Source organism: Ischnura elegans, chromosome 2 (assembly GCF_921293095.1).
Source record: "Ischnura elegans chromosome 2, ioIscEleg1.1, whole genome shotgun sequence".
Lineage (NCBI taxonomy): Eukaryota > Metazoa > Arthropoda > Insecta > Odonata > Coenagrionidae > Ischnura > Ischnura elegans.
The window spans coordinates 144,364,739-144,436,827 of NC_060247.1; the positions used below are offsets into that span (position 1 = coordinate 144,364,739).

Genomic DNA, 72,089 nt, shown 5'->3' on the forward strand with positions numbered 1-72,089 from the left:
TGAAATCGATCCAAACCAACAACAACAAACAGCTGATTTCCTGAATGAGATTTTCTAAGCGTAATAAATGTATCCGAGGTTTTGATAAAAATTTTAAATGTAAATAAAGCCATTACTTATATTTGCAAATCAATATTCCGTAAAAACAGAAAATTCTATAAAATCTGCTCTCCCGCATTGGTTGCAAAAACTGTTCAGAAAATTTTTCATACGGGAAGAGGCGGAGCTTCCAAATAGCTCTCGCAAGAAATGCGCTCGAGGTGCTATTCCGAAGAAAATAATTGCACCCATTCATTCAGAATACGGTGTCGGTGTAATAATGACCCGCGGAGTAGCATCAGCTATTTATTACACCCCTTATTCAGAATAGCAGCCTTAGTGTAACTGACTTAGACAAACTCGGATGGGAATCCCTGTCAGACCGTAGATTGAAAAGTAGACTTATCCTTTTAGATAGATTCAAGAGCAGTGTCTTTTCTAGCGAAGTTTATATCTTACGGACTATTTATAAGTTTAAGTATATCTTACGAACGCCAATATACTACGGGAGATTAGATCATATAAATAAAATAGAACAGACAGATGCAGAATGCCTTTTTTTCCACGACCAATGAGAGATTACAACGGCAGCGTTAGAACTCATAAATAGATTAGATGACTTGTAGTATAGCCTAATAACTTATGTAAAACTTAATGTACATTTCAGAATTTTATTATCATTTCTAACAGCATGTGGTAGTATAAAGCCGATGTCCCACGGTAAAATTTGCATCAAATTTTGATGCAACTTACCCGCACCCTGTCCCACGGTCAAAATTTCATCCAACTGGCTTTTGGTCCTATCGTTTGTACAAATCACCGATTTGTACAAATGGATAGGACAGGTTCTAAATTTTCATCCAATTGGATGAAACCAACCAATCACAGTGCCTTTGACAAAAAAGCATCGCCAAGCGCTGATACATAGGCCAAATAGGTTAAACTTATTTATCGTCTGCATGAGTATTTTAATTAGTAATTATGTATATTATGGACACAAAAACAAACTTTGTTATTATTCGCCACAGGCGAATATACAATCATAATAACATATAATAGAAATTGAAACAAAGAGATAGAAACATAAATACAGGACGATGACACTATATATATATATATATGTTACTTATGAATATATATATAAATATACGTTCGTGATCGTCTATTTCATCGCCTGGTGTGGCCCTAAAGGTAAATATGAGCAAAAACTTGTCTTAGTGATAGGCGATGGAAGCTCTCAACTAGGAAATCCGTAATAATTAGTTGATCTTTAATGGAAAGGAAGCGATATTTAGAATCGCAATACCAGGAGGGATGTTTTGGAAATAACAAAAGATTTACTTAAGGTATTGAGGCCGAATTTTACGCTTTGTGGAAAGCATACAATGCGAGCGAGCTGCTGGAGAAATGACTAATATGAACTGACGATTGTACCTGTGAAACACTACAGCTGCCCGTTTCTATTACTATGATTATAGGATAAGGACCTTATTTTAGCAACTGCTAGATTAGGAGAGAAAAATGGGATTGAAATGCAGGCTTACAGCACTATTCATAACATCTCCTCAACCAAAATATCCATCATTTATTAATAACATTTTCCTCGCGGGAATAAACTGCCTCACGTCTGTATCCTGGCGTTTTATTCTGCCCTCAACCTTGCTCATAAGGGACATGAAAATATCCTCACTTATCGTCAATTATTATCGATAATATACGGGAACATTGGCGACCAACTCCTTCTCCACCATGTTTAGCATGCTTATTCCAACGCTTTCATACCCCCCTTTCCAGCCAAGGCCAAGTTCAGCATTCCTTCTGTTTTCTTTTTTTCGCATCTTTAATGTTCAAGAGGCCTGTTCAGACAATTTCGCCTGCTAAAAAAGACAGAATCCTTCACCTCCACAAGTTTCCAAATTGTTTACATAAATATCGTCTTTCGTTTGTTCTTTTATCAAAATGAGATGCATCGTGGGACACCCCCCATCCAGTTGCATCAAAATATTTGCATCAAAATATTTGGACAAAAATTTTGATGCAAATTTGATCGTGAGACATCGGCTTAATTTTAAGTATGTGAGACGTTTTTTGGACCGTGTGGTGTGCATGTGGGAATCCAATTGCATGCTGGTGATTGATCACCCCCTGCCACACACCCTAGAGACGGCTCGTAGGGTATTATATAGATGTAGATGAGTATGAACTGCTGATTTGGCAAATTCCTCAGAATAAGGTTCAGAAATATCTAAAGAAAGAGTCAACCTTTTAGGTAGAACAATGAATTTCGTGTATTCCTCAGTAAAAGATTTTTTTTAAATCGACATAAAGAGTCAATATTTTTGGTAAACTCAACTGCACAATCAACAAATTCCTTTGATACATCCGTAGTATATCATAACAAATCGACAGAAATGTGAACCTTATTATGGTATTCATAACTATGAACCACATACTTGGTTAATTCCTGAGCATAAGATTCAAAATGAATCGACGAAAAACTGAATAATATTTCTCAATGGTTACTTGTTTTTTTTTATGACCTTTCCGTCAATTTCCCGCCAGTGGTTTATATTTTCGTTTGCAATTGCACGCAGTTGTATATTTTTCCGTTTTGGCGCTGCTGTCGAGTATACCGGCTGGTTGACTCGTTTTCCGAGACGGTGGTTGACTCTTTGTCGCCTAAATTCCAAATTTTCGACCGTTTCTTTCTCTGGAAGGAAGCTAGTGGGGAGTGAAAGGATGACCAGAGGAGATAGAAGGAAGTGGGAGGATGGGGAGAGTTGTAGGGTTGGCGAATTGGAATATGCGCGATTCGTTTCTCCCGCTGCTCTTTAACGCCACCTTCGGACGCCTTCGACAATATTTCGTCCAGATTTGTAAGCGTCCATTTGTAAGCTCAAGGGACTGTTTCTTCTCTGTGCGAGGCCTCTGCCAGATATCGGGAGACGGACGCAAATTCAGAGCCTACGAAAGAGTGACGTCACGGAAAAATTAACGGTGCCGGAACGCACTTTCCTTAACTTTTTTAGAAGTGAAATTTTACCCTGACTTTTTTTATTACAAGCTAAGTACGAGTACTCATACATTTTTTTTCGTTTTGGCTACGAATGTTAATATTGGAAATTTTGAGGTGACAAAATTGATAAAAGTGTCACTTGACTAGGCACTATGTCGTCCAATGGTATCAGGCTGAACTATGCAGCAGCGGTTACAGAAAAAACTCAAGGGGGCGCAGAAGATACCTTGCGTAACCTTTATTTTTATTGTAATAATAACAATCAAGTCAAATGCAAAGTATAAGAAGGCTTCAATGTAATTGATTATGTAAAAATTCAAAACAATGCCATTTTATGATATAAAACAGTTAAAATTGTGGTTCTGCAATGTTTGGCAATCCTGGCGACCCCACAAGTGGGGGGGGGGGAGCGTGCCCCCTGCGCCCCCCATCTGTATCCTCCACTGAAACTATGTGGAAGTTGATATTCACAAATGAAAATAAGACTTCGTTGACTTCCACTGATTTTATTTTCTCGATGCGATCCGTACTTGAAAATGACATCTATGGATCGAAGCATGTCTCACCAAGAAAATAAATCAGAGGAAATCAACGGAGTCTTATTTTAATTTGTGAGGCGTTGCGTCCTTTGTTAAGCAGTGCAGCAGTTGTTTGCAGCACTATAACACCACTTCAACGAGAGAGATTTCAGACCAGAGGTCTCAATCGCAGTTACTGTCTGGGTCTCTGCACAATGGCCGCGGTGTCTTTGTTCGAGGTCCCAGAACGCTGCTTTCTGAAGAAGTAAAAGAATATTCGTGGGATGAGGAAGCAAATTTTTAAATATTGTAAGAATGGCAAGGAATGGCTCGATGGGCAATATACAAGGAACCCACGCATCAGCAACATTGGCGAAGACACAAAGGAGACTGAAAAATCCTTCGCCTTGCTATAAAATATTTTCATTCGGGTGAATAAATTGCGGTACCGTGAGGCATGCGTACGACAAAATGTATGGCTCAAGATGGTGGGGCACTTGCACTTGCTTATCAACTGTGTGCTCTTTTTCAGTGCGAAGCAGCCGAGCGACATGCGTGCCGTAATTAGCCGATCGCAATATGTATTTACATGAAAACTGTATTAAGACAGAAAGAAAACACGTTTCTCTTGGCCTAGGTAATTTGTTGTTTACTCGTTTTCTCTTTTGTATTATAGTGGCAATTCTTCAGAATCAGCATTTCCGTAACTTTTACATGAATCTTTCGTATGCATAGATAGTCAACCGTCTTGGATGAGTTCTCAGAAGGCTCGGTGAACACGATCTTGAAGTTGGAATTTAATAAATTGGCTTTATGGGAACTGTTTGTCAATACATCTCCATTATCGTATCTCATCGGACATACGGTAGATCTTTTACCTTAAACTTCCTTAACATAAGACCAAAATGCTTTTGGCATGTACTGCTCCACTAGTGTTTTACTTTTAAAATTCGTGAATGCATTTCTGAACGCTTCCTTCGTGGCGGCTTAAGACAATCTATATTTTTTAATTATTAACTCGCGTTCATTAGCGGATAAATCCGTGCTGAATTTGTTCATTTTAGCATGACACGCTCTCTGTCGCCTCAATGATTTTCTCACTTCCGCTTCATTCCATCTCGGTTCGCTGCCTTCTGTTTTTGTTTTACTAGGAATGTAGCTATTTATTCCCGAAGTTACGAGCGAAAGAAAAGCTTTTCAACTACCCTCTACGTTTAACTTTATTACTGATTCTTGAAACGCGGGAAAGCATTTTTTCAGATGACTCTTAAACCCATAAAAATCGGCTTTTTAAAAAATAAAACTTATCGCTCTTTTTTTTAAAATGTCAGCGATATTTAGAGAAAACATCGCAGTTACTACCCCATGGTCACTTATTCCTTTGATGGTGCTCACGTTTATTACCTGATGAGGTATATTTGTCGCTTATATATCAAGAATACTCTGTTAGGCACGGATGCTATTTGAAACAATTAATTTGATGTAATAACGCCTCGCAAATCACTTTATCCCTCCCATCATCTATAGATCTATAGATGGTACGTTGAAATCTCCACTTATAATCAAGTTTCTTTCAGAGTACTCGGATGATACCTATGCTGTTTATTTGGGTTTGAGAATCCAACATTGATGTTATATCTGAGTAAGGTGGTCTGTAATTCGAGCATAGTAAAATAGTTACGAATTTTGGACATTTAGTTGAACACTACACAGATTCAACGCTGACCTCAGTTGCGGTTACCGCTTGGCTGACGATTGAAATCTTTACACCTATAAATACTCCACCTTTAGCTCGATAAATTATATCTTTCCGATAAACAGTAAACGATTTTGGAAAGATCTCATTGTCTGAATCATCATCTGCTAGCGAACTTTCAGTTCCTATAATAATGTTAGACTTCGTCCAATGAATTAGATGGTGGAACTCGGGAATATTATTTCTTAAACTACGGCAATTGACCCCAGCCAAGATTAATACTTCGGAACTAGTATTATTGCGATTCGGGACTATTTCTGATTTGATCATGTCAATTAGACTATTTTTAGGCTCTATACCCCTGATAAATAGAAACGCAGATGCTATTGTCTCACCATTAAAATGTCTTGAGTATTGACTGCCTTTTAAATTATTGCTCAATGACGTTTCTCATGCTTACCTGTATTAATGTTAATTGGTAATGCTGATTCTGAAACGCTGATTTTCATGTCTTTCACCCTATTTTCATTTTTGGAAGATCTTTTGCCTGTGAAAACGTTCGAATTAACCCCTTCATTCATCAAAATTCCTGAGGCTACTGACCAGGATCTGAGGAATATTATCTCTAATATCCCAATGGAATGACCAGGTTATGATGACATTAGAATGAGAGACCTGATAAAACCTAATTTTAATGTTAAAATCTTGACTTGCTTCATAAACAATTGCCTCAGTCATGGTTTTATGCCAGAAGATCTTTCTACCATTATCCCTGTTCATAAAAGGGGAAGTAAATATGACTTCAATAATTATAGGCCAATTTCCATATTGGGTTCAGTTGACAAAAATCTAGAAAAATATATTTATAATCACCTTTTACGATTCTTGAATGCCAAAAATATTTTATCCATCTATCGTAATATCGTTTCAAAAATCAAAGGGTACTAAAGACGCTCTTGAATATTTCTCGAGCATTGTGAATGAAAAATTAGATAAATTTTTTTGTAATAGTGCTTATCATCGATTTCAAAAAGCCTTCGATATTCTAGATACTAATATTCTCCTCAGTAAATTGGATAAAATTGGTGTTGGGGTCATATCTTATCATGGTTTAGGAATTATATTTGTAATAGAAAGATAAGAGTAAATATGTCCGCAGCGGTTGTCCCGGCGCGGCGGCCCAGTGCGTGCCTGCCTTGGTGTGATAATGGATGATCATTTCTCCTTGATTGAAAAATTAATTTAAAAAATACGAATTGTAGCTTATCAAATATTTAAGTTAAAAGACATAGTACTTTTTAGCATAAAATTAATGATTTATTTTGCAATATTAAGATATGGAATAACTGTCTGGGGAATGGCGTCAAATACTCTGTTAAACACAATTGTAAAGAACCAAAGGAGAATATTGATGTTAATTGATGCAGATGGTTTCAATTATTGTCGAAATTCTGACCTTAAATCTATGTGGACTAAATATAATATATTAACTGTGAATAGAATGCTGAATTGACACGTTATTATAGTGAACTATTTAAAAAAAGAGAGCAAAATTAAATGCAATAGCACACATTCTATTGATAAACGTAACAGTCCTTTGTTGAAAACGTATCGCTACAATAACATGTATGGCATAAGATTGCTGAAGTATGTTGTACCTCATACCTTAAATTGTATGCCAAAGGCTCTATATAATCTAAAATCTTTGGCCGGCATTAAAAGAAAAGTAAAGAATGGTTAATAAGTGAAACATTAAACTTGTAATTTCCTTAATTTAATCGGAAATAATATTAAATTATCATATTTTTTTCCAAGCTCCTAAACATTTTTGAGTCATGTTATTGTTTTTTTTGCATATGACTTGTAATGCAATATAAATGCTATGCTTTCAATGTTACAACTATGAAGGATAATTGGAACCTTTTGACAAGCCACATGGCTTAGAAGGACCAAGTTTGTATACGTAATAAAGGCAATCTATTTGTTAAATAAAAAATAAAAAAGTCAGCCAACCCACAATTATACCTGCACTCTGCCCTTTTCTCTACTCTAAAAAAGACCTGCAGTGCTCAAATATGCTACTCGCTACACAGCTAGCCGACTCGGCCGTGTAATGGACTCCCGAACGGTTCAGAGGGGTCCGACACGATCGGATTGCGGCCTAAGGTCCACGAAGGAGTCTCCGATGTCCGTGCAGAAACGACGCAGCCTCCGGCTTATGCCTTCCACTCGGCTCCAAACATGAGAACCACGATCGATCCTCGGGACAAGACTGCAAATCGCCAGCGACCCCTCGGCACCACTTATCCGTTTCACTTCGGAGTCCAATTCCCAGACAGAGGGACAGAGGATCTCCTCGGTCCATGGCGTCGTTGACGCCAACATTCGCCACGACCTGCAGTCTGCAGCACTTGGAGCCCCGAACCGCCGCTTCAACCGCCTGCGTCACCTAAGGAACACCGCAACTCGAGTCTACCTGAAAAGTTCACTCTTCTGTTGATTTGTTTTGAATGTTATTCTGAGGCATTAATCAAATCTAAAGTTAATAATTGAGTCTACGGAAAAGGTTGTCTCTTTCTGTCGATTTATTATCGTGTCTACGGAAATATTAACGGAATTTGCAATTCGTAGCTGAGTCTAATTAAAGGTGGAATCTTTCTGTCAATTTGTTTAGAATCTAATTCCGAAGAATTTAATTACCTATTTTTACACAGTTTAGAAATACTATAAATTTGAGCCTTTCTCCCAGTTTGTCATATTAATGTTCTTCATTTCCCTAAATGCATAATTTATATTCCTCAAAGGTGGCTCCTCTCTTAACGATCTCTCCGTTAATAATCCGACTCTGGTTTATCTTTGCGTGTGTGGTGGGAGTGTGTACTTGTTTTTTTTTCGTTTTGACGCTGCTGTCGGGTATATCGGACGGTTGGCTCTTTCGCTATTCGTAATGACTTGAAAATTTGAATCTACCCGTGTGAGTGTTTAATTTATTCTTGTCTTCATTTTTGTGGCCTCTCTTGGCATTTGTTTGTACTTACCTACCTTCAGTGGTGACCACGGAGTAAGAACAGAGGGCATGAAAAAGTGGGCACATACCTACTGTATGCTAGTGATTCAATTTAGGGTGCGATTCACAGACGGCACTTTAGGTTAAAGTAAACTTTAGTCGGGCTAAAGTCTACTTTCTCCGTTTCATAAACGCCACTTTAGAAGAAAAATGGCCGAATCGTCACTTTACCGTGAAATGCCCAACCGGAGCTTACTTTAGGGCTAAAGTGTCCTTTACGGCTGAATAAATATGGCGATAGAGAGCAACCTTGCCTCACACCTCGGCCAATACTCTTCCACCCTGATTCTCAGAACACAACCCTCACTTGGGCAGTCTAGGCCACGTATGGATTACGATTGATTATTCCTTCAATATACACCTATTCTCCTGAGAATATCCATTAACTTTACCCAGTTCACCCTATCAAATGCTTTTTCAAAATCCACGAAACAGGCATATACGTCATGGCCATATTCAAGGTTCCTCTCCACGAGGGACCTCATTATTGCTATTGCGTCACGAGTTGACTTCCCTCTTCTGAAATCAAACTGATCTTCGCCCAAATACTCGTTTGCCTTCGCCTCCGCTCGTCTGTTCAATATCCTCAGTACCACTTTCGCCGCATGCGATATTAGGCTGATCGTCCTATAATCTTCGCATTCCACAGCTTTCTTCTTTTTCGGTAGCGGAATTAGAACCGTCTTCACGAAATCCTTCGGCCAACATCCCTCCTCATAGATCCTGCGCACTAGTTCGAAAAACCTTTTCTTAAGCTTCGATCTGGAGGTCGCACATAAGGAATCTCAAAGCTGAGCACTCGATTGAGCTCCACGTACTTCCCAAATCGCTGTCTGAAATATTCTTTGCTCCTCCGGTTCCCATCCCAGCAGCAGGTTCACTATCCCAGGTTTGACAGCTATGAATTCTCCTCCTGAATTGTTTTTTTGGTTCTTCCTGTGTATTGTACATGATTTTAGGAAGATTTCGCTGTCATGAATCTCATCCGATAAGCAACTTTCAGTTCCTACGAATACGTCACCTTCTATTTTCAGAATTAGATAGTGGAAATCTGTTGCTTTGTTTTTTATACTGTGGCAATTTACAACCACGATCTATATGGTTTATTTCATACGCGATTTTATAATCTTTTCTGATAATTAATGGATCTCACCAATTAATCCAGCTTTATCTATTTGACCATGATATATTGGCCGCGGCTGACAGGCATGTTCAAGTTAGCCCAATATTTTTAGACTTCAGAAAGGAATTCAGTATGGATCCGCATTCAAATATGATTCAAAAGTTGGAAGCATTCGACATAGATACGCACGTAATATTTGAAAAGGACCTCGCTGCCATAAATGATGAGTGGTGCAGCACAAATGAGTATGCAGTGGGAGTCGTGAAAAATATGGTAAGTAATGTATTTTCGGGAAAAGGATGTCTCTTCAAGTAGAAGTTACTCCGCTAACGGGATTCAACTCTCGAATGCCTAGTTCGTAGGACTATGTGTAGGTGTCACCTTTGCTCGGGATCTCTCATGGATTAAAAATGTGCGCAAAGCATTGAGGGAAATTCTGCCGTAAACTTGATTCCTATAAAGAATTCTCATGCCATAGAGAGATGAACGGGGACTCGTGATTGGTGACTCTAGTAAGTCCTCACCTGGAGTATGCTGCTGGCGTGTAGGACTCTCGTGAAGTGAGACTGATCGCTGAAATCAATTGTTTAAAGCGCACGGTTGCCAGATTCACGATGAGGTGTCACTCCTTAAAAAGTTTGCGATATGTTAGGAAGGGAATTTGTTCATATCAAAGCAAAGGTAAAATTACTTGGAGCATTCGGAGAAGATTTTTTCTTAGATGACGTGAAATATATCCTTCGCTCACAATGGCGTGGGCTACAGTAGAGATGATCATAAGAAGAAAATAAAGGAAATAGACAGCAAAACACAGAGATTTAAAACATCATTCTTTCGTCGTAATATTGAGTATAGCAAGGATGTATCGATTAATAAAATTAATGCATGTTTTTATTTTGCCATTGTTCTGACCTTGCATGGATTTGCTATAGGATTTACTAAGTGTTGGCAAGTTTTACCTTTGCATGAATGTGGACTCATATAACGCTATTGTCCGTAATATTTTAATGACCGTCTACTGACCATGTGGGGGTCCTAATGCATGCTGGTGATTGGTCACCCTCTGCCAAACACCCAAAGGTGCTTCGCAGCGCATTAAGTAGAGGTAGATGGCCCTCCCACTATTGGAAAGATATCACGTATTGCATATTTGATCACTTTTGTCTCCTCCAAGCGTTGATATTTTAAGGCGCATGAGGTGCATGAGTTATTCTCCGCATTGGAATGTTTTGTGGTGCACACTATGTGCACTGAATCGGGTATTTCCCGACGTCCCGTGACCGCTGGTGACGTCACCAATTTGGAGTGTCCACTTTTCCAGTGGTGTAATGTTTAAGGTTCAGAGGAATGGGTTACACATTTGGCAGGATTTTTAGATGTATTTATTTCTAAAATTCAAAGTAGGAATGCACAAAGGAGTATGGGGGTGCTGGACTTGTCCTTGTTCTTCTTTCTCTCCGAAAGAGAGGAGCGCTGAATAGAGGCAGACTTCGAGAGATCTTTAAATTTATTTATTTAATGAGAATTTAAGTTCATCCAACATGAAAACATAATAACATAGCGAATTAGTCTCACAATTAATCATAATACAAAAGGAACAAATAAACAATTGGTACAATTCATTACCAAATGAATGAGCTCGAGTGGAAATGATGATTGATGAGGCGGCAGACGTTTTGAAGGATCCCGCTTCCTCGATGACGTCAGTCGGCCCGCAGCAGCTATTCGTTGGACGGGCCCTCCTCTTATCTGCCGAAACTCGAGGACCATCGAAGACTTTGCCCCACAGCTACGAGCTGGGCGTTGCGATCGGCAACGGACGCGCGTGCGCAAACCGTAAAAGTGGTCGAATTCTTGTGTTCTGTCATCTGTACAAATGTTTACGCAAGCCTAGAGATTCGTCCATCCGTAAGTATTGTTGCCTGCATTCGTACACATGCCTCAAAGGAAGTGGACGTCATTCCGGGTGGATTGTGAAAGATAGAAGCCAGAAGTCTTAGACGGTTATTGACGCTTTGCGAGTCTTTGAATGAAGTTCATCGGTACATCTGCATGGCATGCGAGCTCTGAAACAGGCGCCTCTAATAGGAGGTGGGGTGGATATTTATAATTCTAAATTCACTCATTATCTACAAAAATTGCTCGTGCAATTACGTGACTCTCTCCCGCCCATTCAGTCCGGCACCCGAGAGCCAAATGGACCTGCGTCACGAACCCATAGCATGTAAATATTTTTACTTATGGACCATTTAAAACTAATGGGCATACTATTCCGTAACAACAAGTTCAAAAACAACTCAACGAACTGCATAGTACCAATAAATTAAAAATTGTGGAAATTGCTCCTGCTTCTTCATTATGTTCCGTTTCCACTCCATCTTGCCTGAAACCTCAGATTATATTCAACGAACTGTCTTACGGAGGACCTTGTTTTATATCGCGGTAATGTCTGTTATTGTCTTGCGTTGTTGTCGCGGGGAAGAATGAATTTCAGAAACTCTCCGTTATCCTCTCGCATGCTGGTCACCCCCTGCCAAGCACTCTACGGGTGGCTCGCAGGGTATTATGCAGATGTTGATGTTATCGACCCTATTTCCTTGATTTTCTGTGCATTATCCAATCCACTTTAGACCGTTATAAAGAGGGCCTCTCAGAACATCCTTGACTTTATCTCGAAAAGTTTCGCCCTGGAAATTATTCAATATATGAATTCTAAGACTTAAACGATGCTCAGACAATGTAGTCCGTGCTAATAGTTTTCCTTGAATATTCATAACACACCTGAAGTATACGATGTGGAAAGTATCCTTCGTTTACCGTCGTGCTGTGATAGACAGGCTACAGAGAAGTAAGTAAAGGAAATAGACGAGTAAACAGAGATATTTAAAATGTAATTCTTTCCTAGTGCTATCAGGGGCAGCATGGACTCTCAAAATCTAGAATAAATGGCGTCACTCAATCATTGCATGTTTTCATTTTTCCGTTGTTCTCCCCTTGCGTGGATTTGCTGTAGGAATCACGAACCGTTGGCAGGTATGCCTTTGCACCAATGCGGACTTATTTATTTGTAATATTTTATGGTCATGCGGTGTGCATGTGGAGATCCTGCTTGTGATTGATCGCCCGCTGCCAAGCAACCTAGAGGTTGCTCGCGTATCTAGATGTTATGCAAGATTCGATGGCATTCGGGTCCAAATCTCCTCTATAAGTGCCCTTTTAATCCACGGTCAATTCACACGAATGAAGTTTTCCTAGCCTCTTTGGGAATTCCCTCCGCCGCTCCACAATTGGGACACGCTGTGATTCCGGTGACCTCCGACGCTGAGGTGGAGGCCGAAATCCCAATGTGTGTGTGTGTGTGCCATCGCGATGCGCACTTTCGTGTTGCTTTCGTTGGACGAGGCAGTCCTAATCGTCGAGCGGCGAATGCCAAGGTTCTTTCCAAGGGCGCTCCCCTCGGGACTTCCCCAACACCGTTGTCGAAGGTCGCCGAGAGAGGCGCTGGTGCTGCCCTCCTAGCCGGCGGCGGGAGGGCCGCTGTCGTCATCCTCACACACACGCGATCGGGCCATCGAGGCATGGGCATCGACATGGGTGCGGCGGAAGCGCGGAGCGGCGGGAGTGCGGAGGTGCGGCGTCTTTTGCTGCTGGTGCTGTGCCTCGCGGCGGCTGCGTACGGTGAGCGAATGCGTTGTTTCTCTCGCGTGCTAGTTGGCGGGGCGATTGTGAATCGATCGATTCGATGTATCGAATTACGAAGTGGAAGCAGATCGACTTCGAAAGTAGCGGCAATTGGTTTTTATGGATGCACGTACGAAACGATTTCCTCTTATTGGTTTTGTAATTGAAATACGCGGCTCTTGAGCTGTCTGTTGAGGATTTTAAGAACCATGTGTCGCAAGCGATATATGTTGATTTAACTTCGCAGGCGAAGTATCTAGTTAAAAATTATTTTTCTCAATTTATTTCTAATAAGGAATTAATGGTTAGCATGATAAATTAGACTTGGAACTATAACCTCAGTAGAGGAAATGAAATGATCATCTTTTTCTCTCTCTGCCAAAACGGAGTGTAGGTATTGGGGCATTAGTGTGTTGATTATTGGTGAGGTATCGCTCGGGACGCAACTGGAGTCGTCCTCGATGAGCTTCGATCATTCCGCACAAACACAGGCCACCCTACAGTAATTATAATCATTGAGAAACGGGAATGCAGTCTGACGATACAATGGCAACAGACACCCATTTAAAAATAGTCAACATCTTGTTGACGCCTCACGCGCTGGCACGCCCGACCAATCTTCGGCACACTTTCGCCAAATGTCTTTTCTTGCGCTATGTAGCCGATTCGCAGTGCAAAAAAGTTATTCCATTTATTCCTGGAAATGTTGATGGCTGTCGTTTCTGCTGAGCGACGAAGTTTTTCGGCGGTGAAATGAAAATGACAGGGTGTTCATTGCGTAAGTACCTATTATTAAATTGTGTTTAGATGGAGTGTCGGTGACCAGTGAATGTTAAGTGGGAGCTCGAATCGTCTGTCAGCTGTTTGTTTACTGCCAGTTTGTACTTTGTCAGCAGGCCATTGTTTCCGGTGCATTTCAAATGCAGAGAGGAAGACTGTGGCATTCGCTTCCTGTTCTACACACCACTTCCCTTACTTCCCGCGATGCGGCTCGGAATTGATTAGTATCCTTCCCACTTCTACTTATGACGACAACTGTCTCAATGCGGCCGCTAAATATGTTTCCACTTTGCCCGAGCATTTTAATTGATTTTTCTTCGGAAATTAGATAGTGATGAAAAATAAACGAAATTCACAATGCCATCTCTCGCGAGTGCGAAAATCCTCGATTGCGATTATTAATAATAAATGGGTCGCTGTGAATTCATCTCCGTGAGAATCATTTCCGTTCCAACAATGTCGCGTTCACAGCGCCACACTCGGGTCGAATCATTATTAAATGCTCCAATTCATCGACACGAATACTTATTTTTTTACATCAGTCAATACCGCTCTAGCATAGCATAATAGCATTAATCGAAGTTAATGCTCCTGCATTGGCTCATGAATATCCTCGAACATAATATAGTAGAATTTTACGTATTATATTTATTATAATTATACGTGTATTTTGAACGTGTTATATCATGAGAAATTTGCAGTTATCATTTAATTTATTCTGAAATTTGGGATGAATAATGCCCTCAGAGCTTAAAAATGTTTTACCGATATAAGTCGATAACATATAAGTCGAGTCATGATCGATATTTTCAGAATTGATTGATTGTGGGAAAAATCGAATAAAATTGTAATGAACGAAATCGTTTGAATGTTGATCTAAAGTTTCCGCGGAGTGGTTCATTATGCCCACGTAGGTTTCCGGGTTGTCCTCCGCGTCGATTCATCTTCGTGTCGCCGGTGACGCAGCAGTCGTCTCAGGTTTGGAGTATCGGATGCAATGCGTTTATTCCCGTCTTATTATGCACTGGGTTTTGGCCGTCGCTTTGTGAAGTCTCTTGTAGGCGTTTGAGAGAAAATAACTGTCCTCTCAATTGAAAGTAAATGTTTTGGCTATTTTGATAGCCTTTCGCATGAGTCGGGGATGGAGGGTTATGCTTCTCGTAAAGCAAAGAGTAGACAGCTTCGCTTTACAGCCATCGCCTGTCCTGCTATGTGACAATCGCACATTGCGGAACGTATTGACTCATGGCTGGAGAGGGCGTTGAAACGCCCTACTCATACGAGACACTGCCGTTAAAAAAGGATTAATCGATGCGGAGGGCCAGCCGGGAATCGTTTGAAATATGAGCAGAAAACCTTTGCCTTACGAGTAATATGTAGATTCAATTGTAATTTATGATGAAAATAAATAATGTTACATAGACACCTGTTACGCCGTGTCGTTTGTAGGCGTGAAAGAATGGTCAAAATTTCAGCACTAGCGTAGCCAATATTTAGTTGTTAATACTCCTTAAATCATAGCGAGGAAGTTGCTTCGCATTTCAAACTGTAATCGAAAAACAATAGAAAATTTTCATATCCCTTATTTTAACGTTATTTAAAAATAATAAACTATATTTATAGAGTACGCAGGTGCATCTCATCCTGCCAAATCCCTTTTGTGCTACTTCTGATTGTGTCCGACGCGTCGTTTTCACATTACCATGTATCATGTCACGTCATACAACTTCTGTGGCTGCCGGATAGCCACACCTCTTGACACCCTCGAAGGGTAATTCAATGGATTCTATGCCCAACTGTTAATCCTCTTCGTGCAAAACGTTTTGCTGGGCCGTATGCCTTCACAACAAAAGGTTTTTGGTCTACGTACGTACACATCAATGTTGAGGATCGGGGTGCAAGCTGACCCCGTGCTCCATACACGGAAATCGTTTTTTCCATTGTTTGCGGTTAGATGTGTATATGTACCATCATCATACCTGCTTCGTTCCTTTGCCTAAAAGTCTTGCTGTGTCACTATGAGTTACAAGTCCCTGGCTACTATCCTTCCTGAACAACGCCGGGTGGCCCGCTTGTTCAATGCACTGCATGTATAAAGCAGTACATTCAATTCTATTCGCAAAGTATGTGGAATATATGGTGGCTCTTTTTCACATTTCTTAATTTGAATTAGAAATGAAAAAAATTGTGAGAAATGGATTAGATGAAATAAAGTTGCGTTATTGAGCGACTAAGGGGTGGAATGTAATATCAAGTAGATTGGACATCAATTTTTTTTCACCGATTGGAATGTCAATGAATTCGTAAATTTTTATTTTTGAAAAATGTTCGTCAAATTTAATCCCTGAATAGAACGATACCTTATATAAAAATTTGAAAATAAGCTTTTGTATAAATATATTAATTTCATGAATGTTTCTTATTATTGTGAGCAGTGAGAGGTTGTCTATGCCAGGGGTCTCCAATTTACCAGGCCACGAGGGCCACATTCCAAGTTCCGAATCGCCCCGCGTGCCGGATAGCAAATTTGCCGATGACTGAAGTATTCGATACCAACGTCTACTGAAGAATCCGGTTGCGTATTCCTTATTTAGGAACAGTTGAAGGCGACTTGGACGTTCATTACAGCGCTGCAATGCTCGTAGCGGCGTCTCACAGAGTTAATCGAGCGAGGATCGCACGCTACTTGAAACGAGTGTGCGGGCCGGATGAAAGCCCTCCGCGGGACGTATTTTGGAGACCCCTGGTCTGCGCGATGAAGCATTTTGCTGTTCATTTTGGGAAGGTTGGCATTTTCCTCTTCTTAACTTGAAATCAAAGTCACTCGCGATTCAGCAAATCGCCTTTAATAAAAGTTATCACTGCCCTCCTAAAGTTAATTTGCGATGTTTTTGTTATTTTTCCCGCTGAATCTTCGTGAGCCAGGAAAGGCATTGATGCATTCATGAAACCCTCTGGCGGTATGAATGAAGTTTAGTCGCCAATGGACTGTGATTTGGATGGTAAGACGTAAGCATATTTTTTACGATAGTTTACAGGTGAATAATATGGCAAATCGTCCACAGTACAGTCATAATTTGATGCTTGAAGGTTGTCTCACTAATTCCCAAAAATTACTTCGGAAGATACCTATTCGTTTTGCATGTGGTGAGATGAATATTCTCAGTCACAGCGGCTAATCCTACCAGCGACGAATCTTTAGGAATCTGTGAGGGCTATCATAGCTAATTAACTGTAACCGATATCTATTCATGATGAGTAGTATGTAATAATAAGCGCACCAAACACGATGATAATTTGTTTCAAGTCGGCGGCAATTAAGCTCATTCGAAGTCTAAAGCGAGCCTATCTCCCAAGCCTCCTTTCATTCGAAGCAGAGTGCTTCGTGGACGCTTGGGTAAAATTTCGTTGTGCCCTTCCGTCTCGGATACACAGCATTTATAATTAATTAGGCTGATATGCATAGTATATTTTGACCACAATAGTTTCTTCTGGTCAGTGTCTCAGATTATCCAAAAGTGTCGCTACTGTTTCATGCGGGTTAATTCTATGAATCAGTCTTTGAGGAGTTTGGCGAGCTATATACTATGCGAGTGTCACGAGGGAATTCTTTTCCGGGTATTTCGTCGGTTGAGGCTCAACACGCTGCAGTGAACGCTTCGGATGCGCTTTTTGCTGCCGCCAATGAGAATCTCCGAAATCCGAGAAGAACGCGTGCGCAGCGATGTATCTCCGTGTTTAAGTGTTAACGACGCGTAGAAGAAATATGCTACTCTTCGGTTTCCCTGATAGTTAAGACTCAGGTGAAATCCGGGGAAATAATTTCGTTTTCATTTAATATATCACATGGATTTTTGGATGGTAATTCTCTCTTGAATACTGATTCCCCTCATATAACGTTTACTTCCTAATGTGAGAAAAACTCTAAAATCTTCTACTCTAACTGCGGATATAATTTCTTTCCGCTTTGCATGGGTACCAAGTAAACGTACGACAAATATTAACAATATAGAAATGTACTCACGATCAGCATTTCGTTAATCGCGGCGAATTATTTAATCGGAAGCCTCGATCACGCATCTACATCTACATCTACAAATTACCCTGCGAGCCACCTCTAGGGTGTTTGGCAGGGGGTGATCAATCACCAGCATGCAGCATGCATTTGGACTCCCACATGCACACCACACCGTCCAAGAAACGTCCCGTATAATAACAAACTATACTACTATATGCAGTTAGAAATAGAATATTGAATAGAAATTCAGAAACATGCATTAAGTTTTACATGGGTTAGTAGGCTACACTACAAGTCATGCAATCTATTTACGCGTTCCATTGCTGCCGTTATAATCTCTTATTGATCGTGGAAAAAATGACATTCGGAATCTGTCTGTTCTGCAATTTATCTCTCTTATTTTATTTATATGATCTGATCTTCCGTAGTACGTTGGCGTCCGCAAGATATGGTTAACTTCGTCAGAAAAGACACTGCTCTTGAATTTATCTAAAAGGTTTAGTCTATTTTTCAATCTACGGTCCGACATAGATTCCCATCCGAGTTTATCTAAGAGGTCAGTTACACTAACAAGACTATCGTAACGACCTTTCACATACCTGGCAGCTCTTCTTTGCACGCGTTCTAACTCTGTTATTAAGCGTTTTTCATGAGGGTCCCAAACACTGGCAGCGTATTCCAGATTTGGCCTAACGAGGGAAAAGTAGCTAATTTCTCTCACTTTGTCGTCGCACTTTCCTAATATTCTTTTAACAAAACCCATTTTACGATTAGCTTGACCGGTTATTTCTCGAATATGTTTATTCCACGATAGATTCTAACGCCTAGATATTTCACGGATTCAACTGCATTTAATTGGGTGCCTCGAATGATATAGTTACGCTGTAGGGAGTTATTCTTCTTCCAGAAATTCATTACGACGCATTTTTCCAAATTTAATTCCAACTGCCAAGCATCGCACCAAGCTTGGATAGCAGCAGGGTCATTCGTTAGTTCATCCATATCTTTGCTGGAACGGATTTCTCTGTAAACTACAGCGTCGTCTGCAAATAATCGTAACTTACTGTGTACTACTTCGCCAATGTCGTTTATATAAAGAAGGAATAGGAGTGGGCCAATGACACTACCCTGAGGAACGCCAGAAGTGACTCTAACCTCATTGGAGACTGCACCGTCTAATACTCTTTGGACGCGGTCGCTCAAAAATTCGCTAATCCAGGAAATGACATTTTCGTCTAGACCATAAGATTTCAGTTTTATTATTAACTTTCCGTGGGGTACTTTATCAAATGCCTTTTTGAAATCAAGAAAAATCGCGTCTACTGGAATGTTGTCTTCCCCGGAGACTAAAATATCGTGGGCGAAAAGCGCTAACTGAGTTTCGCACGATCTGCTTTTCCTGAATCCATGTTGAGTTCCCATTAATAAGTTTTGCGCGTCTAGGTGTTTCATTACCGAGCTGACTACGATGTGTTCAAGGACTTTGCAAGAGATGGACGTTAAAGATATCGGCCTGTAATAAGATGGCTGTTCCTTGTCTCCACTTTTAAATATAGGCGTTACATTAGCGATTTTCCAGTCATTAGGTACTTCGTGCTGCTTGATGGATTTACTGAATATTAACTGCAAATAGGGGGCAAGTTCTGAGGCTAGTTCTTCATATACGCGAGAAGGGATTTCGTCTGGACCAGGTGATTTATTTGGACTAAGCGATTTCAATATATTTTCTATTCCGAGCGTACTAATGTCAATAGCTGACATCTTATGTATACAGGGATTGTCATCGGTCTCGGGTGAGTTTTCGGAAGGCTCCGTGAACACGCTCTTAAAGTAGGAATTTAATAAATTGGCTTTATCGTAACTGCTTGTCAACACATCTCCATTGTCGTTTCTCAGCGAACATACGGTAGATCGTTTACCTTGAACTTCCCTAACATATGACCAAAATGCTTTTGGGTTATCCTGTAACTGCTCTACTAGTGTTTTTCTTTTAAAATTCGTGAACGCATTCCTGAACGCTTCCTTCGTGGTGGCTTTAGTCATCCTATATTTTTTAATTATTAGCTCGCGTTCATTAGGGGATAAATCCGTGCTGACTTTTTTCATTTTAGCATGACACGCTCTCTGTCGCCTCAATGATTTTCTCACTTCCACGTCGTACCATCTCGGTTCGCTGCCTTCTTTTACTATTTTACTAGGGATATAGCTATTTATTCCCGAAGTTACGAGCGAAAGAAAAGCTTTCCAAGTATTCTCTACATTTAACTTTGATACTGATTCTTGAAACTCGGGGAAAGCATTTTTCAGATGACTCTGAAACCCATCAAAATTAGCTCTTTTAAAAATGAAAACTTTACGCTCTTTTTTAAAGTTTACAGCGGTATTTAGAGAAAACTTTGCAGTTACTACCCTATGGTCACTTATTCCTTCGACAGTGCCAACGTTTATTACCTGATGTGGTATATTTGTCGCTAATAAATCAAGAATATTTTCTCCTCTGTTTGGTGCAGATGCTATTTGAAACAATGAATTAGATGTAAAAGTGTCTAATAAAGCCTCGCAGATCACTTTATCCCTCCCACCAGGAATGAAGCTCTAAGTCTCCCAATCTATAGAAGGTACGTTGAAATCTCCACCCACAATCAAGTTTCTTTCAGGATACTTGGATACTACGCTGTTTATTTGATTTTGAAAATCCAACATTGACGTTATATCTGAGTTAGGTGGTCTGTAATGCGAACATAATAAAATAGTTTTGAATTTTGGACATTTAATTAAACACCACACAGATTCAACGCTGGTCTCAGTTACGGTTATCGCTTGGCTGACGATTGAATTCTTTACAGCTATAAAATTTCCGCCCCCAACTCGATTAATTCTATCTTTCCGATAAACAGTGAACGATTTTGGGGAGATCTCATTGTCTGAATCATCATCTGTTAGCCAACTTTCTGTTCCAAAAATGACGTTACACTTCGTACTATGAATTAATTGGTGGAATTCGGGAATCTTATTTCTTAAACTACGGCAATTAACCACAGCCACGCTTAAAACTTCGGAAGTAGTATTATTGCGATTCGGGAATAATTCTGATTTGCTTTTGTCGAATAGACTAATCACAGGCTCTATACCGCTGATAAATGGAAATGTATGTCTTATTGTCACACTATCAAAATGACTTGAGCCTTGACTGCCTTTGAACGTGTTGCTCGACTGACGCTTCTCGTGCTTAAATGTAATACCTGAAACGCTGATTTTTCTTTCTACTTCTCTATTCTCATTTCTGGAAGAATCTTTGTCTGTGAAAAGTTTTGAACTTACCCCTTTATTTTTCAACCCACTAATATATCTACACTCTGCCCTACTCTCTACTCTAAAAAAGACCTACAGTGCTCAAATATGCTACTCGCTACACGACTAGCCGACTCGGCCGTGTAATGGACTCCCGATCTAATCTAAATGCGTCTCATTAAGATAAGGGATAAGGGTGTGTGCGTTCATTCAACACGGAAAGCAATTCGGTGATCGTTGGAGAGAAGGAAACGAGTTCCGACACGGCCCTCCTCCTTTCCGTAAATTAGCAATGCGGAATGTTCATGAACGCAGTTCAACATCTAAGTTTCGCTAAAGTGACGTTTTTCTCGCATTGATTAATCGCCGTGTCAACTCCCGTTGGGCGAGCAGCATTTGATGTTTGGTGGGCTAAGAGGGCCTTTCTAAAAATTGCGGCTCAAAGCGACGGTGGCCTCGTGAGCTCAGGGCTTCATGGGGAGGAGGACGATCCTCGGAGTGGTTGGGTAACCTCGTTGAGTTATTAAATAACTATATATTATTGAACTATATACCCTAAGGTTGGGTCGCTGTTTGCAGCGGGGTGGTTCCATTCGCCATTTTCGATTCGCCTTCAAGTGTTTCCCTCCGTCGAGCAGTTTCCCCTCCATCCCTGAGCCGCCTCCCCCCTCCTAACCCTCTTCCCTTTGAGAAATGCTTAATGTCCGGATGCAACCGGCTGAAACGGCATCGCGAGCCATGGACAATTTTGATTCGCAAAGGAAATGGAATTTACGCGTTTTCGTAGCTATGTGCCGTGTGTGAGTGACCTTTCCGCTCGTATGCGAACTCAGTAGTCGCGAGGAAGATTTTCAGATAATGTGACGCTTGGGTTGCATACGTACAGGATGAGGCGTTGAAGTCTCTGGTGAACTTTCCGGTTGAAATCAGAATACGCTTAATTTTTTACAGTTTTGCGATATCGAATGGCGCTTCCAATCAAACTTCAGTCCTTTTCTTATCCGTGGGGTCGCCATGATCGGTGCGCTACTCCGGCGTCTGCGGCCGTGTGAGTTGAGTTGTGCACGCCAAAGGCGAAATGCGGAACACTTATTAGAGGAAGGCTAGAATTTCCAAGTAATGAAGCATAATAAATAAAAATAAATTCGAGCGTAAATGGAAGAGTAATTCACACTAGTTCATTCATAGTTCACACTACGCTCTCTTTACGCCGCGCCGGTTTCCCCCGACTACGGTTACAAAAAGATGCGTGAACGCAAGTTACCGTCAAGCGTGGTTGGGATTCTGACCAGCGTTTTCCGACCACGGTTGGCGGTAATTTATGCGTGTGTGAACGCAAGCTGGTTAAAAGCTGGTTAGAAAAAGAAGAAGGCGAAGCAGCAACAAGGTGGGATAGAATAGAAGAGAATATTTTTATTATGCTCTAGGTAAAACCTATGAGAGCAAAAAATGGAAAATACAGGAAATGTTCTAAATCTTAATAGAAGGCATTTTGACAAAAATAAGGCATTATGGAGATTATTTCTAGGCTAACAAGTAGTAGATATTTATACAAAAATGTAAAATATTCAATACTTCTTCTTCTTCTAAGTAATCAACCCTTGGGTTGGTTTGCAGCAGTCTCTCCATCTCTGTCTGTCCTCCGCCAGCCTCTTCAGCTCTAGGTAGCTGTTGCAGCCCATGTCCTTCATTACTTGGGTGATATAGCTCAACCTCGGCCTTCCTCTGCCGCTCTTCCCCTCCACAGTGCCCTCTAAAACTTTTTTTACCAATCCAGTATTTTGTCTCAGTAAATGTCCAACTTTGTCGTAACTTTTGTAACAACAAGTAAATGTCGTTACTTCTCCTTGCAGTTAGAATACTCCACAGGTCTGCTTTCACTCCCAATCTTTCCAGTATCTCCTCATTCGTTACCCGGTCTACCCATGAAACTTTTAACATTCTACGGTAGCACCATAGTTCAAAAGCATCAATTCTTTTTTTCTCTGCTGCTCCTATCGTCCAAGTTGCACTACCATAAAGCATTATGCTCCATACAAAAGTTTTGAGGAGATTCATCCTAATCTTGATACTCATGTTTTTTGAAACGTATATCTTTCTCTTCTTGTTGAAAGCTATTTTTGCCTGTTGTATTCTACTGCTTATTTCCCTTTTGCTTCTGGCATCCGTGGTGATCTTGCTTCCTAAATACATGAATTCTTCTACATTGTTCAGCTGTGTATTACCCAAAGTTATATGTGCTGGTATTCCTGTTTTGCTTACAACGAGTGTCTTGGTTTTGGTCCTGCTTAACTTTAGATTGTATCTAGCCAGCGTGACTTCCATCTCCCTAAGCACTTCTTGTAGTTGGTCTTCACTTTCTGCCAAGACTGCTAAGTCGTCCGCAAAACATAGCTTATATATCCTCTGCCCATGGACCTTAATTCCTGCTTCCGGTAAGTTACTCTCTGCCTCGTCCAGTGCTCTTTGTAGGTATAAGTTAAATAGCGCAGGTGACAATGAACATCCCTGTCTCACTCCTTTTCTAATTTTGGCCTGCTGTTCATATTGTCCAAATCTCAGCACTGCAATTTCTTCTCTATAGAGACCCAATACTAATAACTACTCAATACTAATAACACAAAATATAAGTTTTATCTTAGACAGTAATGAACACACACATACATGTACACATTTATGTAGAGAGTTTTGATAACATCACAACTTTAAGATGATAACTCTAATGAGTTGAGGAGACTGAATTATGTCCCAGACTTCAAATAGGAGTACAGCCTTCTTTTAAATGACTGAAGGGATTGTGACGTCTTTATATTTGGCGGAAGAGAGTTCCAGAATCTAGACCCAGTTGGATGAAAAGATTTGAAATATATATTGGTGCGGGCTTGGGGAATTTGAAGGTCAGAAACACGGCGGGTGGAAATCCCAGAAACTTTTTTGCGGGGTATGAATAATTCGTATAGGTATGCAGGAATCTGTTTTTGGAATAAGGAGAACAGAAAAGATCCCAGGATATAATCCCTTCGGCTGTGAAAAGGTAACCAATTCAGATCAGTGTAGAATTTGAAGAAATGTTCATCTCTAGGTAAATCAAATATAAATCTAACACAGGAGTTAATTAACCGTTGCAGACACATGTCAAATACACTAGGTAAGTCATTATAGACTAGTATACAGTAATCAATAATGGGGAAGATAACTTATTAATTAACATAACTTTTACGGAAGTCCTACTGATAAGGATCAAGTTTATCGTGCAGTTTCAGATATTCAAAAAGTAGTAGAGTATGAACAATTCTCCCCAGTGTTTTTTATAGGCCGCAGAGAATTGAGATAGGTCGAAAATCTGAGGGATTTACGGCTTTACTGACCTTGCGTATAGGTGTAATAAGGCCCTTTTTACACACAATTGGAAACTGAGAATGAGATTAAGAATGGTTGAAAATTTCGAGAATATATGGCAGCAGAACATAAGTGGCCTTGTGAACGAACATCATTGAAATTTGGTGGTACCCTAGAGAGTTCGATTTGGTGAGCTTCAGGTGCTTCAAAGCACCTTCTGGGGTGATGTATTCGAAGAAGAAATTTTTAGCATCGAATGGGACAGAAAAATCGACAGATAGGATAGGAGGAAAGAAAACATAAAGTAAAGCATTCAAAGAGGAGACAGCAGTTCTTGCTGAACTATATTCGTCCGAATTAATTCATAGGAAAGTAGTATAGATTCATTCCGTAATTTGTGGAATATTAATAAATTTTAAAATTAATGTAAGAGGAGGTTGGATATGCTATAGTTCGTAGTGAATTAGCCATCGCCTCGTATTTTATTGTTACGGAAGCATTTAATAATCTCTATAAATACTTCGCTAGAATAATGTTAAATGTGCGAAATTACCTAAATAAAAATCTGAGGGTCACAATGTTTTTAATGTTTTGGTAAGAGTTCTTTGCCCTAGTTTAAAAAAGATCACTTATGTTCATCCTTGAATAAAAATGCCTCCCATGCCAAAGACTTAATCCGCGAACTGAATAAAATGCAAAGGAAGGCTGCGCGTTTCGTCAAAAACTGCTACGGGCGTACAGACAGCGTTACGCAGATGTTAAGCGAATTAGCCTGGGAGCCTCTGGAGACTCGGATGTTGCGCGCTAGGCTTAGATTGCTTGAACAATAGGGTAGTTTCCTTCATCAAAGAAAACGAAAGGCATTGATTGCGACTCGTTACCCACCATTAGTGTATTCATAATACACGAATTATTTGGTTTTTGAAATACCGGTTTTGACGAATGGCAAGAGTCAAATTTTATCCTCATTTGAAAAAGGCCAGATTGGCGCCCATGCGATTCCACTCCACGTGACGTCACAGGGGCCTAGATTCTACACGAGATGCTAGGAGTTATGCATCGTCTGAGATTACCAATGCATGCATGAGGCACAGAGCTTAGGGAAACATGTCTTAATAATCACCTATTAAAACTGGCTAAGGTCGGAAAGTTTTCTTCGTTTGATAAGGTATTAATAACACTTTTTTAAGCCAAGCGCTACCAGCCAGCAAGGTACTCAGCTACCCGCTAGCATCCTGCGTCCTGTCAGCGCTCAGAGCCTCGATCAAGGTCACCTCACAAGGCGGGAGGGGGAACCAGAAATGCGTCGCACGGACTTTTTCCCATCATTCCTACTTACGCGTCGCGTTTTCGCGCGCTTGAAAAATTTCACTTTTCATTTTATCGCGAAAAATAGATATCGTCATTTAAAAATCTAAAAGCGTGAAATACGTACTCCAGGAGTAATAATCTTTCGATTTAGGCAAAAAAAATAATAATAGGAAACCACCCTATTGAGAATGGATATCTTTAAGAGCGACGCGGAGAACATAATAATAGATCCACACTATATTTCTAGGTCCAATAGAAGCGATAAATTAAGAGAGATTGATTGCCGAACGGATAGATATGGGAATTCGTTTTTCCCCCGAACGATAAAGGACTTCAATAAATGCTAGTCCCAACTTCGTAGAGCACTTCATTTTTTATGGGTAGATGGCTGGTGTCCTAACACTCCCTGCCACACGCCTTTTAGGCGGCTTGCAGGGTATAATATAGAAGTAGATCTAGAAATATAAAATATCAGGTTAACTGCTAGTTAGGTATAACTATAGAATATAAAGTTAGAAACGTCGGGTGATACTAAATATCACCAAAATACCACGTTCTCTCTCTAATTTCATAAGTTTCATTTCAACAATATTCAAATCACATTTCTGCAAGTTGTTCATCAAGTCCACCATTGAATTGCTCTAATTTATGGAGTAGCATGTGATGGGATCATGTCCTTTGTCAAAATCAGAAAACAATAATTGCTAAGACCGCAATGCAGCGACAAGTGTACCTCAATCCCAAATCACCAAAAGTGTGCCTCAATTGAGGCTTAAGTCTCAAGATTAGGTCCTCTTTTCTTCACCAACATCAATGATTTGTCAACACATCCGGATCAAGGGCAACTAGTGATATATTTTGTCGATACCAACCAAATTATCACTAATAGGCACTTTAATTCGGATTAAATAGGGCAGTAGAGAAATGCAAACCACGCTATCGATGAAATGATTAGTTGGACGAACACTTTTGAATTACCTTCTACGCAGCAAGGAACAATGCTCGACGACGCTGGAATGCAATTATTTAATTCATAAGCAGCTCATAATATGCACAACGTTGAAAATCATTGCAATTAACACAAGAACTTTACCCTGCACATTCTCTATTCCTTCCAACAGGTTATTCGCTCTTATCAATTCATTTTTTACTTGGAATTATATACCACTCATCAGATGTCGCCAGTGTCTAACCATTGCATGCGTGAACGCACGCTGGTTCTGACGTCATCTTTACGCTGGTGGACAGTGATGGCAGTGTGAGCGGGTTTAGTGATTAGTGAAGGCTGAGTGGGTGGGCAGCGCTGTGGTGGACGAAGTGCCAACTACAACTCAATAATTAGAATTAGTGTCGAATGTTTTTGTGTTTCTCGTGCGATTGCATGAAGTCGTCCTCGCGGTGTTGCGAAGGATTTAGTGCAAAGTAGCGACACGGGCTAAGGGAAAAAATGGGATTGCACTTCATCTGGCACGAGAAATGTGGCCGGTGGCTCATCCGTGCCGTGCACTTACCGTGGCTTACTCATTGGCGAAAATGAGCAGTGCATCATGGTGAAGAGATATTGTAAGTGGGGAATAACGCGCGACTTCCTTGAATGATGTAGGTAACCATCTCCTAGTGGTGTTGGTCTCTGTTCGTGGTCCTCACCTTCAGCGAAATAACAGTTTTGTTTTGATCGTCATAAATATATTAATGTTCTCTTTACTTCTTCACACATTTCCTATTTTTACAATCAACACACTTATCGTGAAATTCACTTGTTATAAATTATCACGAATATGGGTATGAGTTAAGTGCTGTACTAACCAGTGCATCAACTCAAAGAAGTCAACTGGTGCGGTGGACTTCATCATTTTATGCTCTGTGTGTTTTCGCAGCCGAACGCGAAGGCGAATGAGACGCATTCCCAAAAGAGGACTTTGGAAGCTAGAGCGGGAAGGACGAAGTCTGCGATCGTGCAGGACATTGTAACTATAGTTAAGTATGATAGGCGGGGTCGGCTCAAGGCAAAAACTTACCCGGGCAAACTGCTGTTCTGTCGTAGAAGAAGATAAAGGTATTATGTAGCAGCATGAGCTTAGGGCTGAGGAAGAGAATGGTGGAATGCTTCGTGAGGAGTGTTACGTTAGATGGATGTGAAACGTGGGAAACATTGGGAAGACGAGAGATAAATAGGATCAACGTTTTCGAAATGCGGGTGTTGAGAGAGAGAGAGAGTGGAGTGGGTGGATGAAGAGAGGGAGGATTGTGGATGAAGGGTTGGGGAGGAAAGAGTCTCACTGGGAACTGTAATGAAGAAGAAGGGGAATAGGATGGGGCATATTTGAAGAGGGAATACAGCAGTCGAGGGAACGGTGGGTGGAGACAAGGGAAGGGGAAGGCTGAAGGTGACGGACGCGGTGAGGTTAGGGAGAAGCTAGCTCTTGGGGGGAAATAGCAAAGGGGAGGAGACGACTTGGGGGTGGGGGGACAGCTGTCAGTGACAGGCAGAATACTACGTCGTCCGGGGTGCCCGGCCCTGGTGAGTGTTGAGAGTTGATGTAGTGGTAGAATAGTTGGCCTAGTACTCGTTAACAATTCTATTTGTCGATCTACTTAGGAGTAATCTGCGCCGCAACTACCAAAGTGATGGCGTAGTTGGATATTTCAACATTGCTTAGTGGTTGTCATTCATTGATTTTTCTAGTAAAGTGTGAAATGCTTTCATTTGTTGCAGAAAAGTTTCTCGGGTTTTCCACCTGTTGATGTCGTCCATGTCTCCCGACGTTTCGATCCGCGACTTGCTGATCATCATGAGGGGATCTTCCGAATGCCGTTCTTCAAATCGGAAAGGTCCCCTTCAGAAGATCTCCTGAGGATGATCAGCAAGTCGCGGATCGAAACGTCGGGAGACATGGACGACATCAACAGGTGGAAAACCCGAGAAACTTTTCTGCAACTGATACGCCGGGAAAATCTAAGGTCATACATTCTTTCATTTGTGCCCACAGGACTCGAACCCACGCCCACCGTGCTCGAGGTGCCGCGCCTCGACTCCCTTCTACACGGCATCCGAAAGGTCGTTCTGCACGGGGCTTCTCAACTGCTGCAGCCCAAGGGACCAGCACCGCACCGCGGCGACGGAGCGAACTACGGAGGCGGCCACTATGGAGGCGGTGGCTACGGGCCGGGTGGGCACCACGGGGGCGGGCACCATTGGGGCGGACACCACGGGGGCGGCGGAGGCGGTGGGCACTTCGGGGGCGGCGGTTACTTCGGGGGCGGTGGCTTGGGGGTCGGAGGAGGATACAACGGGGCGGGTGGACACCACGCGGGCGGCGGAGGCGGATACCATGGGGGTGGCTTCGGGGGCGGTGACGGCGGATATCACGGGGCGGTTGGTCACGGTGGAGGTCACCAGGGAGGTGGAGGAGGATACCACGGGGGCGGAGGCGGAGGAGGTCACCACGGTGGAGGCGGATACCACGGGGGCGGAGGAGGTCACCACGGGGTCGGAGGAGGTCAACAGGGGGGCAGCGTGGGACACCAGGGGGGCGGAGGCGGTGGCTTCGGGGGCGGAGGAGGTCACCACGGGGGAGGCGGATACCACGGGGGCGGAGGAGGTCAACAGGGGGGCAGCGTGGGACACCAGGGGGGCGGAGGCGGTGGCTTCGGGGGCGGAGGAGGTCACCACGGGGGAGGCGGTTACCACGGGGGCGGAGGTGGATACCACGGGGGCGGAGGCGGAGGAGGTCACAAGGGAGGCAGCGTGGGACACCAGGGGGGCGGAGGAGGTCACCACGGGGGTGGAGGCGGATATCACGGGGGCGGAGGCGGTGTCTTCGGGGGCGGTGGAGGTCAACAGGGTGGCAGCGTGGGACACCAAGGGGGCGGAGGAGGTCACCTGGGGGGCGGAGGCGGTGGCAAGCGTCCGCAGGTGCCCCCGGAGCGCGTCCCTGGGCCGCGGCCGTCCGGATCGGATGGGGATGAGGGTGACCCGGTGCCGGGGGTGGACTTGGACCTCCTGGGCGACGTGCGCATTGGCAAGGACGAGGCGTCTTCTTCGGATGACGCCATCGCGTTCCCGCCGTCGTGAGGCGTGTTTTTCGAGCGTGTCAATTGCCCTGTGGACTCTTGATTGCCTCAATGGCGCTGTGATTAAGGCCACCCGTTTATGTAATATTTATGTTCGTTTCAATTTTACACTTTTTCTCTAATAAATGCAATTTAAATGCGTACGCGAGATTTTTTGGATGCACTTTAGTAAGCTTAGAACTTCTTCCGCTCGTACGTTGGCTGAAGCATACTTTTCGTTCTCCTTGGGACGTGCGCTTCCACTTTTGAATTCGTGTTGATAATGAGCAGTTGTACCTGGTGGACTTTTGAACTCTGTCTGCCTCGCGTCGTCCGAGCAGTTCTGTTTCCATGAACGTCGTGTGATTTTAGGGTTTCTTATCAATGTAATGTGTTTCTGAACTTCTTTCTTTAACATTTAATTAATATTCACGTCACCAAACTGCTACTGTAATGAATTAAATTGGCGAGTAAAAATCTTCAACGCATTGAGCCGTCAAAGACATGAAATACGAAATCAATAATTTTGGATGGAAGTAACATTTGACCATTTCTTCACATGAGAATCATACGCCGTAAATGATCCCCGTATCATCTGCTCTTTATCATCATGAATAAGCAATTCGATGATGGTTTTGACGCAGCTCTCCATTTCGACCCTCTGGTCTTTTAATGGTGACGTATTTGTTTACATCCTTATCTGTCCTACGAAACTCATTCGGGCACGTTCCGTTATCCTTGTGCTGTCCATCCGTTCCCAGACAATTTTCTTCATCAGGCCATCCTGTCTCATGATATAGCAGACTAAGTTGTCCCTTCTTCTCCTTTACGATTTTAGAAGACAGCCTTTTTCTTTTCAGCCTGTCTTCTTAGGACTTCCTCATTACTTTCAAGATCAACCCATTTCATCCCTTTGGCATTACCCTTCCCGTCCACACATACCGCTACGATTATGTTCCTCGTGTCTCATTATGTGGCAAACTAAGTTAACTGTGCGAGTAACCAATGATGGATATCAGCAATATGCGCGAACGAAATTCAAAGCTCAATAAAATAAATCCACAAAGGATAAGGAGCATTACTGACAGTGGGCGCTGCCTGTCTGCTTTCTCCTCAGGGCTTTTGCAAAACTTCTCTTTCCTTCCCCTCTCCTTAGCACCTTCTCATCTCCCATTTTATCTTCATCATTATTCCTCTGTAGCACCTGCACATTTCCATTGCTTCCACTCCTGACTTCTTCTCGACTTACAAGCCTCGCTTCCGTAGAGAAGCATACTCCACATGTGGCATCTGATGAATTGTGCCCTTACTTCTATGCTTATTGTCTCAGCTGTAAGAAGATTCTTCTTTTTGTGGAAAGTCCTCTCCGCCTGCGATATTCTACTGACTATTTCTTTCTTGCTTCGTCCATCGTTGGAGATTTGGCTTCTCAGGTTAGAAAACTCGTTCACCTCTTCAAGCTTATGCTTTCCTAGTTTAATGTTTGTTCAATCCTCCTCTGCGTACTTATGCGGCCATGTGACATAAAAATGGAATGCAAATGTCTTAGTCTTGTATGAGTTGATTTTTACAGCTGATGTTTGACCATCGTTTTATCCATATTTGTCAAATATTCTTCAAATCATTCCCTGTCTCGGCTAAGACTGCTTTGTCGTCAGCAAATCTCAGCATATTAGCTGTCTTTCCTTGGATATTGACCCCCGGAGTCCTCTCATTGATTTTGTCGACGGATTTTTCAGCATCAAGGTAAATAATTACGGGGCACGGAGCACATCCTTGTCTTACTCCTTTTCCTATTCTTGCTTCTGCACAGTTGGATCCACATTTTGTCACAGTTGCTTGGTTTTTATGTAAACTGTGCACAATTCTACCATCATGGCAAAGCACTCCAATTTCTTTCGGTATACTAAACCTTGAATTCCATCATATGTTGACAAGGCCTTCTCCAAGTCGACAAATGCTACGTGAAATCCAGTTTTTTCTTCTCCATTCTCTTCACAAAGAGCAACCCTTGAGCTAAAATTGCTTCTCTTGTGTCCTTGCTTTTCCTAAATCCGAATCGTTCGTCATCCAGGAATTCTTCTGATCTTTGTTCTAGTCTCCTGTAAATGATTCTTGTCAGAATCTTCGACGCATGAGTCGACAGTCATATGGTTCTGAAATCTTCGCACTTCTCTGATCTCTTCTTTTTGGGAATAGGAATGATGTTCTTTTCGAAGTCAACCGGTAATTCTGCTGTTGAGTGCATATCGAAGATTAAAATGTACAGTTGAGTTAACGTCCTCTCTCCTTCATATTTGATATGCTCTGCTGGAATGTCATGTATTCCGTGGGCCTTATTCTTTCGTTGGTCTCTTATTGCTGGGTCAAATACCGATCTTACGATGCTGGCTCCCATGTCATTCTTTTCTATTATACCATCCTTTTCAATAATTTTTGAGCTGAGTTTGCTACCGTTGATTAAATCCTGCAGGTATTCTTTCCATCTCTCGGCTTTGTCTTCATTTTCAATCAGAATATTTTCATACTTGTCCCTTCTGGTATTGCTTCTTGTACTCCGTTCCTTGAAATGGTTCCTAACTATTCTAAATGCTGCTTCTAATTTCCATTGCATGACGTTAATTTGTACATCCTCATCGCAAAAAAAATTAAAACACCTCTGGAAGCTGGACCAATAATGAAAATATTAATATATTGTGCGTATATTTCAACTTCCTTTAGAAATGCGTTGAAAAAAAATGCACAATCATTTTGCTAAAGAAGTGAAGAACTGAATGTAGAATCATATGAAGATGTCTGAGAGTTCACCGGAACACATTTTGTGTAGTTTCAATGGTTCTAATTGGCTATTCCTCGATGTTTATTTATTAATTACGTAGCTCCTGAGATCATAATTTGAAATCAACCGAATAAGAGTGGCAGGTAGTAATAATTTTATAGCAAGAATGTAAAGGAAGATTTTTAGTTTTTTTTGTGTGAATGGGACGAAGAGCGGCAAAAAACCTGCAGCTCACATGCTTCGCAAGCTTTCAGATTGATTTCTTAAATTCACGGGAAGAGAGTGAAGCTTCCGCTGGCGCGGATACGCGGAAGGCAGATTTTAATGTACTTACTATCGTTTTCAAAAGTATGTAGACACCCACGAGCCCCACTCAACTGATGGGACCTAGTCAGTGGAAAGCACAAAGTGGTTGGCACATTGAGCGACCTGTATCCTTTCCCCAGCAAGAGCCGACGAGGGCGGACGCGACTGAGCTACCGAAGCTGGGAAAGAGCCCTATCGGAATTAATGCTAGCGGATGGAATGCTGAGAAAAATTCGCGTCCACGCTCACGTCGGGCCCACGGAGTTTTTCTTTTGGGCCCCATCGCGAGGATGTCCAATCTTCAGAGTCACATTTGGACTCGCCGTTTCGCGGCTCCGCTGCCGAGTGGGTCGGGTCTGTGCGTGGCCGTAGCAGCCATTGAGTTGAGATCTGGGAGGACTCGAGGGCGAGACGTTATTTTTTAAGAGAGGATCTCTTAACATCAATATAATCTATGCAGATACATCAAGAAAACTTTAATGCAGATTTTTTAAACGACTTAAGATATTAAAATTATGAATATATTTATGTTAACGCATTTATTTTTAAACCGATCCATTCACGGAGAGGAAATGATCAGATGAAGTGGCAGTGAGTGGTAGTGTGTGTCCCCGTGTTCTTTTGGCTAATTACTGGAAAATCTCTGTTGAGTAAAATTTCTACTCACAGTAACCACAATTCTCATCAATCACAAAATAACAGTCGTTTTAAAAATCATTTTTGTAATACAAGAGAAAAAAAAATTCAATTCCATAAATAATTAAGCTATCAAATTTCTGATTTTATTAACGAAACACTGTGGGAAATATCATGATTAAAAGCACCAACACATTCCTTCAAGTGGACGTGCGAAGCACAATTAGGTTTAAGAACGAAATGACGAAATAAATTATCATCTAATCTCTTTCACCTTCTATAATCCGACAACTATTAACAATTATGCACGCATGACCGAATGGTCAAATCCATTTATTCATATTTAAAATAAATTTTCAATGATCATACCGAAATATTTCTATTTGGCAGTCTGGTGGCCTATCATTCTGATTTTTACCCCTGACAACTAAAGAAGAACACCATAGCCGGCTCATAGACGTGTTTGGTGTGACACTCTTTGCCTTTGGTTCTCACATCCAAAGAATTAGTTCTGACGTCGTATCATTCTTGATGGCGCATCCAAACCTCCCCGCCCAAAAGGGTTTAGGGTGTAGCATCCAAACCTGTTCTCTCAGTGTAGCATTTATTAATTTCCTGTATTGTGCGGAACTAAAGCGAATGTCCATGCCTATCAGTTCGGCAAAATATCTCTCTTAATTTATCGTTTCTGTCGGACCTGGAAATGTAAGTAGTGGGGTTCTAATGTGATGTTCTCCGAGTCGTTCTCAAAGACTCATTTGTTCAAGCAATCGAAGACTCCGAATCTCTCGCGGCTCTAAACCCAATTCGTTTAACATCTCTGTAACCCTTATGCCATCGCGTTGAATAGTGATTTCTTTCATCGGTTTCCTGTAAATGGAATTTCTAAGATACATGCATGATCTTCTTTGGTGCATACTCTTTGGAATTAGGAATTCATAGACTTAACTTTGTCAATATTTTCGGTGATAAGTTTCCCAAATTTATTAAATAACGAATCTACGGTTAAAGATATTCTCTGAAGCTCTCTCGCACGTGACCAAAAAGATTTAGGATTTACTTTTTTCTTGAACTTTCGCACTGCAGTGCGCGTGGATTTCTTTGTTTTTGAGCATTCTGCTGTGTAAATTTCTTTTTATTCTAGTTTCGTCGATTTTTCACCTAACGTAACGGACTTTTTGAGCAAGTTGCACCGTTTTATCTCTTTCCTAAGTTACCTCCTAATATTGCTGTACCGGCTACGTTCTTTAATATCATTCTTTAGTTTTTGCGGAACACATTCATTGATACCTTGGCGTCGAATTTCTAACAAGTATTTTCCTGATACGTCAGTGCTTTTATTCCGTCATTTACTCTCGGAGTCCGTGAAGCATTCATTAAGCATCTCGCAAAATTTGATTAAGTTACATCTATCACATAAATAAATATTCCGTTTTAGTTTCACAGGTGACTCTGTCCTAGTTGACTCTACTCCAATTTTTAAGGCTGCAAAAATTACTCAAAGATAGCATTTATCGTCAATACCGTCAATAAAGCCTATTTATCTTACCAACTTAGGATGGCTTACTGTTAAAAGGACTGACATTTTTCCTCTCGTAGGCTTGTCAACTACTTGTGCGAGTGAGTGATTTGCTTGTGCGATTTGTAAAATCTCGCTGATTCCTCTATCCATTGAATCCGGTTTCACATCGTAAGAATCCCCACTTATAGATGGGAGATTAAAATATTCCCCGATAATTTATACACTTTAGCTGCCTCTCAAAGTAAATGCGGATATTTGATCCTTTAATTGCTAAATTATATCAGTTTAGGAGTTTCTAGGTCTCTAAAAAGAGCAAACATGTATACTCCTTTTGTTTCGTTGTTAAATTGTACACCATTCACTTTCATCGATTTCATTGTAAGTTATTTCATGGGCAGGGATGTGTAAATGCGATTTAACTGATAGAAAAACTCCGCCACCTATACGATCGCGTTGATCGCATCTGCGGATTTTATATCTTGGAGGAAAAACTTCGTTGTCGCTTATCTCCTCCGTAAGCTTTGCCTTTGTTCCTGTTACCATGTCTGCGCTCTGAAATTTATGCTCTATTTTAGCGCTCTTTTTTTTTTAACCCTTCGGCAATCAACGAAGGCAAAGCTAACATCATATTGTATAGATTGACTTTCATTTGGTTCTTTGCCACACTTATGAGTATTACGTGGGCAAATTACCCTGGAATTGCTTATTACATTTGATATAATCGCTATCCCAGGAGTACGTACGCGTTTTGGAATTTTTGTTTTTTTTTCCGGCATTACCGCTCCTTAGTTTACTTCGATGTGAAAATTTTCGCAATGCAGATTACTTCGGAGGCTGCGTTAAGTTTGATAACTTTAGTTATAAAAAATAAATACTAACTTGTTGTTGAGTCATCTGCAAAGATCATGGTGATGTTAAGAATGCCTCCTTTGAAAAATGAAGAAATTATAATTCGAAACCTCCGAAAAATTGATCGAAACTACCAAGCGAAGTACAGACCTACTTGGCTACGGAGCCCTGTCTTAAACGGTGAGTCCAAATTTGACTCTAAAGATAGGAAAAACCTCGCCACGGAGCCCGAAAGAAAACATTCCGAGGGCCCAACGAGAGGGTGGACGTGAATTACCACAGTGCATTCCATCCGCTAATCTTAATTTTTATAATCCATATGCTTCTGTAGTTTGATTCCAGCTTCGGTAGCTCAGTCGCATCCGTCCTCGTCAGCCATTGGTGCCGTGAAGACAAAGGATGCAGGTTGCTTCATGTGCCAACCTTCCAAGTTTTCACCGACCAGGCCCCAACGGTTAAGTGGGGCTCACGGGTGTCTGCATACTATTGGAAACGGTAGTACGTGTTTCATACCTCCATGTTCTGTTTCACCAAATGCGGAACGATTTCGAAATAATGACTCGAAATAGGAGATCATCTTGAGGAATTGCGATTTTAAGCATTGAAGCGCACGTGCTATCTCTGAATTCGTAGCACTTCGCGCCCGATGGTCCGCAAAACGTTCACCTCGTCGACCCGTCGACGCCGACGTGAGGAGGGCAATGCAGGTGGCGAAAGAGCATCTGGAGGTTGAAAGGTCCTCCTGCTTCTGCCGGCAAACGTCTCAATTTCTGATTCAACTTTCACGGTGTCGGGTCGAATTGTATTTATCGCACAAAAAATTCTCCTGAGTACATTTCCGCATTATGTATGTTAATTTGCACATTTTCACACGTGGTGTTTACTTCAAAATGTATAGGTACTTCTTAATTATAAAAGGTATTCAAAGCAAACAAAGAGATCATATAAACTTTATTCATTTATACAAAGACGGCATCATTATGGCCTTTATTCCCTCTCTCGGAATAATCGAATAATAACCCATTCAACATATACTCAGCAAACATAAATATCGTGAAAATAATACGTGAAACATTTATTTATATCACCGATGAAAGCTTCTCGCGTTTCCAACCGCGTCTGCATGTTGTATGCCTACATACAGACCCTTAACATCGAGTTGTGGCTTTACATTGACAGTTATTTTGGAAAAATTACTTTGTAATTTATTAATATTGGCATTAATATCATTAAATTTACATGTTGACCTTTTAGCGATGTTGATGATTGCTGAAGGAGTGAGTGATGAAGAGACATTTTTTCGCTAAAATTCGCATAAATGTTGAGCTATAAAAAAGTGCGGTCGATTTGAACAGAAACGTAAATTGATAACAAGAAAATGCAGTATTATTAGGGTGTTAGAAAAAACGTCAGCTGCAAGTCATTGCAAGTAATTGAATAACAGCGATTTTTGTGCCTATCTGACGTACACGTGAGCATCAACACGCTAGCATCAGCGCAATGTAGGCACATGGTAAAATGCGTATCACTAAGTTTCATTGATAAGGATTACCAAAAAGAAGTTAAATTTGTAATATTTACAGCCCTCACTTACTTATATGGACCAATAAAATAATTTCGGTGTTCTATGTTAAGCGCAGTTGAGACGGTGGAAGAGGAGGAAAATATTTTCTTCAATCGCTTCTTAGCATGACTTCTATCGCGTTTTGTAATCTTTTGATCAAAAGACGGCAGGCTGCTTGCACTGCTATTAGGAAAACCCACCACTGGATTCCCTCCGAATCCGAAGTGGCAGGAGAACTGTTACCCGAACTCGTACCGGACCCAAGGGAAGTGGGAAGGGGTCCATAGTCGGGACATTTTGTTATTTCACACCAATGCACCACCCAACTAGACTTAATCGACAGTTTGACTGCAAGTGAAACTGCGCATGTCTACAGATGTGGTTTTCACCATAGACTTCCAACTCCACGAAAAACGTCTTTGACAGTTAAGAGTTTCGCCTACTATAAGTTTAGATGGCAGTAGCATCGGTAGCTCAACATTTGCCGCCACATTCAAATCACTAAAACACGACCTCGCTTCCAACTCCATTATTTCAAGTCTATTTGCTTCAGCTCAAAATGTCCGCAACTCGTACGCACAAAATAACTGATTCTCAGGAGCTAATGGGTAGTTTCATAGCATTTTTATTTGGAGGAAAGAGCCATCAAGGCCTCAGGGCAGCAGGTTATTGGTTATTGCACATAAATAAAAATTAATTATAAAAAGACAAAAATAATATTTATTATCAACTAGTACATTCTTTATGAGAATAACAAAACTTAGCCGAATAGTTCTGTGCTACATATTTTTTTCCATGATGGAGTTCTAAAGAATGATTCATGAACTCCTGGATAAAGTAAGAATAGAAAGAAACACAATCAGAGTACATCACTTGAAATGTTTCAGAAATTAAAGGAAGATTACACCTCCCTATGAAAAACACAAGTAAGATATGAGAAAGACTAGGACTCAAACAAAATTAGCTATGACTATATTGTCCATAACTGAGTATTGCACTGTCCAACAATTTTTAGAGATATCCACAAAAATCAGTTCTGTAAGACAAGAATGGAAGCAGACGCGTAACTATGGGGGTAGGAAGGGGGATACATCCCCCCCAAAGCCTCAGAGAAAAAAAAAACAATTTCTAGTTTTGAGATATAATAACTGCGTCTGCTGAAAGTTAAGTTCTTAGTGCGAAAATTATGTGAAATGTATTTCCAGGCATGCTATTTTTCAAAAAAATTCCCCAACGGAGGTGGGGAATCGCCACCCCAGGCTATCCCCTCCCCCCAAAGCATAGTCCTAGTTACGCCTATGAATGGCAGCATGGATGATGCGATGATTCAAAACTTTCTAAGGAACTAGAAATACAGCTCAGTAACTTCTTAGAAGAAAATTATCTTAGACTGTTGCAAAGAGTATTTCAATACCAGGTTAAAATTAAAGAAAGATTCACATGACACCAACACAAAAATGCATAAAGTTATCTTCACTAACAAACACATTTGGTGTAGATAAGTGAAAAATAAAGGATTTAAAAAAATGATTTACTTAGTAACTTCAAACCACAGATTGTGAGTTTGGATATTTGGTGCAAGCACATAGAAGCATAAAAACAGTGTGACGAGCGAAGGATGGACGTTAGCTAAGCATAGAAAAAATTTTGCATTCCTTTTACGAGATCCTTGGAATTTAATAATAATCGCTTCAAGCAGACGAACTTCATTTGGATAAATCATTCTTAACAGTCCTATACTTACTCCTCGGGAAAGATATACCATTATCATTTGAGCGGAAATAAACTGACTTGTCACTGTTCTTCTAAAGAGTTGGATTAAGTTACCCAAATTGAAACATCCAACAACTACGTTCTTGAGAAAAGTATTTCACAACACATGACAGCAGATGCAATAAAAATGAATGTGACTTAACTGGCTACAGTACGAGGAAAACAGAAAAACTCACAGCCCTTGGTTGGCCGGTCCTTAACTGCGCAACAGTAACGTATTTCTAACGATACTCCAAATTTTGAAGACCCATTACGATGCGATACACGCTGGCAAATGCCGTAATTCTTCGATTTCACTACAGAACTCCGAAACAACAACAACAACACAGTTCACTTCTCGAATATTACAATAGTAATGGAGTCCCCTTGGTTCACTTCATTATATTCTAAGGTTCACTTGAGAGGACGCTTCATTTGTTTTTCAAATAACACTTCTACCGAAAATATAAATAATTAGAAAGATACATTTAGTTATCATAAGGAAAGGCAATATTGCGTAAATTGGAAATTCATGGCTGAATTATGCATTGTCATAGCTATTTTACTATACTTTTATAAATATTATGCTATATTATATTATTTAACAACAACAGTAAGAATGATTGTTTGAGGCGTAACTTGGTGAGAGCGATTCATAATTAAATTAAAACTGGTATAAAAGGATGTGATGGACCTCTGTAGAGTTCACCTGATGATGACGTCTAACGTTGAAACCATGGTCGTGAATAAATATTAATGTGAAAGCACAAAGTTCTTCTTTTTAATTTTAATAACAACAATAAGAATAGGTGTCGCAAATGCTTGCGGAAAAATTTCCCCTATCCTGTTGAATGGCCATGCTTTTCACCTTCCATCTGCTTCCACTTGGATGGGTTTGATTGCAGGTCCGCCTCGGGAATGCATTCGCTTAACATTCTAAAATATCACATTTCGTATTATTATTATTATGTCAGCCGTAGCCCTCCAAGTTATTCTGGGAAAGACCCAGGTTCCCATGGGTAGATATTAGTCCTCTTGTTTTTGACCCTTCCAAGTTTTTGGGCCTCTTCAGTTATACCCATCCTATCGATGTGAATGCAAGCCCACCACTAATTGACAAGTCCTCTTTTGGCTGCAGTTTTCGTGATTTGTAGTAATTTCGAAAGGAAGCTCTAGTGTTATGATAACTATGAAACTTGTGATTCAGTGATCCATTACTTCCTGACTACCACAGAAATAAGGATTATTCAAATGTGGACTTCTTTTATTTTCGATTCTTGTTTCCGTTTCTGAAGGCGGTGATTCTGTTCTCGATTCTCGAAAGTTTTCTCCGCTATTACTCTCGTTTTTTTTCGCCACGCTTATCCATTCAACTTTAACTTCGTTGTATTGGCGAAATACTGTGACGTAAGAAATGACGAATTACCCATAAATCAATGGGCACAGGATAATTTTAGCGAACAATACACTGCCTCCGCAGTCCGAAACAATTGAAGAGCGCGAAGCACTTTGGTAAGTTCAAATCATATTTCTAAAATACATCATGCCATGTTTTGTTCATTGCCTGAGACTATCAAATTGATACATTAAGTATTGTTGCACAATATTGCTAATGCATTAGTCGTTTTCCGTAGTTGAACATAAAACATTGACGTAACCCAGGTGACTATCGTTCAATTTCATTATCGTCGATTATAGGCAAGATACTTGATCATGTCGTCGTAATATCATGCATATCAGCAATATCGTAATAAAGCAATATCATGACTTTCTTGGACAGTCTTAACTTCCTCCATGTCTGTCAGCACGGATTCCGAAAAGATAGGTCAGCTCGCGCTATTTCTTCAAGTAGTTCTAAAACCTGGTGAATCGGAAAGACAAGTTGACGCATTATTTCTGGATTTTAAGAAAGCTTTCGACACGGTACCTCACAAAATGTTTTATACAAATTACATTCATGCGGATTAAACGAAACAGTGGTAAGCTGGTTACTCGAATTTCTGAAAGATCGTGGACAAAAAGTAGTTCTTGAGGGAATTAGCTCTGATTTAATGAAAGTGACATCAGGTGTTCCACAAGGAAACATAATCGGCCCCTTTTGTTCATTGTACACATTAATGACCTCTGCTCCCGAATTAGCAGTAAAATAAATTTATTTGCTGACGCTGCTGTCATCTATCGCGAAATTAGTGATCACTCTTGACTGTGAAATTCTATCATCGGATTTAATCGAGCTTCATTTGTGGAGCCAAGAGTGGGGACTCGAACTAAATCTAAGCAAATGCACGGCGGTACATCTTTTGCAGAGTTCGTCCAACGATATCCATGTTTATGCTGAGAATGATATTAAAATAAAGGCAACAGACGTAACATGGGAGTTACGATAACTTCGACCGCAAGTGAGGATGTGCCCGTTCTCTCTTGGAACGGGTTTCAGCTTTCCGCCCTTCGGGCTTTCAGCCGTTGCTGCTGGTTTGTACGCGGCTTGCCGCGCTGGTGATTAATTTCTTTGGAAAATTAATCTCTCGTAGGGGGCTGGTGTTCGGCCAGGTTCGTTGCCGAAATTGGCCGCCTGTAGGTGTCCCACCATTGTGGGACGTCGTTTGATAAGCTTTTTATAATTGGGACTGTGCTGTGGGCTGCTTTCTCGTAGAACTTGAGTGCCTCTTCTCTCATCCTTGAAGTCAGGGTTGGCTCCTCAGCAATCTCGTGCAGGTAGTCGTTTCCCAAACGGGGCGGGATCTTCAGGATGGTTCTTAATATTTTGCGGATGCGAATTTCTAGCTGGAGTTTGTCTCTCTTTGTTATGGAGCCGGACCATATGGGTGAGGCGTAGAGTAGGCGGGGTATGAATATTGCCCTATATATTCTGAGGCGGTCTTTTAGGTAGATGTCCTCCGAAGTCAGTAGGGTTCTGAGTGTGATTTGTGCTGCGCGTATCTTCTGCAGGATGTTTGCGACGTGGCGGTGGTATCTGAGCTTTTCCTCGAGCTCGACACCTAGGTATGAGGCGTGTGTCTTCCACGGGATAGTTTGTTTCAGGAGGTGTAGCTCGGGGACTTTGGCGGGCCGTTTTCTTCCGCGAAATAGGACTGTTTGAGTTTTTGTCGCGTTTAGTGCAGTGCGCCACTTGTTGCACCAATTTTCAGCCGTTTTGAGTGCAGTCTGGAGACGTTTAGCAGCGCCTGTCATGGAATATGATTTGCTTAGGATGGCGGTGTCGTCAGCGTATAAGCTGACGGTGGTGTTCCATCCATGATCTCGGGGGAAGTCGGATGTGTAGACGGAGTACAGATGTGGGGCCAGGACGGAGCCCTGTGGGACACCGGCTCCTATTGTGCGTTCAGATGATGGCTCTCCTCTCCAGGAGACTCTGAAGGATCGGGATTCCAGAAAGCTGCGAAGGAGTTGTTGCTGCCATTCAGGGAAGCCGAGGTTTTGAAGCTTCCAGATGAGTCCGTTGTGCCAAACCTTGTCAAACGCTTTTGACACATCTAAAAATGCTGCCGCACACACCTGTTTGGAATTTAGGGCGCTGGAAATGAAGCTCGTCGCGTGGAGTAGAGCATGGAGCGTTGAGTGATCCCTCCTGAACCCAAATTGGAATGATGGCAAGATGTTTTTGGCTGCTAAGAATTTTAGCAAGTGTGGCAGCATTAATTTCTCTAGGAGTTTTCCCAAATTGTCTAGGAGAGAAATTGGTCTATAGCTGTCGACTTTCGAGGGCGGCTTTCCTGGTTTTGGTAGGCATATGATTTTAGCCTTCTTCCATGCTGCTGGGAAGTAGCCAAGTCTGATGCAGGCGGAGAATATGATTGCTAGGAAAGATGCAGCTCCGATGGGAAGTTGCTTCAGGTGCTCGTGTCGAATGGCGTCCGGTCCTGGCGACTTCTTTGAAGGCAGTGATTTTATTACCGCAATTACTTCCTGAGTGGAGATGTTTGGCGGATTTTCTTCTGTTGCTGGCGGATGTGGAGTCTGCTCCGTGAGGAGTTGGAGATCCGCTGTGTCGGGTGTTTGGGGGTTTGGCTTGAAGGCGTTCTCCAGATAGTCTGCCGCTGCTTCGGCTTTTTCCGCATCGCTGCAGGCCTGGCCGTTTGGTGTTTTTATAGGTGGAGTCCGGACATGTTTGCTCTGCAGGGAGCGGGCCATTTTCCAGATGCTGCCATCTTCTTGGTTCAGGGACGCAAGTTTATTGTTCCAGGCTTTCTGGCGGAATTCGCGAACTTCTGCCGCAACGTTTCTTTTGAGGGTTTGGTAGAGGCGTTTGGTATCGGGGTTTTGGTGCTTTTGGAAACGTCTCCGGGCTGCGTTTTTCTTGTGGATGACTTTTGTTATGCTGGTGGGCAGGGAGAGGTAGTCAGGGACTTGATGTCTGGTGAGAGGAATGCAGGCATTTGCGGCAGAAGTTATTGCGGTTGTTATCAGGGAGACTGCTTCGTCTACTTGATCGGGTTCGCCCAGGTCTGGTTTTGATGGTGGTAGCAGGTCGATAATGCGTTGCCGGTAGGCTGGCCAGTCCGCTCTACAGAAGCTTCTGTGCAGTGGTGGTGGCATCCGGGTAGGTCTCAGCCCGATATAGAGGAGGACCGGGAGATGGTCGCTTTCTAGAGCTGTTGTGGTGTGACAGGAGAGGGACATGTTGGTTTCCGTAAGTAGAAATATGTCCAGGACATCTGATGTTCCATTTGTGTGGAAGTGCGTCGGCTGCCTTGGTCCAAGCGCCCGAAGTTTCTTTACATTTAGCCATTTTCGGAGTTTGTCTCCTCTTGGGTTTGGAGAAACAGAATGCCAGGAGCCGTGTTTTGCGTTAAAGTCACCTCCTATCAGTGCCGGCATGTTGTCTGGGAATAATGCTGCGTAGCTTTCTGCAGGGAAGGTTTTTCCAGGTTTGTGGTAAACCGCTGCAATTTGGAAGGGGCCGGACGGCGTGTCAAGTTTTACAGCCGTGACTTCAAGTGGGGCAGTGTCTTGGAGACTGATTTCGTTGCCTTTAAGGCCATCTTTAAGGAGAACGGCCGTTCCCCCTGCTGCGTTATATTCTGGTGGTTTGGGTTCTCTGTCGTTCCTGATGATGGTGTATCCTGGAAGGCGCCAGTGTTTCCATGGATGTAGTTTTGTTTCTGTGACGAGGACTACGTCTACTGCGTGAGTTTTCAGAAATGTTAGCAGCTCTGCAGATTTCCATTGCAAACCTCCATTTGCGTTCCACAGAGCTACTATGAGGCGGGGCAGCGTTGCTCTCCGTTCAGGGAACTGAAGGGGCCGCCAGTTTTTCGAGCATCTTCGTGAGGAGACTCGTCTGAAGCTGTAATTGTTGCTGCGTCTGTAAGGAGATCGCCAGCAGTTGTTTTAAGATGGAGCCAAGATCCAGGTTGTCCAGATCAGGAGTATAGTTCGTTGGAGGCGGAGGAATTGCAGAGGCAGATGGCTGTTGGGCTGGGTCCTGGTTCGGAATATTTACGTCCAGTCGTTGGCGCTGGGCGTTTCTAGGGCGAGATGTTGGATTTTGTAATCCCGTTCCCCATGGGTTTTGACGGCCAAGGCTGGGGAATTGTGCTGCTGTCTTTTGTGGCGGGGCCGTTGGAGCGATTTCAGTGGGTTGAGGAGCTTTGGGTTGTTCCTGGGTGGTTTGTTGTGGGCCTCGTTGCTTGCGCATGCGCTCGAGGTGCTTCTTAAACACGGGACATTTCCGTGACATGGCCGGGTGGTTTCCCTTGCAGTTACAGCATGTTGCTGGCTCCTCTTTGGCGAGGGTGCATTTTGTGCCATAATGATCTCCGGCGCATTTCCAGCATCGTGGAGTCGCTGTGCAGTAAGTGCTTGAGTGCCCGAACCTGTTACAGTTGAAACACATCTGTGGTCTGTCGTGTTGGTATGGCTTAAGATAGAATTTTACGAAGCCAACCTTCTTGAGTTTGCCAATGCGCTTCGCCGGCCACTCTTCAGTGGGACGGACGGTGAGCTGATGTAGATCTTTCTTTTCTCCGTTTCGTGCACGGATGGTTCTGAGGGATGTGACTGGGACCCCTTCTGCCTCGAAGAGTTCCCGTAGGTACTCAATGTCGAAGTCTGCTTCTAGATTCCTGATGAGGAAGGAAGTTAGCTTGTCTTCCCTCAACGGCCAGCTGCTTGATTCAGCTTCCTCTTTTTTGAGCAAGGCCATTACGGCGGCGTGGTCCTCTGGGGTGTCCACTAGGATTCTGGTGAAATTCTTTCTGATATCTGCCGTGAATTCACCTTTGCAGACCGACTTAATGAGGGCCATGGATTCTCTGTAGTTAGATATGCTATATATCATAATCGCCGGTGGGCGGCGCCGGGCAGGTGCCCGTTGTGGTTTTCCGTTCGCTTCTGGGGCGGTATCTGGGATGATTGGAGCTGTCCTATCATCTTCCTGCGGCTGAATTGGCGTGAACCTGTTTGAGGTTGACACCGGGTGCTTAGAAAGCACGGTTGGAGGCGAGTTTGCCCCCCTTTTGCGGGTTTTTTTCATGATAAATGCTCCTGATGGAGTTGACGAGGGCCTTAAGAGGGCCGTTGATGACCCGGATGATGCGTGGGACTCATCGTGGTCCATTTCTTCCACCTGGGAAGCGTTTGCCGCGTTTGAGGCCCTAAAGAGGGCCGATGACAAGGACCTTAAGAGGGCCGTTGAGGTTTCCCCCGTTTCTACGGAGCCTCGTGAGTCGGAGGGTTTGTGCGATGGTGGCATCTGGTTGCCCTGTCCATGGGGCAGGTCCTGGGCTGCCATCCGGGCGCTGTAGAGCGTCGAATGTCCGCCAATGGTGCCTTGGTGTTAGAGCCGGTTGGCCGAGGTGCTGCTGGTGTGGAGCCGGAGGTTGCATGGGCCGCCATGGATTCCATGGCGGCCAGATGGCTCGTTGGGGAGGACAGGGAGGGCTTGTTTGGGGCCTAACACCCTAACGAGGGGACCCGACCGTGTCCCCCAGGCGTGCAATGAGTTAGACTCTAGTGCCTGGGGTAGCGGCCGAGACAACCTGGGCGTGTCGCTTTGGGCAAAGGCACCACCCGGAGGTGATAACCACAGTGACCGGGTTCGAAAGGTAGGTACGAGCCCAGTCAGCTGCGGCCCCCCGGGCGCCCCTTTAGCGACGGGACTGTGACGCGATGTCTCTGCTCCCGATGGAAGCGAGGTGCTGTGGCGTGGTGTGGTCCGTGAGGCGAAATCGTTGTCCAAGAAGGCAGGGTCAAGTCGGTGGCGAAGGTCCAGACGGGCAGGGTCGTAAGCGGTGGCGGAGTCCGTAGAGATCTGATGCGTAGAGTGGATTAAGCTTCCAGTCTCTAAACCGGCGTTCACGATAACTTCGAACCTCACGTGGGAACATATATAAGGAGTTTTTGCGGCATAGCCCTGAAGAATTCAGGATTCGTCACGCGTATTGTGGGAAGATTTTCGGATGAGAAAGCAAATGAAAGGTGCTATTTCGTACTCGTCCGTCCGTATATTGAATATGCAGCGAGCGTATGGCATCCGGTGCAGAAAGACTTAATCCGCGAACTGAATGAAATACAAAGGAATGTTGCGCGGTTCGTCAAAAACCGTTACGGGCGTACAGATAGCCATACGCAGATGTTAATTAGGCTGGGAGCCGCTGGAGACTCGGATGTTGCGCACTAGGCTTAGATTGCTTGAACAATTGAGAATGGATATCTTCAAGAGCGACGCGGAGAACATAATATTAGATCCACACTATATTTCTAGGTCCGATAGAAGCGATAAATAAAGAGAGATGTTTTGCCGAATGAAGAGGTTTGGGAATTCGTTTTTTCCTCGAACCATAAAGTGCTTTAACAAATGCTAGTCCTAATTTCCTTAGAGCACTTAATTTTAACGTAAGAACGGTCGGTGTCCTAACATCCCCTGCCACACGCCTTTTAGGCGGCGTAATATGTAGATGTATAAAACCGTTCCCTTTTTTCATCTTTTTCGTAGATGTAAACGATGAGTCCTAAAGTCACTCCGGTGAAACTTATAGGTTAATATTTTCAATTTTAACCTAACCCAGATGGCACAAAATAAGAGAGTTATCTGTTACTTATGGTTTTATCACGGAAGAAAGTGATTAGCAGCTTATCGTACGCTAAGAAAATTCTGTAAGACGAGAAAAAGATTTTATGGCAGAATAGGTAAGGAATGGAGTCAAATATTCTCATATTAACATTATTTGCTAATGGTGGATGAACTCCAAAGGTGGCATAACAGCGTACTACACGTCCTATGCTGCCTAGAGACATGTCTGCCGGACATAAATGTAAAGCCTTATAGTGAAATTCAGTGAGTCTGAACAACTGATGAGAGATTTTCCTTATATAGGAAATATTTTGACAATTTCAAATGACTATGTCAGGAATCGGCCTCATAACCATAAGAACACTGCCGGCGTCAAAATGATGTGCCCCTGTACTTAGAAATTAATTATACCTGAGCTTCAGTGCAAATAAATGAAGTATTGTTTCTTTTTTTACAATTTTATATTTCTTTCGGGGTAAACTGTAGGACAAGGTAGTAATTAATATTTTCGTTATTTTAGAACAAAATATGCATTATAAAATACGCAAAAGGCATTTTATTAATCTACGTTAATGTTTACTTATTGTGGAAGCTGAATGTTGTAGACGTATTAGTTTCCTCTAGGTTGAGTTACAAAGTTCATGAAGTTGACAAAACGGCCAATTTAATTGGTGCGCAGAGTCATTTATTGCACTCGCCTGTCTTCATTTTTGGATTCTTCATAAAAGGAAAATTAAATTAGAATTGAGCATATAATTTACTTTAAAATGACGTATTATTCACAGTTACGGCATGCACTGAAGTTTAGATATAAATTTGCAAAATATAGGGGCACATCATTTAGACGCCGACAGTAGTAGGTGGGTCATTCGATGTCAACTCAACCAATTTTTGGTGGGTCCCACGCCCACTGTCTCAGATTTGAATTTAATTTTTCCCTGTTTTTAGTTTCAACCTTAGTTAAGGAAAATACAAAATATTAAAGACCCTTTGCAAGTATTTTCCAAGATATGAGTGTTTGAAGTTAACCCTTAGAGTGCCGGCGAGCGCTATCACGCTCCTCCTCTCGAAAAGTGCCAGGAGCGTGATAGCGCTCCTCCTGCTATGTCTCTCTTAATTGCTGATAACAGTTCACTTCAATAGTATTTAATTTAATTTTAACATTAATTATTTTCTTTTAATTATAAAATTAACTCATATCACCAAAACTTCGTCAAATAATACATTAAAAAGGTGAAACCACATATAACAAAGATTTCTTAAAGTTTTTGAATATATACCTTTAGTTGTTTTTGAGGCCTAATTTTTTTTCCTGACCTACTGCAAAATCAGCAAAAATGCCTCGGCGCTTTTAGCATAGTACCTGGAACACCGGTTGATGAGGCACACAAGAATCTGCCCACCAGTCAAATTATTCAAAACTTTTTGTGCCCCTGTAAAACCTAAACCAAATGAGTGGAGATAGTAAAACTTTTAGAGGCTATAAAAATACAGCCATAGTTTACCAAAACTTTATCCCAATGACTTTCAATTAAAACTTTTTTCTATAAATATTCAAAAATAGCACTTTTGACAAATTTCGCCAAAAACGACATTTTCAGACACATGTAAAAATGACATATATCACGCGAAAGCTACAAAAATCATTGTAAGCATGGGGAAGACAACCAAATTTAAGATAGAGTGAGATTTGGGCCAATGTTGAATTTATTTGTTGACAAATCTACTGAAAATGACCATTCCGCTAATATTTTTTGTTGAAAAATGCCACTTTTTCAACTTCTAATAACAATAAAGGGACACCAATTAGGTGACTGAGTTTCTAAAATTTAACTTAACCTATTCCTCTCATTTCAAAAAAATTAAATCCGAAGTTGCTCCCTTGATTGATAGTGCTTCTATGATTTATTTATTTTAGTGATGGTTGTAAAATAGCCGTCTACTGCACTTACGTTTCAGGGCTTCCCCCAAAAAGTGAGTTGAATTTGATTATTGAGGTTCCTGTAAACCCCTATCATTCTTTAAGCTTGCAGCCATTCTGTTTTTAATTTTATACCTCACATTTCAAAGAGCATAAAATGGAAACATTTTAGCAAATGTATAGATTTACTATATAATTGCAATTAGGCACAAATTGGTGAAATATTTGAGGAATAAGTACATACCTCTGAACTCTAAGCCTGATAGTAAGCATTCCAGGCCTTCTCAATTGCATTGACTGTGCAATCTGGCAAGGTGTACTGCCTTCCTGTGGTGGTCTTAGGCACTGGTACTTGCATTAACACATCCGTTGATGGTATCCAGCACTCATCTACATATTTTTGACCACATGTATGACTTAGCCTTACCATCAGGTGTCATGAAATTCACAAGAATTTCACCATCCTCAGCTGTTTGAACATCACAGCCAATGTACCATCTGTTTTCGTGCACTGCAGCGACATAAGTTCCAGGTGTGTGATGAAAATATATGGGAATTTGAGACATTTTGACTGATTTGGAGTCCAAGTCCTCTTTAGAGTTACACATTGTAAGCACCATTAATGTGTATCTTACACTAAAAATTACTTTCATTGGACTCCCAAGTTTCAGAGACTACAATGTTTTTTTTTCGGAATTGAAAGACAACTTACTGTGGAGAAGTGGGTTTCGTCATACATGGAAGTGGAGAGAAACAATCTCACCAGATTTACAAGTTTTTCTCCACCACAGGTGTGTATATTTGGAAAAATATACACGCTTGTGGTGTTCTTTTTCTTTTCTTTCACACATTCTTGCAACGATCTTATTGCAATCCCTTTCGGGCACATTCTAGACCACTCCGGAAAAGCTTCAAAGGGAAATCAGGTCTAAGGTGAGGTGCAACACTAAATTGTTCAATTTTTCCCCTCCATTTAAAATGTAAACTTTCTACCGTGTAGACTGTTGTGTGGAATTTTACGAACCAGCGCTTTATATTGTTGTCAATCAATAATGTCGTTGACATTCACGCGGAAGTAATAAATGATGGTGATAAAAAAGGGAGATACGTGGACGCGCGAAAAAGGAATTCGAACGAATTTTTAGAGATTTGTTTTCCATTTATAGGAGATGAGGAGGCAAAACTTGAACTTTTTAATTATGTGGAAATGAATTACGTTTATTCCGAAGAGAGAGGATTAGGAGCCAGTTCCCGATAGAACCCTTTTTTTTTAGAGTTGAATGAAACTTGGTTGGATTATGAAAATTGTTTATTTCCCTGTTTTCGTCTTTCGCAACCTTCCAAAGACCTTAGGTTTGTATATTCTTAGCATTCTAATGGTAATATAGGACGCCCTGGGGTTTCTTGATATTAATAACCTTTTATAACGGCTGACTCTGTTAAAAATTGGGGTAAGGCTAAATAAAGAATTCACCAATGTCACCACCCACTCAAAAAGACGAAAAACGAAATTTCTAAGGGCAAGAAACCAACTTAAAAGAAATTCTCCCTCAGAGTTGTTTTTTGCCATAACAATGCAGTTAAGAGAGGCAGGACACGGCGCAGAAGCGTCTCTTGTTAAAGTAGCAACGACGGGTTCCACAATACGTAAAGTATTAACACATGGTGCAGATATGATCGAGGTGGCTCATCTTACAATTGGAGAACTGTCGGAGGAGGCTTAGGAATCGCGAATGAAAGACTTAGGAAATATTTCGGCTTGACCCGAATGAGGATGTATTCCGGAGACTGATGCTTACATCGAATCCTTATAATAGTGACTTAATTAAATTAATCTCTGGAGGAGTCCCTCGACTCAGAGAGCGAATGCGGAGAGGAGAGGTAGGGGAGGGATGAATCTGGCGTTGAATAGTATCAATTTTAAAGAATATGAGACATTAAGCATGCCTGTGTGAAAATAAAGGAGTTAAAAGTAACTCAAATACTATGTTAAATCTTATATAAATTTTACTTTTAATTCCAAATAGCAGTACCTCAAGATGCCTGAAGATGGTATCTCTTCCACATAAGCCAGTGCACCCAACAACCTGACTTATAGCCTTTTTTGGCCTTTTAGTAATTTTAAAGATGATTAACTCATTCTTTCCAAATAATTCCATTTTATTTTCACATTTAATTGTAATTAAGGGTATTCTATACAGTAAGCGTTTTATTAGCTATTTAATACATTTTAATTTCACAATTTTTCCAAAAATAATAGTTTTATCAGGAAACTACCTGCATGAATGAAAATAGCGCGACAGCAAACTCATGTGGTGCGAATTTAAAAATAATCCGACAAAAATCATATTTTTTTCCAACTTTTTCGCTATGTGGACCAGTGTGCGACGCAGCGTGCAGGCTATATGACGTCATAAATTCTCAGGCTTCGATTGGCTCGCGAGTGAAGGAACCCTATAGGAGCAGCTCTATTCAGCACATGCTCATTTGCAGAAAGGAGAAGGAGCCCTTTACTATGGCGCTAATGGGCTGAGGGCGAAAGGGCCAATTATAAGGGAATTTTTCGCTATCGAGGCAAGTACTTACACTGTATGGATTTACTGTTAATTCTACTACAGTGTTACTCTTGAAAATAGCCAAATAAAGAGATCTTAATGTTTGCACTCTATTTTCATCGAGAATGCGTTCACACCCATTTCACCGGGAAATGTCCTCTCCAAGAAAACCAGAATACTTTTCGCGATTTGCATTGCAGATAGGCTTTCGCTCTGGTGGAGTGAATAGTCCATTGTACTTGAAAAAATTACTTGAAAACCTTATTTTTGCGTTATAAGTTTCTCCTGTGTATGATGAAAGCAAGCAGATTTCACGCTAAGCCATACGAAATTATTGTGTCATTGTGTGATGAATACGGTGGGCACAAATACTCACAATCGTTGGTCGAACTCAAGAGTATCAAGCTTTCAATGGATTTTCACGAATCCGAATTATTACGAGCGCAGAAACTGCACGTTGTCGCCATTCTCAGGCAACACCGCTCTACGAAGTGCAATCTTTCATGAACAATCATTGATTCAGGAAAGGAATATGACTTTAAATTTTGGACCCTAATTTTTCCCACTGATTATGTGCTTCGGAGCAGAGCTGGGCTGAGAGCTAAGTGTCTAAGTCAGCAGCAAACCAACTTCAATGAAAGAGTATTGAAACTATGACGGCGTATTTGTTTTAAGTGTATTTACAATAAAAAGCGCAAGGCCTGAATTGTTTCCGTTGCGATGGTAATTATGATAACTATATCATTCCTTATTATGGTATAATTATGCCGAATCAAGGGACACGTCTGCTGTCTAAGTTGTTTCTATGCAAATTACCCAAAATTACTTTCGCTAGTACTATACGTACCCAGTAATTCATTCCTCCTTGAGTTGTTCCATCCTGTGCCCTTGTTTATATTTCTGAAAACAAAACATTGGCTCCTGTCGTAAGTTTTGGACGTGTGTTTCAGGGTAGGCTTGACACGCATGCTAGGAGATCACTTTTTAAAAAATTTTATCCTCGCATTTCCCGCATTTAGAGCTGTTTGAGTACCTAGTGATACATAATAAGGTATTCAGCGACGTAATATGCAGGATGCCTATTAAGTATGCCAAACGAGGGAAACGCCTGCTGTCTAAGTTGTCTCCATGCAAATTACCCAAAAGCACTCAACATTCCTACATTCAGAATTGATGGTGTTGTTTGTCCCGGGTAATTTTACGGAGACCTGTGACGATTGCTTTTCCTTTCAAGCACTTTAAACCCTTTTTCCGTGCCCTTGGTCGTACTAGAGTGTCGAGCAAATTCTTCCGGTGCTACCGCGACGGTTGCTGGTTTCAAGACAAGTTTTGCTGGCACTGCTGCCAGCGTCTTCAGGTCGAAGAGTCTGTTGATAGGTCAGGGTTGTCTTTAAATCAACAACCGTCGCGGTAGCACCGAATAAGAATGGAGGCATTGGAACCTCGACACCGCGGAAACCTGCGTAGTCAACAGCGTTGAGCCAAATTGGACATTTCGGAGCCTTTGGGGATATCGAGAGGGAAGAACTGTACCTTTCATATTTCCTTCCCAAACTCCACGTGATCTCCGACGGAAATGGACTCTGGGCAACTTGTTACACCAACCGGAATATGAAACCCACGGGAGGAATCCTTGATTTACGGACGTTGGCTTTGGACAATCTCCTCACTGCCTTTGCGAGTGTTTCCTCGTGGCTTGGGGAGCTAGTATATTCTCAGCTGCATGGTGGAACTGTAGAGAATTAATCAGGAGTGGGACTGAGGATAATCATCAGTCATTTCACGTTTACGTTTGTTTTATTTTAAGAGGTATTCAGAAACAATTTTATCACAATGCTTTCTCTCAGAATTTGTCTTTACGATGACACTTTTGTAGCAAATACTTCCATTTCAATAAGCTCTAACGAAAATAGGAATAACTTAGAAAAACTGCAATAATCCAATACATTCATCCCATGGACAAAGATTAGCGCATCGTTTTTGTTTCGTCAATCTGCTCTGAGGCGTTCCACCCTCGAGCGCTGGTTTGCAGATACGCCGGATGCGGCAGGCGCATCGACGCTCAGGAAATGACGTGGCCCCGCTTGTTAGTGGTGACCAGGACGGTGACCCGGTCGGTGTCCTGGCCGATGACCCGGACGACCTCCGCCAAAGCCTCCCTGTGTGAAGGACTGCGACCCAGCGTTTGCAGCGCTGCCGGAGGCACCGCCACCGAAACCACCCTGTGTGAAGGACTGGGAGCCTGCGTTAGCAGCGCTGCCGGAAGCACCGCCCCCAAAGCCACCCTGAGTGAAGGACTGCGACCCAGCATTTGCCGCACTGCCGGAGGCGCCACCCCCGAAGCCACCGGAGTTGAAGGACTGGGAGCCCGCGTTTGCCGCACTGCCGGAAGCACCGCCACCGAAACCACCCTGTGTAAAGGACTGCGTTCCCGCGTTAGCCGCACTGCCGGAAGCACCGCCCCCAAAGCCACCGGCGTTGAAGGACTGGGAGCCCGCGTTTGCCGCACTGCCGGAGGCGCCGAAACCGGGCCCGCCGAAGCCTACGTCTGGCCGGTTGTTGTTCCGCCTGGGGTCCGCGGCACGAGGGGCCCTGAGCAATAAGAGCAGTGGGCCCTCTGCAAGAGAAAGGGCCGATTACTTGTCTAATATACCGAAACAATCGTGTTAACAAGTGATACACAAGACCAGTTGAGGCAAAACCAAGTCGCTGGTCATGCCAGGCAACTAATGCCATGCTCCTAAACTCCAATCGCTGCCCGCCAACTACAACGCGTTCGCTTCACGTCAACTGCAGGCCACGAGCGGCGACCCAACAGTGCGGTGCATGGCGCCTTCCAAAGTATTCTAAGTACTTAAATTGGTGTGCATGGAAGAAACTTCAACTTCACGTCATGGTAACCATTAGGACTGCAAATAAAGCCATGAGTCTGGCGATGTGATGAAAAGTGTTCTTGGAAATTAACTATTACTTATACCACTTATTTTTTAAATAGCGCGACCCGGGTTCCGAAGAATAATCATCATCTTCAGGCGCAAAGTATGATCTAATAAATAATAATAATGATTATTGTCTAATAATAATGATGATCTTATTTGCGCCTGAAGATGATGATAATTCATCGAAACCCGGGTCGCGCTATTTAAAAAAGAAGTGGTATAAGTAATAGTTAATTTCTAAGAAAACTTATAATGGAATACCTCAAAGTTAGTAATGAGTTAGAGACTTTTGATATGATGAAAGCAGTTGCGGATACAGAAAAAACTCAAGGGGGGCGCAAATGATATCTTGAGTTACCTTTGCTTTTATCCGAATAAAAAATTATCAAGTCACATGCAGAGTTTACGCAAATTAAAAGAAAATGCCATCTTACGATATATAAAAGTTATAATTGTGTTTCCGCAATGTTTGGCAATACGGGCGGGCCCCCATCTGATGAAAGTAATTGCTCTTAAATGCGTCCGTGGTGCTTCTTCAGCGATTCACCGCCAGGCGCTTTAAATGGCGCTTAGCGCTAGCGCCTCGTAACTCCAGACATTATTTTGCGCAACTCCAACAAACGTTTTTCTCGAGTTTAAGAGAAAGATTATTTAAGAAAACCACTTCGAGGTTGTATATAAAATGAAAATCATTTGCAAAAATCCACTCTGGCAAACTTAAAAAGTCAAGAACAATATAACGATGTAAAAATAAAATTTATCATAAAAAAACTGCGTTTTATTAAAAAAAGAAAATTATGACCATTGGAAATTTTTTTAATGGATTGATAAGAAATACAGAATAAATTTTAGAATAACTTCCCATGCATGAAAAACGAAAAACGTGGTGCGCATGTAACATTATAAAAGTAATAGTTGCAGGTCAATAGGTATGTAGCAGACGTGTATTCGAGAGAAAGCTAATGTAATCTATAATTGCCCCCCATGTTTTTCGGTTTTGATATCTGAAATGTTATTCTAAAATTTATTTTATTTTTCTGAACAATCATTTTTTTAAATTTTCAATTGGTCGTGATTTTTTCCTTCATAATAAAACGTGTTTTTATAAAAAAAAATGTTGTCATTACATTGTAACATTGTTTATGAATATAATTCTTCCGTTTCGTTTACGAAATAGAGATGTATTATGAAATACTGAAAGTGTTTTGTTTGTCAAACGTACTGCTGAGTCGATAATGCATTCGATGTCAAGTATGCAATTCTTCCAATTCAAACATTAGCAATACCCTCATCCGATCGTTTTATTGGGAGAAAATGCGTCTTGAAGGAAGCGAAACTGAAAATATCTAAGGCCAATTTAACGAACGAACGAAATAATTAATTAACTTTCATGGAGAAAGCAAGGATAGAGGCCTTTGAAATGTGGTGCTACAGAAGAATGATGAAAATCAAATGGATCGACCGAGTTAGTAACGAGGAAGTCCTAAGAACGGTGGGAGAGAAGAGAAGCCTCATGAAAACCTTAATAAGAAGACAGAACAACCTTGTAGGCCACATCTTGAGACATGATGGCCTGATGAAGATAATCGTCGAAGGACAAGTGGAAGGCAAGAACGGAAAAGGAAGACCTCGAACAAAATATATGGAACAAGTAAAGAGAGATGTGAAAGAGAAGAAATACGTAGGAGTGAAAAGATTAGCTGATAGGAGAACTGAGTGGAGAGCTGCGTCAAACCAATCCTAGGATTGTTGACGAGTGATGATGATGAATGAACAAGGACAAAAGCTTCATAATGACCATTCGTGATTAATCAAAATTTTATACGTACTCTCGAAACGTTTTTCACCTGAAATGCTTTAAAAAAATATATATATATTACCAATAACTGCACTAAAATTGAAGCCACTGCGAGACCTATTGTTCAGTGACTCTGGCCAATCCAGCAGCGAATCGGCGGCCGTAGCGCTGACGGAGCGACAAGTTGCAATGCCATCATGATTTATAGCTGCAAAATGCGTAGGATAGCGATCGCTATGGTGACATGGGGAGTGACTTGCCTTGGGCGCACTCGACGACGACTGCGAGGACGCACAGCGCCAGGGCGGCGCTCAGGACTGCCAACCTCGCCATGTTGATTTCGGTTGCTGCTGTTGGTCCACGGACAGAGACGAGAAGACTCGGCCAGCCCGGCGTCCGCGGTGCGCTTATATGTTCAGGGGGAAGGGGGGGGGTCATGGCCACCACCCCCCACTCCATTCCAGTCCACTCGAAAGAAGCAGCACTCGGCGAGGGAAAAGTCAAGATGGCGATGACCTCGAGGGAGTGCGAATAAATAATATGGGGAGGGGGAGCGGATCCCAAAGGAGGAAGTTTGACGGGGATTCTGAGCGTGTTGGTGCTGTGCCGCCCCACAGACATCAAATGAGGGAGATACGATGCGATACAATGCGATACTGTGGGTCTCTCCCCCGGCCAATGAAGGTCTTTCATTATTGATAAAACCGACCCGGTACTCAAATACCTCGTTTTCTTTTCTTCTTTTGCACGGGTAGACCTCACACTACTCGCCCATGATTATTGAGGCGCCTTCAGGGGTGACATGCACGTGCAGATATTACTAGACTACGATTTTGGAGATGCAGCGTGTAATCTATAGTAGGTGACCTCTAGGCACGCAAATCCTTGCCATAGTCGCGTTGAAATGCGCGGCGAGCGTAGCATCTATCTCCATAATACCCCGCAAGCCGCCTAAATGGCGTGTGGCAGGGGGTGTTGGGACACCAGCCGTTCACAAATTAAAGAGGAAAGGAAATTACGACTAGCATTTATTAAGGCACTTTATGGTTCGGGGGAAAAACGAAATCCCATATCTATCCGTTCGGCAAAACATCTCTCTTAATTTATCGCTTCTATCGGACCTGGAAATATAGTGTGGCTATTATATTATGTTCTCTGTGTCGCTCTTAAAGATATCCAATCTCAATTGTTCAAGCAATCTAAGCCTAGAGCGCAGCCTCCGAGTCTCCAGCGGCTTCCAGCCTAATTCGCTTAACAACTATATAACGCTGTCTGTACGCCCGTAGCAGTTTTTGACGAAACGCGCAGCCTTCCTTTGCATTTTATTCAGTTCGCGGATTAAGTCTTTAAGCACCGCATCGCATATGCTCGCTACATATTCAAGGTGCGGACGGACGAGTGCGAAATAGCACATTTCTTTCACTTTTCCATCCGAAAATCTTCCCACAATACGATGGACGAATCATAATTTCTTCAGGGCTATGCCGCAAATATTTCTCACATGTGTTCCCCACGAGAGGTTCAAGGTTATCGTAACTTCCATGTTACGTCTGTTGCATTTATTTTAATACCATTAAAAGCATATACATGGATATCATTGGAGGAACACTGCAAAAGATGTACCGCCGTGAATTAAGTTTGAATCCCCACTCTTGGCCCTACAGCTGAACGTTGTTTAAATCCGATGGTAGAATTTCATAGAGTGATCAGTAATTTCGCGTTCTCCACGGTAGATGACAGCGTCGTCAACAAATAAACGTATTTTACTGCTAATTCGGGAGCAGAGGTCATTAATATTTTGAATGAACAAATGGGGGCCGATTATGCTTCCTTGTGGAACACAAGATGTCACTTAAATTACATCGGAGCTAATTCCGTCAAGAACTACATTTGTTTACGATCGCTCAGAAAGTCGCGTATCCAGTTTACCACTGCTTCGTTTAATCCGCTTGACTGTAATTTGCGTAAAAGTTTCTTGTGAGGTACTGTGTAAAAACCTTTCTTAAAATGTAGAAATGATGCGTCAACTTGTCTTTTCGATTCACCAGATTTGAGAACGTCGTGTCGTGAAGAAATAGCGCGAGCTGTGTTTCGTATGATCTATCTTTTCTGAATTCCCGATGACAGCCATGGAGGAAGTTACGTCTGTCCGAGAAAGTCATGAGATTGCTACCGATGATATGTTCAAGAATCTTGCCTATAATCGATGTCCATGAAATCGGACGGTAGTTGCCTGGGTCATGTATGTTTCCCTTTTCGATTATTAGTGTAACGCTTGCAATTTTCCAGTCTAACGGTAACTTTCCTTCAGATAGTGACTTCTTGAATATTATTTCCTAAGTCCGTTTTACACTAGGCACGGAATTGCGCAGGTTAGAGCTGCATTAATGTCTAAAATGGCGTGGAATTGCGCCAATGCATGAACGAAATTAGAACAGGGACTATTTTGCCGTCTCGCATCCACGCATTCTCGCATGTGTTCTAGCAATTCACCACTTTACACGACGCAATTTTGATTGCGCCTTCGCACGAACGTCAGATTGCGCAATTCCGTGTACCGTGTAAAACGGCCTTAACAAAAAGTGAGGTGCTATCTGTGGAGCGAACTCCTTGAGGACTCGCATGGGTATTCCCTCCGGACCCGAAGATTTACTATTCTTTATGAATTTTAGTTATTTGGTTATCCCGTCAAGTTGTGTGGAGATTTCTTCTATCGATTCCTCGGTACATGGGATGTCTAAATTAAATTCAGTATCGTCTGCAGTGTATAAGCTTTCGAAGTGGGAATTTAACATGTTACCTTTATCAATATTTTCGGTTACATGTTTACCATCTTTATCAAATAACGAATCTACGGTTGAATATTTTCCCTGATACTCTCTCGCTTACGACCAAAAGGATTTCGGATTTTCTTCGAGTAATTCACCGAGTACTTTTTTCTTAAACTTTCGCATTGCAGTTCATATTAATTTCTTGGTTATTACATAAGGTAATGGACTTTCTGTACAAGTTGTATAGTTTTCTCTGTTTCCTAAGTTCCCATCTGACATCGTTGATGTACCAGCGTGGGTCTAGTAACAAGAAATTTAGTTGTTATTCCACTTCGTATTACTATGCCCCACGTCGTGCATAAACATGTAACTAGAAAATCTATTTATTCTTTTACCTGTAAAGAAACCACGATTTCTATATCTTCTCTTACCTTATATTTTAATTACTTTGCCCCAGCTTGCTCGTCGGAAAAGAAAATACATGAAACATTGCAGGTTTGGAGATACGTTTGCAATTAACTTGACAAAATGAAACAATAAACTTAGAGAAAATTTAAATAATCAAAATAATTCCTTATACCCTTAGGTCATGGCCAAATGTTTATCCTAATTTAGACACAGATTTGGTATATGAATAATTATTCCTTCTTTAAGCTTATAGTCTAATTATTTGCCACACTTTATCACTTAAACTTTTCACAATTTCCAATAACCTCATACGAAAGGATACCAGTCACAAACTTTATTCTTGGCAAATTAAAACCTCTTGCCTCATGGCTTCTTGTATCTTATATGAGAATAAAAGTTTGTAGTTACAACCAAATAATTCGACGACACGTGTTGGTTCTTGTCCCTCTGTGGTCTGGAAAATCCCCTCAGCCTGCGTGGTTGGCGGGCCCTCGGCATTTTGGCTCTCGCCCTGCTGTAAAATCTCCCGTTCCTCTCCTCAATTGCAGCTCTTTTGTCAGTCATCCTAATCCACGTGGTCTACGTCTCGCACGATGCCACACTCTCTAATTCCCTTTTCGCGTTCGTTCACTCCGACGACGGTTTGACCCACAATGCCCCTCGCGCTCGGCTTGCACTCCTCAGGTCTATTGCTTATTCTCAAAAGTCCCAATATGGTGGGTCTCTTACTGTTATGATGAGGTGGTGGTAACCATGAGGTGGTAAAAGAAAATGGCGAGGCCAGCGTTATGTTACATCCTGTTTTATCACGTTTCAGTTTTTGCGGAATGCATTAATTGATTCCTTGGCGCAGGATTTCTAAGAAGTGCCTTCTTGTACATCTGTGCTTTTATCCTCTGTTTTGGCCACGAATTTTGTGCAGGAGACATTAAGAACCTCGCCAAATTTAATGAAGTTCCATTTATCACATAACGAAATACTGCCGTTTGTTTTTCTGTTGCCATAACATCAATTTTAACGCTGCAAAAATTACTCTGTCATCACTCATTCCGTCGATAATATTCATTTGTTTTATCAACTTCGGATGGCTTACCGCTAAAAGGTCTAATATCTTATTTCCTCTCGTAGGCTTGTCAACTACTTGGGCAAGAGTGTGATTTGCAAGTACTTTGAGTAAGATCTCGCCGATTTCTCTATTCCTTGAATTCGGTTTTACTGTGTAAGTATCCCAAATTATAGATGGAAGATTACAATCTCCCCGATAACTATTACACTTTTACTGTCTCTCAGAGTAAATGTGGATATTTGATCTTCTAGTTTGTGATAATATCAACTTCGGATTTCGGAAGTCTAATGAATACCCCTTTTTTTCGTTGTTTAATTGTACACCATACGCTTTCTATTTTGCTGTCAATTATTTCGTGGGCAGCGCATCTGATTTTACTTCTACAAAAACTCCGCCACCTGTTCTATGGCGTCGATCGCATCTGTGAATTATATTTCCTGCAGGAAAAACTTCGCTGTCGAAAAGCGAGGAACGAAGAAACGAATAACGAAATTGTAATGAATCATCACCGATGGTGGAACGAGTGACTTCAACTGGGGATAACGCCTCAATTCGAAGCCCGGCGCCTTCTCCCGTAAGAGTTGAGCGGAGCCATTCACTTGGGGACTATCTTTTATGCTTGTGACTACCAAAGTGGGGCCAAGCAGTGGTTGGGGAGTGGAGACAGAATAGAGGGCCCCGCTATGCATTCGTAAATTGAATCGATGCATCAAACGGTAATCAAAAGAAAATTTCAAAGGCCTCAATGAATTCAGTTTTATACCAGTTGCCACCAAATTTTCACCTCGCTGCATCGGTAAAATTGGGAGAAAATTGTGTTTCTTTTTCCTTATTTCTTCCGTTTATTGACGCGTAAAATTCGATATCCCGCCGTGCTGGGAACTCAAGATTGTGGACTACTTTGGGGGAGTGCGTGTCCTTCACCGACCTCTTCTCTCCAAGAGCTGCCGAACCTACTCATAGGCTTACCTCCAAATGAAAGAAGGACGCGCGTTCAAGAGTCGCTGCAGTCAGAGGGCAGGCCTTGGGGAGGTTTTGTGGTCCGTGATAGCATGCCTTCAACCAAGTTCCGAGTCATCCGCAACCTTTGATGTCACTTGTTTTGGATCATGATTAGATCATAATGATCATTCCCATTTCCCGCCTCAGATCTCGCATTTGGCGTAGAGAAATTAGAATAGCCGTGAATTACTTCAAGGAGCTTCCTGCTCCCTTCAGAACCCAGTCGGGAAAATTATCTCCATCGGAGCACTGATGCAAGAATTGAAGTTTCAGACATTTCAGGCAAAATAAATGCTGTAACCTGATATCCTTAAGCTCACTAATGGATGAAAACATTAGAGAGTAAAATGTGAGGGCTTCCGCGCAATACTACTAGAAGAATTTCATTCCCAATTGCAAACATTAGTCTCGAATTTTAATTTGTTCAATGCAATGCAGCAATTGCGTGTCGATTAGTCATTCTTTCAGGCAATTATTAATTAATGAAACATGGCTCAGAATATTCACTCAATACGGTGTCATACAACATATGCTCTCCTTAAGAAAACGTGCTTAGGAATGACGTTCCCTATGCATCCTTGAATCCCTATACACTCTACAGCAGTGGCGGATCTATGGGGGGGGGGGGGGGGGTTGGGGGTAAGGGGGTTGTAACCCCCCCCCCCCCCCCTTGGACATCCAATTTACACTAGATGGAATGGCAATTTTATTCGGACCCGCAATACTTCTGGGAGTATACCCCATACTTAGCCCCCCCCCCCCCCCTTTGTCCCTATCCTGGATCCGATACTGCTCTACTGGGTATTTTGTGTCTACCGCTTGTTCGAAATACTTGATTGTCCCTACATTATTTCCAGAGAAAAAAAATATAGCAAGTTTGCATTTCTATACTCCTATCTTTAATATGTTTGGAATGGAACTAGTCGCCATTTAATTGATATTCCTTTCGTGCAATAGAAGAGATTTCACAGAATCACCCAGGCGAAACGGAAGTGTTGAGGAAGTGTTGGGGAAGCGTCGGACGGAGTGTTCGGGAAGTGGCGGGCAAGTGTTGGGGTAGCGTTGAGGAGGTGTCGCGGAAGTGTTCGGGAAGCAGATTATGGCCCACTTGGAACGCTTCCGCGGAAGTGTTTCGGAAGCGTTCGGGGAGTGTCGACAACGGTCGCGGTCGAGTGTCGGGGAAACGTCCAGCGAGCGTCGAGGAAGTGTTTCCCACGCTTCGGAAGCGTTCCGGGAGTGTCGGGGAAACGTCCGGGAAGTGTTTCAACCACGAAGTGGCGAGGAAGTGTTCGGCAAGCGAAGGGTCGACAGTCAGGTAGTGTTGAGGAAGTGTTCGGGAAGCTGCCGGGAAGCGTTCACGTACCGTTAAACGCTTCCTGAACACTCCCGCAACACTACCCGGACACTTCCCCGAACGCTTCCTTTTCGACAGGGCAGTCAGCAAGGTACTAATGTTTTTATACATTTATTCACAGAAAGCCATCTGGAACTCCAAAAATCTTCACGTACCGATCAAATTCCCGTTAGAGTTTATACAAATCTTGCGATTGAAATAGCACCATTCTTGAGATTAATATTTAAAATATCTTTCATGGAACATCGTGTCCCTCGAAATTGGAAAATAGAAAACGTTGCCCCAATCTTTAATGTCATCGATAAAGAAGATCCTAGTAGCTAAGATCTAGGTATCTCCCTCGCGTCAATCTCATGCAATATCCTAGAACAAAGAGTCGTGAGCTGAGTGATGAGGTATTCGAGCGCGAATGCTTGTTTAGTCAAAATCAGCATGGATTGCGAAAAGTTAGATCGTGCGAGAATCAAATATCCCTCATTCTACTTCATATTCTCTCTTCTGGGGAGTTCAAGTAGACGAGATATTTTTAGATTTCAAAAAAGCTTTAGATTAAGTTCCACACACGAAATTATTAGTTAAGCTGGAAGCCTATGGTACACATTCCGACATCATATTTGTTATTTCATAAAAAATATTGGGCGAATATTTAGGTGACAACCCCAAGGCTTTCTGGTCACACTAAAGGGAGGATATGGCGCAACAACCCCTTCACTTATGAATGAACGAGGGAAATGAATGGCGAACAATCGAGATGTAGCTAATCTCTCTTGAGTAACTTTTTCCATAGTGTCTTGGCTAATTTAAAGACGAGCATATGAACACCTTTACCTCGACTCTACCAAGAACATGTGTCATATTTTTGTTTTTCAAACAGTGGTGTAGTAAAACAACTCAGATCTATTAATTCAAAGAAATCTCCCGGCACTGATCTCATTCCAATTCGGGTATAAAAGGAATAAGCATCAGAGGCAGTGCCATACCTGGAGATAGTTTATGAAAAATCCCTTTCGGAACACACTCTCCATTAAGATTAGTAAACCGCGAATATAACGCTTTGGATTTTTATTTGGGGTGGGGATAGAAAAAACCATGCAACTACGAGCCTTTCTCACTTGCAAAATCATGGAACATGTTTTCTTCAGCTCGACTATGGGTCATACGTATATATAGACAAAATCTGTTGCGAAACGAACAGCACGGATTTAACTCTATCGAATGCCGAATTACTAGTAGAACACGTGTCAGGGTCAGCTTTACTCGGAGTCTCACATGGGCCTCGGGATCTCATGTGCGCAAAGTAGAGGTGGGCTAAACTGTTCACTTTGAACCAGTTCAGTAAAAAGAACAGTTCAAAATATCTGTTCATGGCGAACAGTCACGGTCATTCAGGTAAAAACACTGTTTATCGGACGTTTAGAGTAAATGAAAGCTTAGTACGGTATCATATGGTTTGTGCAGCTTGTAATAGTAATTTCAAGCAAATTCTGTACCGGGCCTTTACTTGGTTATCTGTGTGCAGGACAATATCCGCTGTCCATTTGTAGAATAAGCCTGAATTAATATAATTAATGTTTATCAACCCAGCGTCTGATGTTATTCGCGTATTTAGCACCAGAAAAGTTTTTTAAATGCTGCTCTTATGAGCAATTTAGACTTTCATACACAGCTAACTGTTCTTCATAAATATTTTTTGTATGAACGTCATTTGTGAATCTCTCTCTTAGACTCCTTAGTAAGATATCGAGATAAGATTTTTTTCTCGTTACATCCTGTGTCCCGTATCTATCCACTCTAACGATGCAATTAACTGTCAACAATAGTATGCGTGAGACGGTGAGAAATAATCAGTTTCATTGCTAAATTGGTACTTTAGGTAGAATGTAAAAAAATAGTAAAATATGTTACACCCACGGAATTCTGTAACATATTTAAATGTTAAACATTGAAAGCAAAGAAAGATTTAGCCCTTTTCAGGTGTATTTATGTGCGATTAAGCTAAGTGGTCACAATAAAATACAAAAAATGTGGCGACGTTAAAAACCTAATATCATCAAATAAAATCACCGTCGGTAAATTGTTGTTTCCATTCCTTCGAAGATGATGTATATATGCCACCGTAGACTTTCTCCGAAAGAGTACCAAGAGCTTCCCCTTCATTGTCTAATTACACTTCAAATAAGTAATTTGAGGAAAGTTGAAGCGAAATTTTTGTCTCTCAAAATCAATGTTCAGACCTCTTAATGTGGTTTTACTCTCTTTTTAAGTTTATTTACAAAATGAATCGTTTGCTTTAGTCTTTAAAAAGATCATATGATTATTTATTCACAAATTATTTATCCTCAATTAGTGCGCAAGAACTTTCTTTTCATTGATTATTTATAACATAAAGGAGAAGACGACCTAACATCGGTCGTCAAATTCAATCAAACGAGCTTAACCTTAACCTTTCGTACTTACCGTAGATACCTACTAATGATCAGCAAGAGACAGATAATAATAATAATAGTGGTATTGGTATGGAGGGGCGCAGCCAAGAATTAAGGCAAAGGGGGTTGGGGGATTTAGGCGCAACTATTACTGTGGGGTGTGTGGGTGTTGCATACCCGCCAGGGTAAGTGGAAGTTGCGGGGACCCTCCTTCAGAAGCTTTTAAGATTAATGGTTCAAAAATAACTAGTTTTACCGCTTTATGAGAGATATTTGATTAATCCCAACACTATTCTAAAAGTAATACTTATCCATCAGTAAAATGGATTAAACTAAAATTTTCTCTGAGCTCTGGGGGCGGGGGGGTTTATCCCCCAAACCACCCCCTCTCGCTCCGCCACTGTTATAGAATGACTGGATATGAAGCGGATACGCTTAGAATGCAACGAGTCCACGATCATCACACACAACAACAGCGAGCACGGCACAATGAAATTAATCGATTCCGCAGACGCAGTACTGCTGTGATCCTGGAACGAATAGCATTCAACTACGATCGGGTAGTAGATTATTGAGCCGACGAATAAGTAACAGTTGGGGAAATGGAAATCATTTGTCAATATTGAAAGGCGTTGAAATACAGAGGTGAATGTACTGGTTTATGTTATGCTGGTGGAAAGTAAAATTGTACAATTGGCACCACTTCCAGATCCATTGCGCTATTAGTTTCTGGTGTGAGAAATTATTCTTAACACTTGTTGGCCAAAATTCAAAAATTTAACATGTTATTTTCAAATGACTTCGTCATTTTTGATTATTTACATAGCGCAAAAAATGAAAATAATATAGTATGTCAGAATGATTTAAATAGATCAACTGTATTGTAGTAGTGCTGCATGTAATATAGATGAAGATTTTATATGCATTTTAATAACAAAGAATTTATTTAATAACCGCATTTCAAAGCGATACGCCACAAACGGTACTGACCGAAAAATTTTGTCGTTAGGTACGTATTTGTTGAGATAATTATCTGTCACACAATGCTTCGAGAATCCGTGAAGTAGTTGAAAGACGGAACATCAAATGTTTGAACATCCGCAAATATTTTGTAACCAAAATTATCCAAACCGGATAAGCCGATTTAGTTTTGGCGAGAAGAAATGTCTGCAATTGATTTTTGCATAAATAGATAGATTGATGAAGGAGATGCGAAGTTCACCGGGTCAAATAGGCGATTAATAAAATTAATGGCCTCATTCTCTAGGACGACTCATTGCGTGCTTTTATTTTCCATTGTTCTAACCTTATATGGATTTACCAGAGGAATTACTAACCGTTACCAAGTATGCCTTTGCATGAATGGGGACTTGTTTTTTTATTACGTGCAATATTTTTATGACCATGTGGAATCATTTAACGTTGCAAAGATTACTTTGTGATCGCTTACAGCGTCAATGATATCGACTTGTTTTATCAACTTAGGATGGCTTACCGCTAAAAAGTCAAATATCTTATTTCCTCTCGTAGGCTTGTCAACTACTTGGGTGAGAGAGTGATTTGCAAGTACGTTGAGTAGGATCTCGCTGATTTCTCTATTCCTTGAATTCGGTTTTACTGTGTAAGTATCCCAATTTATAGATTAAATTAAAGATTAAAATCTCCCCCGACACCTATTAAACTTTTACTGTCTCTCTGAGTGAATCAGATATTTGATTTTCTAGATGGTAGATAATATCGACTTCGGCGGTCTATAAAAAGAGCAAACATGAATACTCCTTTTGTTTCGTTGTTTAATTGTACACCATACGCTTTCTATTTCGTTGTCAATTATTTCGTGGGTGGCGCTGTGTAAATGTGATTTAACTGATATAAAATCTCCGCCACCTGTTCTATTGCGTCGATCGTACGGAGCAAATATGATCAAAGACGTGGGAACTTACTTTGCATCATCAAGGTTCGTCATTGGCTTTCACCTTCCGTAGTTAAGTTTATTATGTGGCAAATAGAGACATGAAATTACGTTTTCTATGGTTTTACGTAAACGAAGTATTAGTTTCCCAAAAGTATTCCAAGTGCCAAACGTGAAAAATATTATTATATATTCGTAGAAACAAGGTGCTTGTATACGGCTTTATTGTTCTTATTAGTTCAGTCAATTTTATAATTTATTTACTTGGTGGCTATAAAGTGGTAATATTATTACCTTTCCGCCTTGTTACTGTACATTTTAAAATGGTTTGTGTGAGCTCGACTCGCTTAATATGCATTGCAAGAGTGCATTGAGCCAAGAAAGGGGACTCAAACTTAATCTGAGCAAATGCATGTCGGTACATTTCTTGTGGAATTCGTCCAACTATAGCCATGTTTATGCAGTGGATGGTATTAACATAAAGGCAACAGACGAAGTGAAGTACCTGGGAGTTACGATAATCTCGAACCTCACGTGGGGAACACATATAAGGAATATTTGCAGAATAGCCCTGAAGAAATTATGATTCGTCAAGCGTATTGTGGGAAGATTTTCGGATGGAAAAGTGAAAGAAAGGTGCTATTTTGCTCTCGTTCGACCGCACCTTGAATATGCAGCGAGCGTATGGGATCCGGTGCAGAAAGACTTAATCCACGAACTGAATAAAATGCAAAGGAAGGCTGCGCGTTTCGTCAAAAACTGCTACGGGCGTACAGACAGCGTTATATAGTTGTTAAGCGAATTAGGCTGGAAGCCACTAGAGACTCGGAGGCTGCGCTCTAGGCTTAGATTGCTTGAACAATTGAGAATGGATATCTTTAAGAGCGACACAGAGAACATAATATTATAACCACACTATATTTCCAGGTCCGATAGAAGCGATAAATTTAGAGAGATTTTTTTGCCGGACGGATGGATATGTGAATTCGTTTTTCCCCGTACGATAAAGGACTAAGTAGTTCCAACTTCGTTAGAGTACTTCATTTTTTTTAAGCTGTAAACGGCTGGTGTCCTAGCACCCCCTGCCACACGCCTTTTAGTCGGCTTGCGGGGTATTGTGTAGATGTAGATAACACAATACGCTTGCCAGACCAAAGCTTCGAGGTTCATTAAAATGCAAACACACTTTTAATCCCATCTATTGAATTACGTTCAACGACTAGACGAGTAAAACAACACACAGGTTGTATTCCAAGCATTTGAAGAGCAATTAAACTAATTGGGATAAAAAATACTACACAATAATGGTATATAGCTGTAATTAAATCACGAGTCGTTCTCTCATCAATTCTTTCAAGTCGCTAGAGCGACTTCATTGTCATCGCTAGCGAAATTCGCTCTTGGCGGATGTTTACATTCGCTATATGCTCGCCAAACAGAACAAGAATAACTTTTTCATCACCAAAGGGATGAAGCAAAGATTTTCTGGCGAGAAAGCTAGCGAATGAAAACGAAAATAAGAATTAAGTCACCATTCGCCAATCTTTTCGACAAATCACGTTGGCTATAGCCAGAAAGAACCAGAATCAGGCCCCAGGACGAACAAGGCGATGTAAAGAAAACTCTGTTGTGGTGCAGGGAGTCAATGGAGGAAAATACCAAGGCATTAACTGAACTGCATGCTGCGATAAAAACTATAAATGAGCCTTTCAATAATTTAACATGTGCTGTCGTTCATGTTACCTCGCGGATGAGTCAGCTTGAATCCCACCTACACCAGCTTTAGCAAGACTCACTGAGAAACGTGGTGGAGATCCATAGCGCTCCTCGAACTAACAGTGAATCACTTACAGCCCTAGTTTGTCAAATCGGGGTGGCACTTGGAACAGTTTAGATATTGATTATGTCTATGCTATTGCATCACGTAATGGCACCTCGCAGCCTCCCACAATAATTGTATGCTTCGTTAGACAATGTATTGCAAAAGAGCTGGGGAACGGTAGAAGAGTAAAGTGGAACTTTGAAACAAGGGATCTGGAGTTATCTAGCGAACATAGTCGCCCTATTTATGTAAACGAGTCTCTCACCCCAATGCTTTAGAAGACTATTCGCACAAGCAAGGGAGTTAAAGAGAGCAGGTAAATTCAAATTCCTATGGATAAGAAATGGCAGAATTTATGTTCGCAAAGGCGAGGGGGAGGAACGCCTAACAATAAATTGCCCTGAGGATCTCTCGATATTCTCAAAATGAACGGTGACCAAAGTGAATTGTTGAAGGTGTGCCACGTGAATGCTCTGTCACTGTTCTGCCATATTGATGAATTTAGAGAGCATTTCTCAAGGAAGCAATACCACTTAATTGCCGTCTCGGAGACATGGTTTAATACTAAAATACCTTCAATTGCAGCCGTATTGGATGGGTAAGCATTGATTCGTAATGACCGTGTTGGAAGAGTGGGTGGTGGTGTCTGTGTGTATGTCCTGAACTCCCTCACGTATCGAATCTTAAGTGCCCCCTAAAGTGTTCCATTCAAACCTGAATACATGTTTACTGAACTAGTGAGCGAGTATGGAAAAGTGCTACTTGGGGTGGTTTACCGCCCACCGAAATCTGGTTACCTGAGTGAGGGGTTCGAGACCTCTTTGCTGACCTTTTTGCCTATGTTCACAAATGTTATATTGTGTGGCGACTTCAACTGTGATATCCTAAATAAAATCATACGATAGTGCTTACATGAATGATTTATTTTTTCCTGTAACCTTTCGCTGGTACAATATAAACATACACATAATTTAGCAAATAGTAGTACTTTTATCGATCTGTTTATTGTGTATGATATTGATAAAGTTGTAGAATATGGCCAGTATCCTGTATCATTTCTTTCAGAACACGATTAGATATACATAAAGTATCAGTTTAAGTTGAATTTTTGCATACCAATAGAGTTGAGTTCACGTGATCTCTGTCATATTCATCACAGTAAGCTCCAAGAAGATTTCGTAATGATGAATTGGACTTACTTTTTAAATTCTCATTGTGTTAATTACAAAGTTGAGATTTTCAACGAAAATGTAAAAAAATACTTGACATTCACGCCTCACTACGCAAGCGGACTTATAGATGACCCCAGAGCCCCTTGGATAACTGAAAATATAAGATTAATGATAAAGGGATCGCATACGGAGGAATTTCCAAAGAACCCGTCTTCCTGTTCTTCACGAACAATACAAATAGCTCACGAATCGTGTGAAACAGACGCTCCGGAATCCAAAAAAGAAATATTATCACAAATTTTTTCAGGATAAATGGGACTTACGGTGAAGAGCCACGAGCCCAGAGCCATAGAGCCACGAGGGGCAGCGTCTCACCCGCAGAGAAAGGGAGAGACAGTGGGCCAAAATCCAAAAAAGCTGGCCAAAAGTCGAAAAATGAAGTCAGCGCAAATCAACGAAAAACAGTTGACATTCATTCTTAAGCATGTACTCTTTAAGATGGGGTACGATACTGAGCATGGAAATCGTTAATAAAATTTTTACAGCTGGTCAAAAAAGAGCCTGTCAAAGCGATTTTAGCGACCAAATTTTTTTCCTTGAAAATAGCTAAATTTGTGGCTTCACTACAGAGTCTTTGTTAAGAATATCGGTTTCAAAGTATTTATATCCATAAAATTGATCTTCATGAAATTACTAGAGACAGTGTTTGTTTCATTTTTTTCGTTAATTGATATTTTATAGTTTTTCAAAAACTGTGTTGATTTTTCGTTGAATTTTATGTTTAACGGTAATTATTGTTTATATCGACATCAGGCTGCACGGAGTTATTTACACTTTGTGATATACAAAGGCATACACAACAAAGTTCAGAGTGCAGTTTTTGCGATAACTTGCGATTCTAATTTTAACAACCATATTTGTGTAAATCCACGTCGGCCACTCGGACCACTGTAGCGGCCACGAAACGGCGGCGGGATTAAGTGAAGAAAGGATATGATATCCGTATATAAAGAAGACGGAATGACATTTGTAACTTGAATACATATTTTATGAATAATTGTCATCTTGATTTTTGCTCATTATACTATGGCTAAATTCAACGCACACCTTGCCGCAAATAACGATTTCTTGCTATATTGGTGACTGGCAATTCTACGATTAGGAGGTCATTGGTAGGTTTCTCAGCAGAGTTGTGGGCTAAAATATCTTTGATATGATTTTCCCGCAATGCGAATTTCCCTCAAGCATCATGGGCAGGCTACGGTCGATGGGTTTAGGGAAGGTCATGCACGAGCAGCGGCGGGCGCCCGCGAAGGCTGGTTGAGGATTTGCGACCCACCGTACTTACTGGCTGGTTTTACAACCTTACCAGTGGTGACTCTTTTCTAGTTGACCTAATTCATCGGTAGCTATCCCAAGTTATGCTTTTTACACTTTTTTTGTCGCTTTTTGCCGACCCTTACCTTGCCACTTGTTCCGATAAATGGAATTCTCAGTTAGTGTCCCTAGGGGTTTTCCGGTTGTTTTTGCATATCACATGCATCAGGAGTCCTGGAGAGAGTGTCGGA

The 72,089-nt window shown here is 41.6% G+C and overlaps 2 protein-coding genes across 2 annotated transcripts; one reads left to right on the plus strand and one right to left on the minus strand.

Moving 5' to 3' along the window:
• Window positions 1-12,605: 12,605 nt before the first annotated feature.
• LOC124154742 (glycine-rich cell wall structural protein 1-like) lies at window positions 12,606-30,094 on the plus strand. Its single transcript, XM_046528647.1, has 2 exons — window positions 12,606-13,137; window positions 28,870-30,094. The coding sequence occupies exons 1-2, from the start codon at window positions 12,621-12,623 to the stop codon at window positions 29,952-29,954; spliced, it is 1,602 nt and encodes a 533-aa protein (XP_046384603.1). The 5' UTR covers window positions 12,606-12,620; the 3' UTR covers window positions 29,955-30,094.
• Window positions 30,095-53,629: 23,535 nt separating this feature from the next.
• On the minus strand, window positions 53,630-56,984 carry LOC124154743 (glycine-rich cell wall structural protein-like). The gene is made up of 2 exons (XM_046528648.1): window positions 56,849-56,984; window positions 53,630-54,468 (listed from the first exon to the last, which is right to left on the minus strand). The coding sequence occupies exons 1-2, from the start codon at window positions 56,919-56,921 to the stop codon at window positions 53,939-53,941; spliced, it is 603 nt and encodes a 200-aa protein (XP_046384604.1). The 5' UTR covers window positions 56,922-56,984; the 3' UTR covers window positions 53,630-53,938.
• Between the last annotated feature and the right edge of the window lie 15,105 nt (window positions 56,985-72,089).

What these genes read in the sequence shown, in the direction of transcription:
- LOC124154742 (XM_046528647.1), top strand. Translation starts at nt 12,621, where the DNA reads ATGTTATGCAAGATTCGATGGCATTCGGGTCCAAATCTCCTCTATAAG. An exon ending in CCTCGCGGCGGCTGCGTACG is followed by an intron (nt 13,138 to 28,869) that starts GTGAGCGAATGC and finishes TTGTGCCCACAG; the next exon opens with GACTCGAACCCACGCCCACC.
- LOC124154743 (XM_046528648.1), bottom strand. Translation starts at nt 56,921, where the DNA reads ATGGCGAGGTTGGCAGTCCTGAGCGCCGCCCTGGCGCTGTGCGTCCTC. An exon ending in CGTCGTCGAGTGCGCCCAAG is followed by an intron (nt 54,469 to 56,848) that starts GCAAGTCACTCC and finishes TTTCTCTTGCAG; the next exon opens with AGGGCCCACTGCTCTTATTG.